The following is a 72,089-nucleotide window of genomic DNA, read 5'->3' on the forward strand; positions in this document are numbered from 1 at the left end:
AGCTCTGTTTGAGTGGAAATGAAAGACTTTTTGTGTTTGATGGTGTTGCTCAGAGTGTGGCGTGAGGCCAGAGATCGCATCGTGGGTTTTCCTGGAAGGTACCACGCCTGGGATGTCAACCACCAGTCCTGGCTCTACAACTCCAACTACTCCTGTGAGCTCTCCATGGTCCTGACCGGAGCTGCCTTCTTCCATAAGGTCAGAACCAGCATCCTCCCATTAAAAAAACAAACAAAAAAAAACCCTGCAGATTATTGCTTTCTCAGTCATTCAGTCTTTTTGTCTTGCAGTACTATGCATACTTGTACTCCTACGTGATGCCCCAGGCCATCAGGGACATGGTGGACGAGTACATAAACTGCGAGGACATTGCCATGAACTTCCTGGTTTCCCACATCACCCGCAAACCTCCCATCAAGGTCGGTTTCTGTGTCCACCTCAGAATCCATGCAGTATTTTTCTGTTTGTTTGTTTTTTCCCCTGACCATTACTCAAACCAGCAAATCTAATATCCCCGCAGACAAAACATAAATCAAAAGCACACAGTCGAATTGGTGCGTTACGCCTCAGTTTTCTCCTCGATTTTTATTGAAAGGACATTTATCACAAGAGAGCATATTTATGTTTTCATCATTTTAGCACTCAAACCCCGGAAGCTGTTGAAAATGTCATGGCGGCTCTCGGTTTAAGCTGTAATATTCAGGGGGAGGGTTCGGCAGGGAATTGGTGGCAGGGTTTGTTGCAAGGCAGCACTTCACTGTGAGAAGGCCTTGCGAACATTAAATTTGGGGACAGTCTGTAGTTTTAATCAGTTAGGGGAAATATTTCTTTCTTTTAAACCTAATAGGACAAATTAAAAGAAAAGGAGTTGCTTTTTACGCATCTCTGGTGAAATCCACCGTATACACACATCCTTTCCAGTTCTTTCTTAGCTCACAGCTTTTTGTGTATTTACAGGTAGCACATTAGCACAGCGACAGGTTTACCAGTCATTTTTAGACGGCATGTCTCTAATTTCAGACGGAAGCAGGTTCCTCCTTTCCCAGACTGTGACAGCTGTTTTACACTTCGCTGCATTGTCAGCTTTCTGCTGCTCGCTGGTTGATGAGCTAACGTTAGTTCCTTCTGTGTTTGAAAGGCTGTCTCAAGCTGACTCTGTAATGGGTCTGCTCGGCTTGTTCTGAAAGGAGAATCTTATAAAAGTGCTTCTAAACGAATGTCTGACTTTGTGCTAAAAGAAACGGAGCTCCATGCATTTTTTTTTTTTAAATAGCAGCTCTGATGTTTCCAGCTGAAAGGAGCACCAGCAAAACATTGAACACCTTTGACGCCAACTCTACTGCAGGACTTTGAAGAGTTTTCCATCCTGCCTGCGTTTCAACATTTCTTTAAAAAAAAAAAAATCTGATTTTTAGACATCTAAAGTTAAAAAATGACTGAGTTGTAGCCGTTTTGGTCAAACCTTGAAATTTTGCTCAGTATGTTGTGGATGACTCGGGTACAACCACATCAAGCTTCAGTTTATTATCTGTGGAACTGATACACATTTGATGTTGGCTAATGTTGAATAGCTGTGACAGCCATCTTGAATTTGGTTGACTCAAACCTAATCAGTTGTAGGCAAACATTAAATTATTTTCTGAAGGTGTCATTAACATTTGTCCAGTAGCGTGAGTTACTTTAGTAAGTGACAGATTCACACAGACGTATCACCTTTTTGTGGAAAGTGATAATTTATGATTTAGTTAAAGGCAGTTTATGAAATGTTTAACAAGATCTGACTTCCTCTTAAGTCTACAGTTACAAAACAACTAAAGGGTTAAAGTGGCTTGTGGTTAAGGCAATGAAAAGACCTTACTAATTCTCTAAGAAGTATAAAAGTTACCTCTTTTTTACTTCCAGTAGTTTTTAGTATTGTATTTTCCTTTGTATAAGTCGCACCTTTTTGCATAAATTTGCACGTCCTGCGACTTATTCACCGAAGTGACTATTTTACGTTTTTCCCATTTATAACCAATTTTTGACTGAGATCTGACGATTTGATTCATTCCGACATGAAAAATATTAAACATTAACATTTGCAGCCGCTAGAGGGGCCCTTGAGCATTATGACAACCAAGTGTCTCATTAATAGGTAAAAGTGGTTATTAATGAGACACTTGGCTTGCCATACGAGCCACCTTCATCTCGCTCCAGAACTCCTGCATTTCGCTGCACCGCCCACGAGAAATGCAGCTGATTTGACCATTGAAGTCCATTTATTAAGGAAAAGTTCAACTGAGACACACCTTTACTATAATTTCGAGCAAACAAATAATTGTTTTAAATGTTAATATTGTTAAATTCTTGTTAAAGTCCTCCTGTGCACGCTCCCGTGGATGCCATTTTGGCAACTGATTGATTTTTGGCACAACACTGGCCCACGTTTCGTGACGCATAACAAATGTGACTTGTCAGCGGTGACACATACTAAATGAGAATTCTAAGCGAAGCGACTTATTTGTTTTTTTCCCACTTTATTAGACATTTTTGGACCGATGCGACTTATACGGCAGAAAATACGGTACTATTTTTGAGTGAAACGTTCAATTGGCAGCTCTTCAGCTAGTCTTATTGTGGAAAATTCACTTCTTAGTTTCAGGTTTTGTATCTGAAGGAATGTTGGAGTTCCTCCCTCCGTTAATAAAATGTTTGCTGTACGTTAAAAAATCAACGTTAAAGATGAACCCATAAATTTCATGTTTTAGAAGAACGAACTACCACTTCAGTTTCTTTTAAATATATATATTTTTAACTAAACGGAGATTAAAAATGTCTAAGTATCTAACAAGAGAGATGTCTAAATTCAAATTAATTCCCCCTTCTATACATTATGGAGCATAATTTTTCTGTTTTCAATCTATATTGATGCAAAACGTTATTGTACATCCGATCTGTCTTAAAATGTTTTTTTGTTTTTGCTTTTCAATCATCCTTTGTTTTAAAGATCAATCATTTATTCTCTGAATTATTGAACATTTGCATTGATCTGTATGCTGGATTACAAGATTATTAGTTTATATTTCACCTTGCAAACATAACATTTCATCCAATTTCCCAATTCATTAAGCCTCTGCATTCGTCAGACTTTGAGTTTATGTTTTTGCTCACTTTGCCTCAGCGTTACTCAAACCGACAGCTTTAATATTCCACTCACAAATTATAATGTATAAGATCGAATTTGTAGCAGAGCTTTCTCCCGAGTTTTAGTTCTTACTGGAGTGCATAGAAATTCTTACCATTTGTTCTTAAACTGAATTTCATAAATGTCCTGTTTGCTTCAGGTAACCTCCCGTTGGACTTTCCGCTGCCCCGGCTGCCCTCAGGCTCTTTCGCACGACGACTCGCATTTCCACGAGCGCCACAAGTGCATCAACTTCTTCGTCAAGGTGTACGGCTACATGCCGCTGCTGTACACGCAGTTTCGCGTGGACTCCGTGCTGTTTAAGACCCGTTTGCCCCACGATAAGACGAAGTGCTTCAAATTCATCTAGTGTTGGAATCGGAGAGTCGATAGCTGGAAGGACTGAAGGACTGGAGCTCTCTCTGCAAGGGGAGATGAAGATGGATGGGCAGGCAGCAAGATAAACGCACAAGAGGCAACTTTTTTGGGGGCTCGGACTTTGCAGGGGCTGATGGACCAGCTAACCTTAACAGCTTTTGGTCGCTCTGACAAGTGCTGAAAGTTTCGAGTGGGAACCGCTGCCAAGAAATGGATCCTCCTCTTCGGTGGACGTCGCTCCTCTTTTCACACGCCTTTCGATCATGTTCAATCACCAACCACTAGCTACAGAAGTCACCCGCACCTCGTCTGCTAAAGAAAGGAGGCGGTTTAATCGGTGTACAGAAACTCACTGGAGTTCAACTCTGATCCTGATCATGGAGTGACAGAGTAGCAGTTTCAACCGACAGCAGTTAGTTACAAACTAAACTTCTTACACGACTGTGAGAAAAGCACTGACGGTCAGTCATATTTTATTGAACTTTCTTTTTTTTAATAATGTTTAAATGTGTAAATCTATGTGGAGTGGAATATTTTTAAACCCCTGCCTCAGGGGAACTCTGAGTTAAACCGCTCAGCCCAATCATGTCTAAACAGCATGAAGCACTCAAGAGGGAATTCACTTCAGTCATCACCAAAATGCCTCCAACCTGTCAATAAAACCAGCCATTAATTTGTCGTTTTGTTCAGTTTTACATAATCTGCCCATCGTCAAGCACCAGTTGCCAAAATCGACAAAAAAAAAAAAAAGGCTCTTGTGCCTAATTTTGCAGAATGTTTTCAGTGAAATGTGTTGAAAACCTAAAGACAAGACACATTTGATGAATACACACTCGTTTTCTGGTAGAGATCAGTCCTGTTCTTTTGAAACCGGGTTAATAAATCTAAAAGCACAGCAACTCGTTGGTGAGAGATCAGTCTGGCTCTGTCAGGAGCTGAAAAACTACCACCTAGTGGCACATTTAAATCCCTAATTAATGCGTCTCATTTTCAAGAGGGGGTGATGCATCGGGTCAGAAACATTTCTAAGCTCTTAAGCAGTTGCTAGGCAACCTGCCAATGTTCCTGGAAGTTAATGGTCCACATCAAGAAAGGGTCCGATACAACACATAACAAGATGTTGGCTCTTTTAATCTTTAGACTCTGCAGCTACAACAAATTATGTCTTCATGTGTTTACTTTGTTGCTTCTTTTTCTTTCATGACTTGTCAGATTTCTCATACTTCTTCCTTTGCAGCACAAGATGAGGCACGTCCCCGCCTTGTTCAGGTTGTCCACGTACAATTCCCAGTTCTGACAAAGTTGAGTAAAATGTCAATAAAAGCAGAGTGCAGCAATTTGCGAATCTCATAAACTCATTTTTGGAACACAGTGAACATCAGCTGTTTAAATGCAGACACTGTGCTATTTTAAGGGGCGGAAAGGTTTTAAATTTGTTGGCAGCAACACGTCAAACAGTTGGGACAGGGTCAGCATCCCGTCTTGTTTTAACAGTTTGTAAACAACTACAAACAGATCAACAAAGTTAAGTCAGGTCCTCTGGACAGTTTATGTTGAAACTAGGGATGCACGATATTATCGGCATTGTATCGGTATCAGCCAATATTAGCGATAAAGTTAAAAAAAATTGATTAAACATAATCCAAGTTGAAATGTTGCATCATTTTCAGTCCCCTTTTTGGCATCTGCATTTGGTAGCAGGCCAAATTGACCATGCAGAATAATGTAGTAATTCCACAGCAGAGAAAGCTATGTAGTCTAAGTAGGTCTAGGAGAAAAATATCGGAACTGGTATCGGTTATCGGCCAAATAAGTTTTAACACATTGGCATATTGGATATCAGCCAAAAATGCAATATCGTGCATCTCTAGTTGAAACGTTACATCTTTCATCCAAAAGACTTCATCAGTCCGAGGAGCCACAACAAACTCAGTCCCTTAAGTAGCACACTCTCATAGAGGGCCAACCAGTTTGATGGTGATAAGAGGGTTTTTGGAGTCGGCCCTCTCCCCCTCTGACTCGTCTGAGGCAGCCATGTCTAAAGTGGTTCAAAACATCAAAGTTCATGCTCAGTAATCCAGGTAAAAAAAAATCCACTTGTGATTTTTGGGCCACTATGTGAGTGAGCTGCTTGTGGGACTGAGTTTGTTGTGGCTCTTTGAACTGATGAAGTCCTTTGGATGAAAGATGAAACGTTTCAAAATAAAGCAACCATCCAGAAGACTTAACTTTGCTGGATTTGTTTACCTGGTTTATTGAGCATGAACTTTGATTAAAAAAAACAGATGAGCTGTTTTCAGAGGACAACGTTGACCTATTCTTGTCTGATGTCAGATTCAAGCTGTTCAGCAGTCCTGTCTCTTTTGACGGTTACAGATGTGAAAGCTGTCCATCCCATAGGCACCAATGCATCCCCATACTATTAGAGAGGCAGGTCTTTGAACTGTGCACTGACAACAGGCCGGATCTTTTTTTTTTTTCTATGTAAACCTTGTTTGGGAACCCTTGGTCCTCTGTACTAAAGAAAGTACAGTTCCCCAAACAATGTTTACATTTTTTGTCTGACTAAGAATAGTTTTTATTTTTGTCCCCAATCTATTTTAATTGAGCTTTGGCTCATAGTTTTTTTTTTTTTCTTTGCATGATGGAGAGATTAAAATTTAAAGATTATTTTTGGATGATGAACTGTTTATAGAAAGATTTGATGGAAGTGTTGGAGTCAAATGGACCTTATTTTTCCAAAGAAATTGTACCATTTCTTAGTTTCAACATTGGATGTTTACTGTGCTCCATTGTGAGTAAGATGTGGATAAGATTTACAACCCCCCACCCCCCGACTTTGCAAGATGACACAACTTTTGTTGGATTTGAGTTGAACTTCCTCACCTTTGACTGAATTGGTTATTTGGCTTTTACCCTTGCTTGTTTTGTTTTTGACAAATAGGTACAATATTTGCAGCTTTACGGCACCATTTGCAAAAAGACTGCAGTCTGGTACATCAGGTCCGCCCTGCACGGTACATCTGTCAAACCACTGGAGCTGAACCCATCATGTATTATAAATCCAACGTATGTCATTTGACAGCATCAGCTGTGATTTTATTTTTCTGAAATTTAAACTTAAAGATACTTAATTTTTTTTTAACTTGTTTCCCGTGCTTTTATGAAACAAACTCACGCAGTTCCTGTATATTTATTATTGAAAAAGATGTTTTTAAGACTGAGACATGCAATAAAATGACCGAATGTTGTACTCGATTATTCCTAACCACACTAACCTGAACTTGATGGAGGCGTCGCATTAAATTCATTGCCAGTGAAAACTATTTGGTGTCTCTGACTTGAGGGGGGACGAGCTGCAGACAGGTGGTTCCTGAGCCCTCCAGTAAAACGTAAATATCAAACCAGGCCCGTTTACCTTGAAGGAGCCAGATTTTTAATTAGTGCTGTAAAACGACCAAATCCAAACGCCTGCTTGTAATTTTTTCTAAACCACACGTGAAATGATCCAGCCAGGCTCCTACCCCCCCATCAGACCTGAATGTTTTTACTGGAGCTTCAGTGGCCTCGATTTCCCCGTCGACCTCACACCCCTCAACGATCAGCAGCACGACTGGTTTTCTGTGACTTGGAGTGGAACAAGTCTCCCTGAAAGTTGTACATAATCAAACCTGGTCTGATGTACATCAGTGGGTGAGGTATCACCCAGCTGTTTGTGCTGAAACGGCATCGAACAAACTACTGAAGGCTGAAGTAGAAATAAAAACACTAAACATTGTTTTAAAGAAACATGACTCCGGTTCCAACAAAGTTAAGTCCGGTCCTCTGGACGGTTTCTTTTTGCTGAAACGTTTCGTCTTTCATCAAAAAGACTTCATCAGTCTGAGGAGCAACAACAAACCCCGTCTTATAAATAGCACCTTCCAGGGCGTACCGTACTTTTCAGACTATAAGGCACTTAAAATCCTTTAATTTTCTCAAAAATCGACAGTGAGCCTTATAATCCAGTGCGCTTTATGTATTTATTCTGGTTGTTCTTACAGACTTTGAATCGATTTTATGTGGTTACTGAATGAGTTGAATAAAGTTTGACTTATTTGACCGTTTTGTTTCGCTCAATGCACCTTTATAATCTGTGCGCCTTATGTATGAAAACAGACCCGTTCATTGATATTGCGTCTTATGATCAGAAAAATATGGTAATTTGAGCTGGATCCTGCTGGAACAGGATCCAGGAACTCTTTTGACAGGGTGCGTTCCGGTAACTGTTTGCTTGGATCCGGTAACTGTCGGACTTCCTAATAATGAAGTTATGAACAAATATAACTGCCTTGAACAAAAAACATATTGGATATGTAAACCGGAAATAATTACATAAACACTCATTTTAAACACAACAGCTACTTACGAGCTTCTTCATCGCATACGAGCTGCACCTTCAAGAAGCATTTCTGCTTCTACCCTTAAAAAAAATCTCCGCCCCTAAGAGTGGTGGGGGTGAGTGCCGAGCTAACCAGGCTGGAGCAGCAATGAACAGACGGAGGAGGCACCTGGAGGTTTCACATGTGGAGTGGGACAACGAGCAGGACGGTGTCGGGGCTCAGAACTGGTGAGGGGGTGTAGGATCTTGACAGAAGCGGAATGTTTATAAATGTAGGTGTTTAATAACCTGTTAAAATACACCAAAAATGCAGGAAATTGCATCTACTTTATTCAAAATTTACTGGGGGAGGCCCCCCGCTGCCGCCTATTTGCATTCCAGCATTGATTGGTTTACAAATTAAGCCCTGGCACCTTCACATAGTGGGTCAAACAGTTTGATGGTGCTAAGATGGTTTCAGACGGTTAGTGGATGACCTGTACTGATGAAGTGTTTTGGATGAAAGACAAAAAGTTTAAACAAAAATAAACTGTCCAGAGGACCTGACTGAACTTTGTTGGACTTTTCTACCTGGATTAATGAGCACGAATCAGGAGAACTCAGTTCTCCTAAAGTTACTAGAACTTTAGCCCCAAAATTTTAAATGCTCATGTGAGAGAAAAATGGGTCTTATTAAAAAAAAGTTTATTTGCTCTTGTTGAGCACAAATCTACAACCTTAAGTTAGATCAGCTTTAAGACTTAAATGTTTTCAATCGCTCGCTGTAAAATAGAACTATTTGCAGATTTTCTACAAACCAAAGTTCTGACTCAGACTATGTCCTGGGTGGAACTAGTTTTTCCTGGCACCCTGCTTGTCCCTTAAGAAGGCCAGGAGGTAGTCAGGGCCACAAGTTATTGAATTCTAGCTGCTTTTGTCAAACTTTAACATTATGTACATTCTCATGCAATATTGCAAGATGTTGACGTGTGTGTTGGAGGTGACGCCAAACTCACAAATTTTATTTCCATATCTGTGAAACTGGTTTTGTGTTTCCTGTTTTGGGTGGCAGTTCTCCGGCTCTAAAAGGTAATCAGCTGTAGAAACCTCAAAAAGTTTCAATAAAATCCATCCTGTAGATAACGCTACAAATGAAAACGCGTAACGTGTCGCTTATTTTTTTCCCCTTTTCAGTAAATCAAAGTGCAGCTTTGTGTGCACCACTTCAATAAAAGGTAAATTTGTGATGAAAAGCTTTTTAGAAACGGTTCTCTGTTAAAGGAAATGAAAAGCACATGTGGCAGGAATGCTGGACATCTGTTTTCGTTTAATCTCGCAAAAATTATTCTTCCAAAAAAGAAAAATTTCACTTTGCAGGAATTGGTTCCTGCAGGGAAGCGTGCGTCTGCCGTGGCACTCGGCTAGACGAAGTTTGGAACGAGACGTCACGAAGAAAAACCCGTTTCCTCACGCCTCTCGAACCGAACCAGCTGAGAGAGGGTGGGACTGTGGAGTTTTTGTCCTCCAGGGGGAATTTTCTGACACTTGTGCTCACAGATCAGAGCTAAAACTCATCATTGCCCCAGAATAAAACCCTATAAGTAGAATATCACACCATTAGTCCCAGTTCTACTTTCAGCCTTTATTTAATGGTACATTAAATTAAAAAAATAATTTATTTTTGTTTCCCCAACTCACTTCACAGCTGAGGTGGTCGGGTCGGCTCTGACTCAGACAGCCCGGTTTATTGCATATTGGTCCTCGGCGCGGGGCGCCGTGTTTCTACATGAACGAACATGGCTGAGGAGTCAGAAGGCTGCGCGGTGAGCTGCACGGGAAGGAAGCTCGATACCCGCGGCCGGCATGCAGAGCTGCGTCCAGTTGTGTAATGAACTCGGCAAGCTCAGGAGAAAGAGGGGCACCCCTCTTAGATGCATAGAGTTTTGACGTAAATAAAAAGATTTGTGTGTAATGTCCTTTAGATGACAAACGCTCCAGGAACATAAAGGGGTCGATCGAGCAGTTTGCATAAAGTGGCGCGGTTGTAAACACACTGTGCAGAGCAGAGCTTGTAGGGATAATTGCAGCATGTTTTGTAACAGTCCTCTCTTTTTTTTTTTTTTTTTTTTCCTCAGTGGTTCTGACTCATAAATAAATGTCTGGTATGCTGGTGTTGGTTAAAAGCCTGGAAGAAGACCGTGGTCCATGATTCAATCGCAGAATCACCTTGTTCTTGTAAACCGTTAATAATGATCATGCAGATTTTGCTGCGAATAAAAACCGGTAGGAAACTTAACGGCTTCCATCTGGGTCTTTGCAGTGTTTGGAGTTTTAACGCATCCCCCCCACACCCCCTGAAGTCACTGCCTGCCTCAGAGAAAAGCAGATTATAGGGTGTCCACGCAGTCTGGCAGTAAAGACTGCGAACTCATCCCATCCTCGCGAACACGTCTGCTGCGTGTGTCCGTGGCTCCGAGCATCATGGGAGCGCTCTTATTGTAGGTCCGGTCTTCTAAATCCGTCTCCTATGTGTCTGTGAGCGTGTGCCAGTGGCAGACCTGCTGACCCTCCGCCTCCCTCATCTCTGTCCAGTGGGTCTGCTGCTCCTCGCTGGTGCTGTTGTTGCCCAGGGAGACCCAGCCCAGCTTCTCCCTGGGCTTCATGCTGCTCCGCCGGCAGAACACCGTCACCACCAGCGACACCTCTGACAGCTGGAAGAGCGCCACCTGGAAGACGAACGTCTCCTTGTAGGTGGGGTTGGGCTGGCCGCGGCACACGGCCGTCTTACGCTTGGACATCTCTTTGCCCTTGGAGTCCAGCATGGTGAGCTTCACGTAGGTGTCTGGAAAGGAGGTGCAGGAGAGAAGTGAGGCAGTGCCACCAAGTGGTTACACCCGAGTACTGCACCTAACATTTAGCTGCATTTAAATACAAAAGATTTTCAATCAAATAAAGTGATGCATCTACAGGTGCTGGTCATAAAATTAGAATATCATGAAAAGTTTGATTTATTTCAGTAATTCCATTCAAAAAGTGAAACTTGAATATTCATTCTAATTTTCTGCGATACTGAATTTGGGGTTTTCATTAGTTGTAAGTTATAATCATCAACATTTAAAGAAATAAACATTTGAAATATATCAGTCTGTGCGTAATGAATGACTATAATATACAAGTTTCACTTTTTGATGGAGTTACTGAAAAAAATCAAGTTTTTCATGATTTTCTAATTTTATGACCAGCACCTGTAGAAATACAAACGGTCGGGAATAACGGCTCTAATCCACATCTGTTGTTCTAAAAAAAAGTTTATGTTTCACTGTTGTCTTACCTCTCATGACGTACAGCTGTCCCCCTACGAAGTGTTTTACACAACAAAACAGATCATCTGATGAACACACACCGCGCCACACACACCGTAGGAAAGAAGACAGAGAGGCAGTTTAAAGAGCAGGAAGTGAAGGTCCGTGGGATTCAGGACGTGCAGAAGAAGCTTCAGCAGGCTGCTCAGTGACAACACAGTTGTTAAAGTGTGCTGCTGCACGTTACAACTAATAAATAATAATAAAAAAAATGTGTTAGTGATTATAACATTTATGCTAACTTTGTATTCACCCTGTTTTCCTGATTTTTATCTTTCTGTACATTTTTGCACTTAATTACTTCACACTTGGTGATATTTTAACCATTCAGCGAAACGTTCTGCTCGTTCAGGAGACGAGCGGTAGGGCTTTTGGTTTTGACTTCTAGACTTTTCAAAATATTAATTTACAAATATTGTCTCCATAGAGGTGCATTAAGATCTCTTCCATCCATTCATTATCTTTACCCGCTTCTTGCTTTTCAGGTCACGAGAGACAGGGGACACACTGGACAGGTCTCCAGTCCATCACAGGGACATGGAGACAAACAATAATTCATTCACTCTCTCACACATAGGGACAATTTAGAGTCACCAATCAGCCTAACATGCATGGTTTTGGTCTGTGGGAGGAAACCGGAGTACCCGGAGAAAACTCACGCATGCACTGAGAGAACATGCAAACTCCGCCTAGAAAGGTCCCGGGCTGGGATTTGAACCGGCGACCTTCTCGCTGAGAAGCAACAGCTCTGCCAACTGAGCTACCATGCCGCCTAAGATTTCTTCAGTTCATTCAAAAACACGGTTTTACTTGAAATGCTTCATCATACTCGCTCGATTTTTGTCTTCCTACGCTACTTTTAACTTTCAGCTAGCTTTTCGTTACTTTAGCACGTATCTGTTCCTCTCAAACCCAGCCGGTCGAAGCAGATGGCTGCTTGTCCTGAGTCTGGCTCTGCTAAAGGTTTCCTTCTTCCTCATGAGGGAGTTTTTCCTTTCCACTGTCGCCTTCATGCTTGCACAAGATGAGAGTTCTGCGATGGAGTTAAATTTAAAGCAGTCAGATAAATAATGTTAATTATTTTTATATATGAATGTTTCTGTTCAGTGCCCTGAGATGACTTCTGTTGTGACTTGGCGCTATATAAATAAACTGAATTGAATTAGCTACAAATATGATGCCTTTTAGCAAACCTTTTGCTACTTTTAGCTTCTTGTTGGCGTTTTGCTAATTATAGCTAGCATTTTACTACTTTTAGCTTGCAGTTATTGCTTTGCTACTTTTAATTCCTAACAAGATTAAAAGCAAAAACAACTGGACTTCTGTTCTGCAGCTGAAGACGTTTCGCTTCTCATTTGCTACTTTTAGTTTTTAGCAAGCTTTTTGATACATTTAGCTAGCCTTTAGCAACTTTTAGCTACAACTCCACAACCTCTTAGCTAGCCTTATGCTAATTAAACTAGGCTTTTACTACTTTCAGCTTCAGCTATCATTTTGCTGTTAGTTTTTAGCTAGTCTTTTGTTTCTTATAACTTCTGAACAGCCTTTTACTACTTTTAGCTTGTATCTAGTCTTTTTCAACTTCTAGTTAGCTTTTTGCTTTTTATAGTTTCTCATAAGCCTTTGTTTCTTTTAGCTATCAGCTAGCTTTTTGTTACTTTAGCCACAAATCTGCTACCTTTTAGCAAAGCTTTTCTACTTTTGACTTCTTGTTAGCATTTTACTAATTGTAGCTTGCAGTTATTGCTTTGCTACTTTTAGCTTTTAGCAAGCCTTTTGTTACATTTAGCTAGCCTTTAGCCATTTTTTGCTACAACTATATCCTCTTAGCTAGTCTTATACTAATTAAGCTAGGCTTTTACTACTTTTAGCTTTAGTTATTATTTAGTTACAAAAAAAAGTTATTTTGCTTTTAGATTTTAGCTAGCCTTTAGTTACTATTAACTTTTAAACCGCCTTTTACTACTTTTAGCTTGTATCTAGCCTTTTTCGCCTTCTGGATAGCCTTTTGCTCTTTTTAGTTTCTCGTAAGCCTTTGTTTATTTTAGCTTTTAGCTAGCCCTTTGTTATATTCAGCTTCTACTTAACATGTTGCTACTTTTAGCTAACGTTTTGCTACATTTAAATGTATGTACTGGTATACAAAAATAAATATTTTCTCCCAAATTTTAAATTTACTTGTTAAATGCTCCTGAACTTTTCAGTTTGAGGCACCAGTGTTTCCAGTGTGACCAGTTAGTGTGGAGTATTTCCCTGGATTTAAGTTCCCAGTGGTAACTTTGACAACTCTAATCAGTACAACTCAAGAAAAAGGAATTCTACAGGAGGAAACTGGTGTATATACAGTACAGGTTTCGGTGTGTGTGCTTTTGTACTTACTGACAGGTTTATCAGACGCTGTGGTTTTGAAGTGACTTCCCTGGATGACCTCAGCTGATAGCTGTCCCGTGGCAGAGTTGTAGATGAGACCCAGGAGGATTTCTGGCAGCGATGTATCTTCAGTGGAGCGGTAGGACAGAGCTCCTGCACTGCGAGAAACGCTCACCAAAGAGCCGCAGCCCTGGCAGAAATAAAACACAGGCAGGATTAAGGACAAGAACCAGTGAAAAGTGCGATCTGCACAGTAGAGGATAAAAACGTGTTCCCACTGTAAGTTCAGAGCCCGGCTCCAGAGTGACGGGTAGCGCCATCTTCCCCTGCAGGTTTAGCTTAGTCAGGTAGAACACCTTTTCTCCCAGGACCTTCTCCTTTTTCATCCGTCTGATGCTGTACAGGCGGAAGCGAACGGCGTGGTCCGCCAGGGCCTCCTGCTCCACTCGGGAAAACTTGAACGTTTCGGTGAAAACGGGACACGGGCCTTTCTGTACGCCCGTCTTCGCCCGTTGTTTCTTGGTGGGCAGCAGCACCAGGTGGACCTGCCACCAGATGTTGCCGGTCTGTTTGAGGGCGGGGATGTCGGTTGCTGCGGTGACGGTGACCGCCAGCCACTGCTCACTGGAGTCGTACTCGAAGGCAACGTCCAGCGTGCCGTACTGAGCGAGGGGCTCGGGCTCATAGGCTGCGGGGAGGTGAAGACCATCCTAAAGAAGATTGGGAATGAGAAGAACAGATTTATTTAACTCCAACGTTTATGCAAAGTGTCTCTACAGGAAGATAAGTGTCTCTAACTTGTTTTAATTATTTTTTTATATAAAAATTGGACATATATGTACTGGTATGTGGAATATCTAAAGTGATGAAAAGGAACGTTTAGTAAAAGTGCTGTCACCCACCTCTTTCACCCCAAGTTTAAATAACTAGGTTACGTCTAAACATTGTTGGTTTCCTGATCAGTTTCTTCCCAAAGTTCTGGGACTAAAACTACATCAGCATACTTTTATTTTTATCATTATTATTAAACTTTATTTAGCCAGTCAAATCCTAACAAGATCACAGATATTTTACAAGGGAGGACTGGGACTGAAGGCAGACTAACATTTTGTGCAATCCAGGGATTGAACCCAGAACCTATTTATTTGAATCAATCGGATATACAATTGTTTTTCAGTTTTGAAAAGTTTATATTTTTTGTAAACAAACTTTGTTTAATATTTTTCCACATTGAACTGAATGGCAAACTCTTTAAACCTCTGAAAAACTTTGTGCTTTTTGAAATCTATTGCAGCATACTTACTTCATTTTTAGCTTTTAGCTACTGTTTTTACTCATTTTTGTTTTAAGCTACTGTTCTGCTGATTTTAGCTTTTAGCTACTGTTTTGCTAAATTTAGCTTATAGCTACCACAATGCTTGTTATAGTTTAAAGCTACTGTTCAGATCATTTTTAGCTACACTTTTTTTTTTTTTTTGGCTAAATAGCTTTTAGCTACAGTTCTACTGGTTTTAGTTTTCAGCAACTGCTCTCCTAATTTCAGCTTTTAGCTACAGTTCAATGGTTTCATGACCCAACTTCGGAACAAGCGGATGATGATGGATGGATGGATGGAAAATACAGTTCTACTGGTTTTAGCTTTTAGCAACTGCCCTCTTAATTTTAGCTTTTAGGTATTTAAGTGGTTTTAGCTTTTTTCTAATGTTTTGATCATTTTACCTATTAGCTACTGAACAGGACAGGCTTGGCATGGTTTTATTTTCAGCTACTGTTTTGCTAAGTTTAGCTTGTAACTACTGTTTTGCTATTTTAGCTTGTAGCTACTGTTTTGCCAAGTTTAGCTTGTAACTACTGTTTTGCCAAGTTTAGCTTGTATCTACAGAAGTTTAGCTTGTAACTACTGTTTTGCTAAGTTTAGCTTGTAACTATTGTTTTGCTAAGTTTAGCTTGTAACTATTGTTTTGCTAAGTTTAGCTTGTAACTACTGTTTTGCTAAGTTAGCTTGTAACTATTGTTTTGCTAAGTTTAGCTTGTAACTACTGTTTTTGCTAAGTTTAGTTTATTGTTACTGTTACTGACCATTTTTAACAACTGTTTTGTTAAATTTAACTTTTAGTACTATTTTCTTTTAGGGTTTGCATTTTGCTGATTTGAGCTTTTAGCTAATGTTTTGTTTATAGTTTTTTTGCTTTTATCTTAATTTTCAGCTTTTCGCTCCTGTTCAGCTGTCTTCAGCTTTTAGCTTTTGTTTTGCTTAAATTAGCATTTACCATTGGTTTCACTAACTTTAGCTTTTGTTCTAATTGCTTTCAATTTTAGCTTCGTCAACACTTTTCATCAGTGATTCAGGACTCTGCGTTTATACTGCAGGCTTGCCAGACAATACAAATATTTCTAGTTAAAATAGTCTCCATATATATATATATATATATTTTAAGATGGGTGTTCTATTATATTTTAAAATGCACAATAACAAAATCAACCTATAGAAAGAATCGTAAAATACGGGTGAGTTTGGACGGACCTCTGGTCCGAGAACAGCCGTGCTGTCACTGGGGATGTCCTCCTCTTTGTTGAGGTAGCTCTCCGTCTCCTGGTCCACGCTGGCGTTACTCGAGCAGCGGGAGCTGCCGCAGCGCTTCGGGGACGACGCCCTCCTGACTCCTCGCCCTGAGCTGCAGGACTTGTTTTTTCCTGAACTCTTGTATGGAGGAGGCTGACTTTCACTTTGGGAAGACTCTTTCTTTATTCTCTGAATGCTGGTGGCTGCAGTGGAGCCAAAGAGGGAAACAAGACAGGAAGTAAGATGGAGGGACAGTTACTGGAGACTGTGTGACGCAGAGACACGTTAGGGTGTGCTCTCATTGGCTGTGTGGCTGCCAGTCCTTAATGCTTACTCTTGCTGTTCTAAACCACCGAAAGCCTCTGGAGAACATAATCTGGTACCGTTCTCCTGACAGTACTAGTCCAAACTATGTTCACGTTTTATTTGGGATGGAATTACCTCCTAAAACCTAATCACACGAGGAGCCTCTAATGTCAATAACTTTGCACCATCTGTACCTGTTCCATACGAAAACCCATCTGCCCATCTGATCAAACGTAGATGTAAAATAATGCTAACCTGAGAAATTACATTTCCTGTAAAAATGCAGTGTGAATTCTTATTGCAGAAGAACTTGCTGAAAAACTGCTGAAATTAGCTAAAAAAAACATTCTGAAATGTAGCTGAAATGGAAGAACAAGCCTACATTAGCAGAAGAAAGCAGAAAGAACACATAATTGCTGAATTAGGTTTAAATAAGCAGAAATTAGCCAAAAAAAGGAAATTAGCTATAAAAAAAGAAGCTAAAATGAGCAAATAAATAGCTGAAAATGCAGAAAGAAGCTTAAACTACCAGAAGGAAGTGGAGAGAGCACATTTTTTGCTGAATTAGGATGAAAAAAGTTTAAATAAAAAATTTTGAATTAGCCAAAAAAGCTAAAATAGCATAAAATAGCTAAATTTTAGCTGAAAAAGATGAAACTAGCAAAAATATGCTAACAAGCTGAAATTAGCAGAAATAATTTAATTGGGCTGAAAGTAGCAGAAATTAGCACAAAAAAAAACATGAATTTATCTGAAAACAGCTGAATTTTGTGAAAAAAGGTAAAACGGTTGCTGAAAAGGTAGAACAAGCTTCAATTAGCAGAAAAAGGCAGAAAATACATGTTTGACCAATCTGGCTTAAAGAAGCAGAAATTAACACAAAAAGTGCAAATAAAAGCTAAAATTAGCAACAACCAAAAAAAAAAAAAAAAAAACTGCTGAAAAGTAGCTAAAAAGCAGAAGGAAGTGGAGAGAGCACATTTTTGCTGAATTAGGCTGAAAAAAGTTGAAAGGAGTGCAGAAATGTGGAATTAGCTGAAAAAGCTAAAAACAGTGAAATAGTAGCTGAAATAGCAAAAAAGCTGAAACTTGCATAAACAAGCTGAAATGAACAAAACAAGATGAAATTAGCAGAAAGAATCTGAAAGGGGCACAAAACAACGACAACAAAAAACAGCTGAAAGTAGCTGAGAAAAAGTTTAAATTTGCACAAGGAAGCTGAAAGAAGCTGAACCAGAACAAAATGTGAAAGGAGCAGTAAAAGGCTGTAAACAGATCTAAAGATTTGAAGTATGTAAAATGAGCTCAATTAATTTTCTATGAAGAAAAAAATTACAGCTAAATACCGGTATTTAAAAAAGCTAAAGTTGCGCCACTACCAAAAGTCATAGCTCCCTTCTCGTGAACAAGCTGAACATTTTCTTATGATTTATTGAAATGGCACAAAAATTGTGGAACGAGAAAGATGCAGAAAAATGTAGAGAAGAAAAATGGATCACAGTAGTGAGAATTCTTCATAAGCACTAAGACAAATATGTAACGTTTCAAAAGATGCCTGGTTTGGACTTGTTTGTAACGTGAGCCCAGATGACACGTGGGATGCTCTCACCTTGTTCGCTGGAGGCCTCGCTGCTGTATCCTCCCTGCTCACTGGACTGTCTGCTTCGGCTCCACGCAGACGTTGTGTTCTGCTGGGTCACAGCCTCTGGGCTGTTTTCTTCTTCACTGTCTGAAACGGCTCCATCTGCGCAGGACGGATCAACACTCGTGTTCAGGATGAACAGCACAAACTGACATGTAGACAATGTTCCCAGAGACAGCTGCTGAAGCTGGCACACCACTCTGAACAGGTTAAGAAGCTGAAAACGGGGAAGGAGGTGAAGACCTAAAGGGAGGAAACACACACTCTAACCTTGGTTTCCTTTCTTTTTCTTCTTGCTTTTCTTTTCTTTGACGTTCTTTTTCTCCCCATCTGAAGCTGCTTCAGATTTCTTTGAACTCCCCTTCTCTTTCTTCTTATCCGTCTTCTTCTTTTTCGCCGTGGAGGCAGATTTGGGCGGCTCACCCTCTTCCTCGTTGTCCGCCTCCCTCTCAGAGCCGTCTTCCACCTCCTCCTCCTGTTCTCCGTCTTCTTCCTCTTTTCGTTTTGATTCTCCTGTCTCGTTTTCACAACGGGGTGAACGGGGAGTTTCATGGCCGTCGTCGCTTCTTCCCTGAGCGGCGGACTGATCGTCACTCTGAGCTGCCTCTCTGTCTCGTCCATCGCTGTTCTCGGTTCTCTCTGAGGCTTCAGCGGCCTCCACGTTGGATTCTTCTTCACGTCTCTTCGTCTCGGCTTCTTTCTCCAGCTGCCTCTCTCTCCTCTCTTTTCTCCTCTGTTCTCTCCTCTCCTTCTCCTCCTTCTCCTCCTTCTTCTTCCTCTCTTCCTCTGCTAACTCGGCTTCTGACTTTTTTACTCGCCAGCATCCATCCCTCCATTCCCACTCCAGCTGAGTGTTCCCTCCCTCTGCCGCCTCACTCCCCTTGTTGGTTTTCGCTCCTGCCTGGCCGTTATTCGAGTCTCTCTGCGTTTGCCACATACTTTTACTGCCGGTCCTGCCTTCTTGCGTGTTGGAGGCCTGACCCGGCTCCTGGCTGCTGCCGTTCTCCTTGTCTTCTGCATCTTGGACCTTGCTGATGATGGTGGTGACCTGCTCAGTGAGCTGATCGCTGACGGAATAGGTGACATCACTAACGGTGTTGGCGAGGTCGTCCACACGACTGCTGACCGAATCCAGGATAGAGGAAATGTTGACAGATGGCAGGGTCTGCTGGAAGCTCTTGAAGAAGGCCATGTCTCAGTCAGAGATCCGATCACACCAAGAGATTACCTCATCAGAAGCGCTGACACAGACACGTGGTGGTTAGCAGGGTGTGGTGCCAGCATCCCAGCATGTACAGCACACACACCAGTATATACTTGACAAAATATCTGTCTTAACAAGAGGTTTAAAAATCAGCCATATTACAATAACAAAAAAACACATTTTCTTTTCAGTTTCTGACTGAAATTAGCTCCAGTTCTTCGTGAACATTTCTCACTTCCTGTTATCAGACATGCTTTTCGTACTGTTAACGTTGTTTCCTCTTCCAAGCTGAAAACAACATAACTGAACAGAAGGTCCAAGAGGAGCCTAAAGCAAGGGACATTCATATGTTTGCTATAGGCTTAGGGTTCGGTTTCATTTTCTTTTAGTGGTTTTTAGGCTTTTGTTTTGTTTACACAATTTGTTAAGAATCTCGTGATTCGTCTCTCATATCTAGAAATGTATTCTCCCTTAGCACCTTTGGTAACTTTACTGCCAAACGTATCAGTCAGTGAGGTTGTATAGGCCTATTGTTAAAAACAGTTCTTAGCCATCAGATTTCATTCAAAGCTAAATCAAATCTAAATTTGTTCAATGTGCAAAGAAAACATTTTTACTCAAATCCACCTTCGGAGGTGGTCTGACTCACTTTTATCCATATACATTTGGTAGTCTGAACTAGGCCTGTCACGATAAACAATAAAACAATTAATCGCATGATAAATGAAAATTATCGACCTCATTGTCATTTATCGGCTTTATCGTTTCTTCGTGTCTCTCTTTCTACTGAAGACACTGGATGATAAAAAGCTCAACTCCGGTGCTCTTCACTGACCCCTCCCTTTCTCTTTAAAATCCAATTTAACCGTCTAAAATCACATTTTTGGATCGTTAAAAGCAGCTAAGCTGAGAAGCTAAGCTACGAGCTAAGCTAACAGGCCGACCTCGGGAATAAACCTCCGTCTTGTCGAAGCTCCAAAATTCACGGTTGAAACCCGTGCCTTCGTTTAAACCGTTGGTTTTCTCTGCAAAAAGAAGCTGAGAACTTGTTCACTGATTTTTTTTTTATTAAAAGCTTTGTGTGACATATGCTATGCTAAAGAGCTCAAACCACACCGAGCGTCCGCCATTTTGAGAACCGAAGAGAGACAGCTCATGTCATGTCAAGGGGCTTCCCTCCCATTTTTCTTAAAGAGACACGCTGCTTGCTCCCTCACTGTCCATCCTTCAAACAGTCTTATACTGCCATCCAGTGGTCAAAAAAAGGTACTACATTCAAAACAAATTTAACATTTTTTCTTAAATTTATTTCAAACAATATTATCGTTTATCGCAATAATTTGTGAGACAATCGCCAAGCAAAATTTGTTATCGTGACAGGCCTAGTCTAAACACAATCTGTCCAGATCTTTGATGCAGGACCTCCTACTGAAATGACATCACCTCGCACCAACAGCACAGTGAACATCACAGAGTTAAAAAAAACAGTCCACTCAGCTGAGGGCTGATTTTTAATTTAAAATTTTTTTTTTAACTATTCTGATGCAGCTGCGGTAGCTTGGTGATCAGTGCCACGGTCTTATAATCCTGAGGTTGTGAGTTCAAGCCCATGTTGTGTCAGAAAGGGCATCCAGCGTAAAAGAATTGCCAAATGTTTCATGCGCGATCGGTCGCTGTGGTAACCCCCGAAGAACAGAGCAGCTGAAAGAAACTTACTTTGTATCCAAGAATATTCTGATATTACAACTGCTTTTTTTTACTTTTTTATGTTTTTTGAGAGGGGAGAAAGGACTGTTAATCAGAATCTTTCTTAATAAAAATGTTCAGATTTTCTAATCCGAGTGGATTACCAAAACTCTGCACGGTGAGTTTCTCCTTATTTTATTTGAGGTCGCTTTAATGTGTTGTTAATCACAAACCAACAGTCTGAGTAGTGTTACGTTGCAGTATTTTCACCCATTTAAACACAATGCTGACATCATGTTTACAGTAGAGCTCTGTAAAGTCACTAATCATTGAATGCTCCTGTATTTCTATCAGATATTTAAGTTTATCCAGAGAAAGCTCTGTATAATGCGTCTGAAATCGCTCTTAACTTAGTTAAAAAAAAAAATACTACAAAGGTGGCACCAGTCTTATCTTTACTGTTCCAGAGTGCGGCGTTCTTGCCGCTAACTGTTGCAGCAACATTATTACACTTCTTATGTTGTAAGATGCAGAGGCAAATCTGTAAGTGTGTCAAATACCTTGCTGCTTGCCCGTGAAGCCCGCGAGCTGTGGCAGATTGTCGGGACTCTGCACAGACAGTTTGTTGCTGAGGTAAAGAAAGAACAGAGCAATCAGCGCCATGAGGGCAGCAATGGAAGACAGGACACCCAGAAGTTCAGGCGAGACTGGAGAGAGAGCAGAGATAAAAAGGGAGGGATTCAGTTCCCTAATCAAATCATGTGTTCTTTTAAGGAAACTCTTATTGCATATGCATAAAAAGCACAAATATATATATTTTTTAACTGTAAATTGATACATTTTTATTTGGCGATAAGCATCTCGCGCAAGTAATAAACAAATTTTCCAGTTGACAGAAAGAGTTGGCCATTGTGCTTTTTAAACAGCCACTGTTCTTCCCACTTCAAAGGCAAACGAAAGCTGAGCCGCAGCAGCGAATGTAGGCCAACCACACTTAATGTAACCATGCAGCCCGCTGCTATTTTTACTAAAGCCTCAAAGGAAAAGGATCTGACAGAAAAGTAGACTTGGTAAGAACCACATCAGACCTGCAGTTAGGAGACCAAAACCCAGTTACCACACAGTTTGAGCTGAAGGAGTGGTGGAGCTTGATTAGCGTTTTAAAGCTCAACGCCTCAATGAAAAGGACGGCTTGTTTTAAAAAAAAGGACACTAAAGGTCAAGTTTGTGATAAGAGTTGTGATATTTTCATTTTAAAATATGATGTAATCTGTCATAAATCTTGATCTCTGACCTAAACTGGAATATCTAAGAATATCCCAGACTTAAGGGCCCAGCAAACTCTATCCGAAGCTGCAAAGTCGGCTCTCGCAGACGTCGTTGCGTGACGTAAATCGCCTTTTTTTTCTTCTCAGAGCAGCTTCGGCCTGGGCCGACCTTTGTCTCACAGAAGTATGCGCACAGTATTGTGCGATTGGTCAGAAGTTTGTGGCCGTGTTTATGTGGAAAAGCGCTCAGACATTCAGCTGTTCGACTCCAAGACACGCTCAGATGGTCAAACGGTCAAAAACTCCTGGATGGCGATTGTGCAGACATCGTGCACAAAGGAGTCTGTCTGCTGAAAAGTGCGGCGCTGTCTTCAAGATAAATTTGTGGCCAAACGGTGGACGAAGGGACGGAGAGTAGACCCCTGTGGAAAGACACCAGTGCTTTGACGTATACTGCAGCAGGAGGGGTTTCCCAGCAGCTCTGCGCCGTGTGTCTCGTGGCATGCAAAAACGATAATCTTGCAACCACGTGACTGCGAGTCGACTGTTCGTATTGGATGGAGTATGCCGGGCCCTTTATACTTGCAGGTCGTAGGGATCACTGCCATGGTGGGTCCAAAGCAAGCTGATGGGTTGTAATGTGGGAAGAGACGGGCAACAAAATGCCTCCGTGCTGCCCAGACGAAATGCAGCTGATTTGACCATTAAAGTGCATTTATTAAGAAAAAGTTCAACTGAGACACACTTTTACGATGTCGAGCAAACAAATAATTGTTTTTAGGTGGTTGTCTTGTTAAATTTCGAAGAAATGAATAGCAAGTCCTCCCTCTGCGCGCTACCGCAGCCGCAAATCGATTTTTGAAATGCAGCTGATTTGACCAATATAGTGCATTTATCAAGGAAAAGTTAAACTGAGACACACCTTTGCTATAATTTTAAGCTAACAAATAATTGTTTCTAATTGTTATTCTTCATAAATTCGTGTTAAAGTCCTCCCGTGCACGCTCCCGCGGCCGCCATTTGGCAGCCAATCGATTTTTGGCACAACACCGGCCCACATTTCCGGGTTGTCAGCGGTGACGCATAATAGATGTGACTTATACGGTGAAGTGACTTATTTATGTTTTTTTCCACTTTATTATACCATTTTGGACGGATGCGACTTATACGGCGGTGTGATGTGTACGGCAGCAATTACGGTAATAACCGACAGTAGAAGCGAAAAAAATCTCTGTTGTGTTTGACAACTCTCAGCTCCCAGATTTCCCCCTACTTTGTGCCTGTTCGTCTCCACCCTCCTACATCATCCTGTCTTGTAAGACAAAAATCGATCCCAGCAAAACAACAGCCTGAATTCCAGTTTCTAAAATATATCTGAAGATGGAATAAAAAAATTAAAAAAAAGAGGACAGACTGGCAACAAGGATGCAGAACTGCACAGTAAATCCTATTCTGATGTCTTTGCAGAGGACATACCCAATTAAATAAAACAAAGGCCCTTTAGAGTCAGGAGAGCTGTTATGTAACAGGATGGCTGCATGAGCTGCCAGTCAGAGCAGACTCTGGTAACGGATAAACATTTTAAATGTTTATCCTTTAATATTTGTTTCTTTTATTAAAAAGGAATCGCTAAACTAAGTTGAAACTTGTCACATAAATATGACAGAAACATACTTGGTGTTATCTTTGTGGTGTTTTGGCTGCTTGTCTTGGTCAAGACAGACTGAAATGTAAAATATTGTAATATATGTTTGAACAAAGATTTATATTAAAGCAGCTCCAAATGATCTGAAAAGTAGAAGTAATATATTTACTTTACGTCTTTATTTTTGATCAGGAATATTAAAATTTCAGGTTTTTGTCTGGTAGAAACGTTATTTTTTTGTCCTTAGTGATAGTCCTCCATATAGCACTGGTTATCTACTCTAAATGTGTTTAAGGTTTTTATTTAGACAGGACACTAGTGATGGCAATTTAATCATTCCACCTAGTTTTATCAAAATTGCATTTTTTACGGTTTTATTGCCCAGAAGTACCACCTGTCGTTTAGCTTTAAATTTAGAAAAAATGCTACATTTAGGCTAAAATGTAGAAATTTAAAATTAACTCCTGAATTATAACTGAATATTAAATGAACACCTAGAACTGTTTTTAATTGTTCACTGCAAGCCTTGATATTTTTTTATCATGTCTGTTTTGTGTATAAAAAGCTAAAAATGATTAAAATTATTATGTCCAAATTTAAATCTGAGCTTTAAACTGCTTTTCCTTCTGCTTTATAAATATCAGTCCTAAAACACACATTTCTAAACATTTTATAAAACCAGAAAACTAAACAAAGACTTTAAAATGACAAAATTAGGTAACAAAAATAAAATAAAACCTAAACACTTTTAAAAGTAAAATTCCAGCACAGCTGCCACCGCTCGCTGACTGAGCTGGTTTACAGAGAGGAAACTGGTTTCTGCTTGGCTGCACAAATAAGAGAAAAAGCGAGGCATCGTTTCTCAAACTGAACTTATTATGGACCGGCATGCTTCACCATGGCAACAGGAAAAACACTGCCGGCACTGCCAAAATGATCAATCTTTGGTTGAAAAGAAAGGGAAGAGAGTTTTAAATAAAAGAGAGCAAAGTGGCAGCAGAGCCTTACCTTTCTCTAAACGAGCATCTCTTCATTATAACCCAGTTAGAGATGAGCAAAGACAAAACTGAAGGATTAAAAAAAATCCTAAATCCCTGACAGTTAGTCCGGTTCGGGACTTTCCGTGCTTCTGTTTCAACTCTCACTGCGGACGGAGCGGATCGAGCCACAATAACCTCGGTGACCGCTGGTTTGTGGCACCGCGCCGCCGGGATGTGACGAAACTTCGTACGGTGTCTCGCTCAGTAAATGTTATAATCTGAATAATTTAAAGCGCCTGAGCGTAATCTGATGCCTTCATCTGTGTACATGTGAAACAGGAGCGGTTTATATGATACCCGACATTTACAGGAGTTTCTCCGAGCAGCAGAGCCTCTTTCACCTGAGCGATGTAAGAGAATTAAATTTTTTTACAGCTCGTGAACTGAGGCTGAACTCTGAGCAGAGCCTCAGGATTCAATCAGAGTATTTTTTTTTTTATCCTGCCTAACAAACGTGGAAAACAGCCACTGAACCGTTCAGGGTGAAAACAAAAATGGATAATACCCTCAGAGAAAGGCGAGCGGCCCTCCGTGAAATGTTCTTGTCAAATAAAAACAAGGGAAAGCAATTATTTGGTCAGGCTTCTGCACATTCAGAGAGACCGAAGATTTTCACAGTTTGAAGCGGTTGGATCAGGCCGCAGCGTGCTCTGAAGCTTGTGCTTGTTTAAAAGAGTGTGGGCAGTATGAAAGTGTTGCTTACTCGGACCTCTGAAACGAAACCAAACCTACATGCTGAATAAATCATGCACACACAGCTGCCTTCCTCTGCTGAGGTGGATTCAAAGTTAATACGCTGTGCATAATTTACACAGAAAATCTGCTTTCAAACTATTAAAATCTATTTATCCTTCTTTATTTTTTTCTTCTTTATTCTGTGTTTGAATTCAAAATCTTACACGTAACCTACAAAGCCCTCAACAACCTAGCTCCATCTTATATTAGAGATCTTATCGTTCCATATTTTCCCAACAGAGCGCTTCGCTCTCAGACTGCAGGCTTACTCGCGGTTCCTAGAGTTTCCATAAGCAGAATAGGAGGAAGATCTTTCAGTTTTCAGGCTCCTCTCTTGTAGAACCAACTTCCAGTTTCTGTCCATGAGGCCGACACATTGTCCAGTTTTAAGACTGGGCTTAAGAATTTCCTTTTTGATAAATCCTATAGTTAGGGTCGGCTTGTTATGCTGCTATAGGCTTAAACTACTGAAGGGCAAATTGACCTCATTTCCTTAAATGAATTGTTAAAATTGAATAGTTTTCATCTGATATTACTTCTATCTTAACATGTGATACTCGACCTGCCATTGTGTATCTGTTCCTCCTTCCTGTTCCTACCAAACCCAGCCGGTCGAAGCAGATGGCCGCTTGTCCTGAGCCTGGTTCTGCTAAAGGTTTCTTCCTCATGAGGGAGTTTTTCCTTTCCACTGTCACCTTCATGCTTGCTCAGGATGAGTTCTGTGATGAAGTTAGACTCAAAGCGGTCTGCTCCTCAGATAATTAATGTTATTAACTGACTTTATGTATGTGAATGTTTCCGTTCACTATATAAATAAACAATCAAATTGAAATTGAGTTGAAAACTTCACATCAAAAACATTAAGAGTTGCGCATGTACATACATGTATATGTGGAAGCAGATATGGTTTTACCTCGTCGGACGCAGACCAGATCATGAGCACCACAGCTTCTCCCCCCTCCTGGAAGACAGGAACAGAAAGTTGTGATTAATTTTTTTTTTAAAAACAGAAAAGAACTATTCTATATCTCATAAAAAACATTTGCTTTGTTTTAAGGTTCAATAATGTTGCATGTGTGATTTTCAGTGAGCTCATAATCTGGATACTTCCATTTAAAGAAGATGGCAACATTTTAAAGCTTTTGTGCAACGCGTTACAGCTCAGAATATGTGTTGAGAATCAGTCTCAGCTACTACCACAGCAAATTGTAAGTTAATGTCTGTAAAACTGGTTGAGTTATAGTTGTTTTTTGTGCTGGCTGTTGCAGCCATATTGAATCACGTTCGCTCCAATCTTTAATCTTTTGAATATGTGCATCCATTGATTACTGTAATTGCCGGTGCATAAGCCGCTAGTTTTTCTTCTCATTCTTAGGACCCCGCAGATTTTACACAGGAGTGGCTAATTTATTTACCTTTTTAAAAATGAGATATTTTATTGTTATATTTTATTTTATTTTGACAGGCTTCCAAGCTTCTTGCCAATGAATAGCATTTTCCTTTGACATATGTAACTCGTCATGTCGAACTGAGGATTAGGTCGCAAGGTGTTAAACGGTAATATATTGTAAATAATAAATACGTGTTTTGAAGAACTTTTCTGAGCAGTGCAAACAGCTAATGATGATTTTGAGCAGAAAAGCCTGAAATATTTGTTATTTTGCTGCACACTAGCCAAACTATTTTCATTATCCACTGAGAAATCCATTATGCTGTGAGGTTCCTCTTTCAAATATCAAGAAATCCTCATTAGAACATGCTCAAAGAAGAATTTGGACTGATTTTCAAGGGGTCTTCCTGATTAACAAGACAAATCTCTAGAACGTAGGCCTGTCACGATAACAAATTTTGCTGGGCGATTAATTGTCTCAGAAATTATTGCGATAAATGATAAAATTGTTTGAAATTTGACAATAATTAGTAATTATTGTAAATTTTAAGAATAAATTTTGAATTTGTTTAGAGTGTAGTACCTTTTTTTGACCACCGGATGGCAGTATAAGACTGTTTGAACCAAAGGATGGATAGTGAGGGAGCGAGCAGCGTGGCTCTTTAAGAAAAATGGGAGAGGGGCCTCTTGACGTGACATGGGCTGTCTCTCGTTCCGTTTTTTATGTTCTCAAAATGGCCAACGCTCGGTGTGGTTTGAGCTCTTTAGCATAGCATTTGTCACACAAAGCTTTTAATAATAAAAATAAAATAATAATAATAATAATTATAAAAATTTGTAAAAATCTGTAAACAAGTTATCAGCTTTTTTTTGCAGGGAAAATAATTTTTTACACAAAGGCACAGGTTTCAAACGTGAATTTTGGAGCTTGGACAAGGCGGAGGTTTGTCCCCCGAGGTCGGCCTGTTAGCTTAGCTCGTAGCTTAGCTTCTCAGCTGCTTTTAATGATCAAAAACGTGATTTTGGACAGTTAAAATGGATTTTAAAGAGAAAAGGAGGGGGTCAGTGAAGAGCACCGGAGTTACCGGAGTTGAGCCTTTAGTCATCCAGTGTCTTCAGAAAGAGAGAGACACAAAGAAACGATAAAGCCGATAAATGAAAATGAGGTCGATAATTTTTGTTTATCGTGCAATTAATTGATTTATTGTTTATTGTGACAGGCCTACTAGAGCGGCTTATCAGAATCAGAATACTTTATTAATCCCAGGGGGGAAAATGACTTTGTTACAGTTGCTCCATACAAGGGTATACAAATGTAAACATACAAAGAATATCAAAGTATATATACCTGAATGAAAATAAATAAAGGAGAATAAAAAGATTTTAAAAATAACAATACAAATGTACAATATATGTGTTCAAAGTATGTGACGCTTTGTGCAGTTATAAATATGTGGGTATATTGCTGACAACATAAGCATGTTGTCAGCAATCAAAAAACATGAACCTCGTGGTGCTTGCAGGCTTGTCCAGGTGGTCGTAGACTTGATTCAGCTGGCAGATGATGGCGTCTTCAACTCCCAGCTGGGGCTGATGGGCAAACTGGAGGAGATCCACGTGAAACTTGACCATAGGCCTGAGCAGCTCCAGAAGAGTCTCTCCAGGGTCTTCATGATGTGGGACGTCAACGCCACCGGTCTGTAGTCCTTAGCACCCCTAGGACGCAGCATCTTCGGCACAGGAACGAGGCAGGGCATCTTCCGCAGCACAGGGACCGTTTGAAGACCCGACGTAGCACTCCGATGAACTTGGAGGAACAGGCTTTAAGAACCCTGGAGCTTATACCATCAGGGCCTGCCGCTGTGCCCGAGTTGAGTTTATGATATCACGATGATCTTATGTAGCTTAAAAAGTCAGGAATCTGTACTTACAGTAGTTTAGTGTGACCAGATATGACTTAGTCCTTGATTTGATGTGATGAATCACATTTAGACAATAATTTAAAAAAAGAACATCAGATTTTTAATAACAGTCAACCTCATTTATAATTAGAGATGTGTCCATCAGTTTTCTTGGCAATATCCAATTTTAAGATTTTTGTCAATCTCCGAGTCAAATGCTAATATTCCCTTAAGCCAGTATCTCAGAGGACTGGAAAACAAAATTCACAAAGGAGTCTCCAAAATGTCTTGAAGGGTTCTCAGTTTCTTCACGTTCCGATTCTGATTCTGCACCCATCCTGTATTACACCATCAATCTAATTTATTAGGTGGTATGCTGTGACTGGTATGTCAATATAAAAACTCATTGTGCGTACTTTAATTTGAATCTGTACAGTTTGTGATTTTTTTCTATAGTGTACAATCTACGATAGACGATAGATGGAGTTCTTCCAAATACAAAATTATGTTTCAGATCTTCTCAATCTTCATTCTAGATTAAACAAACGTACTGCATGTCCAGATATCTCGAGCTCAGAACCAAAAAAAACTCATGAGTGTGACAATGTATTTGTCTCAGGCAGAATATTTGAGATATTTAAAGAACTTGTGGTGTATATATCACCTGTTCGCAAGATTCTAACAAAAAAATTACATGCCCAAACTGTGCAACTAGGTGACAAAAACATCCACAGCAAGACATAAAAACAGAGAAAAATCTTTCTGGTGAGCACAAAATATTGGTTACACGGAAAAGAAGCAAAAGTGTAACAACAAAAATAACACAATTAACAATTTTATTAAATATGAGGAAAAAAACTCACTAAATGGGAGGTGCAAACACAGCAGAAACTATCAGGTATTCTTATATTTGGAGTGTGAATACTATACTATACTAAAAGGAGACTAAAGTTGTATACATATATATATATATTTATATATACACAGTAGTCCCTCGCTACTTCGCAGTTCATTTATCGCATTTATGGTTTTTCAAAATAAGATTGGACATGACACACAACTGGCTGATTGATGGATGAGCCACACGATAGGCATGGAATTTTTATTTAAAATAAATTATTTAAAATTATTTAGCACCTCCTGCACCGTTGTGCAGCCCATAATGCAGGATAAACTCCCTGCTGCACCTGAACAGCTGTTCACCGTGCAGAGCGGAGAAGTGGGCGTGGCCAAGAGCACTTGCAGGTGTCAAAGAGCAGAGGAGGCAGGGAGCTGAAATCATGACACCATGTGCTCTTTTAGGCGTTTAGAGTTTAGAACCATTGAATATTACAAGAGTGTGGGAAGCATTTAAAATACACATATATATATATATATATATATATATGATTAGAATCAGAATTAGCTGTATTGTCATTGCACCGAGATACGAGAATATGTACGCACAGTCGTCCGAAAGATGGACGCAGTGCACAAAGCTGCTGCTAATTAGCGCTGCCCTCTTATTCTTGGTCAGAATAATATTTTTGCTTAGATAAGAAAAAGGGAAGAAAACATAAGGAGAGACATTATTTAAAAAAAAAAGATCTCTCACACCATGTCCTAGGCATTAAAAAAACCTACCACAGCAAAACAACATACAGTAAATAGACATGATACATATAGGCCGGTGAAGCCATTGAATTTTAAGGGAAGGTCGTAGCATAGTCCAGAGCCCCCCCATTGTCCAGATAAGAGGTGTTATTCATCGCAGCTCCACATAATTCAGTTTGAGTGCTGCCAAGCTTCGACACATCCACACAGATTTGTAGACAATCCAGACTTCACCAACCCAAACAGCAGAATCCAGTTGTCATCATGAATCCAATTTGTTTCCGTTGAGGTAAGAGGGTCCTCCTTACCCTGATTCCTGTCGGGAGAAGTTGATCAATTTTGATGAGAGACCAGCTGATCAAATCCTTCGAATTAGGAAGGAGGCAGGGAAAAAAAAAGGAGGTTCTTTGAAGGGTTCACAAGACGAAAGAGAGCAAAGCAGGGAAGCGGGGGCACGGAGCAGAAGAGGGCACGTCAGTCTTCACCAGAGCACAGAGAGAAAAAAAATATATATATATATAAATAATAAAATAAACTACTACGTACTATTCCTACTTTGCGGTTTTTCACTTATCGCAGGTCTTCAGGGTACGGATCCCCACGATTCATTTATTCAACCTTTGTTTAGACAGGTTAATCCCATTGAGCCTCGAGGAATCATTTACCAGAGAAACCTGATTAATAATAATAATATATAAATAGAATAGGCAAATTAATAATATATTAATATAAAATTAATAATACAATAAACCAGGGACTACTGTTTTTTTTGTGTGTGTGTGGGGGGGGAAGGTGTCGCCACAGTGAACTAACTCACATGAAGACTTGGAAATTGTCTTTACGCCGGATGTCCTTCCTGACGCACCCACAGACCACCGAGCTACCACAGCCCTCTATGTGGAGCAGAGGACTGCCATCTAGGACATCCAGCGTGGGGGTTAAGGGCCTTCTTCAAGGGCCCAGAATGGGGCAAATGAGGGTGGAGGCTGGTGTGGGTGCCTCACCTTTCCTACCCACATTTTGATGCTGTCGGTCCAGGGGCTTGAACCAGCAACCTTCCGATCCCAGACTCGCAATCTTCACCACCTTTTTTTTTTTTTTTATTCTACTGCAATCTCAACAGTGGAGACCATAAAATATGTTTTTGACTGTCACTTAAATTTAAATCAGACTCTGTCTCCGACTTGTAAAACAACATTATGATAGGGAAAACTAATTTTCCAAATATTGAAAAAGTAATAGGAACTGAATGTGTTTGATTATATGTTACAACGGCTTGCCATCTTTTTCGTTCCCTGTCAGAAACAAAGTACAACAGCAGCATATTTATATTTGACATTTGAATTAATCGTTACGTGGCCCTATTTGTGTCATAAATAATGATCTTTACTAACGTCTAAAATCGTAGCCCGGACAACGCAAAGCTCCGGGACCGTTTGCGGTTCAGTTTATCACTTCAGGTGCGTCGCGTCCCGTGAAGGAAGAACCGTCCTGCAGCGTCCGCATCTCAGCATCATCCATCCCGCCTGGCGCTGCGGGTCTAACGGCGCGAATCACAGAGACAGGCTGACTAAGGACCCGATAGACTCGATAAACGCGAAACTTGATTCAGTAACGAGGCTGTTATAATGTCCCGAGTAAAGTTTAGGACGAGTCCCACCCGACACCTGAAACCGAGAACTCACCGTCAAACGCCATGATGCTCTGTCCTGGACTGTACCATCTGAGAGCGGGCGGGGGTGTGGCCATTCATGATCTTGTGGGGTGTTTGCGTTTGAGTCAGTGTGTAGGAATTTAAGGTTTCAACTTGGGCAGCAATTTTATTAATAACAAGGAAGTAGATGGGAAATGAGTTGGTAAGCTAGTAAAACAAGTGCAAACTGCGCTGAGAATTGTCCTAACAATTTTTATTTCCATTTGAGAATTATTGTGCAATTCTGACATTAACTGAAATGCTGTATTTACTATAAATAAGTTTAAATTTGATTGATGTTTTTCCTTCTTATGCCACTTTGTTATAAAAGAGCAGCTGTGTTTATTCTTCTAAATAAAGGCTTTTTTTATAAAGAACATAAAAAATGTCCTAAAATTAGTTGTTGAGCTCAAAAAGATGTTTGCAGATGACAATTTCACCTTGTGTTTTGAGATGTCTGATTTTTGAACTGCGTAGCAAATTTGGTATTCCTCTTGTGCAACACATTTGATGAAAAAGGCCAAATTGGAGAGCATCCTGTGCTCTAGCATCAACGTGTGACATGGAGGCTGCACAGCTGGAATGAGAAAAGCTTTGCAGAGAGCAGTGAATGCTGCACAGAGGACTGTTGGAGTCAGCCTCACCACCGTCATTGACATCTACACCTCTAGATGCAGGAAGAGGTCCACCTGCATCATGAAGGACCCCACTCACCCAGTACATACACTTTTTGCCCCGCTTCCCTCAGGAAGGAAGTTGTGGAGCTTTAAGTGTAGAACCATTAGACTGAGGAACAGCTTCTACCCTGAAGCTGACTCATCAATCCCTAACCAGAAAAATCACTGTAATGCCACTTTAATTGGTGATATGTCACTTTATCTGGGCTTCTGATTATCGATGCTGCTGATTTCTTGCCTTTAAACTGCTGTATTCATACCCATCTGCTCCAGTGGTGTTGTCTACATTTTTGTAGTGGTGATACTGTGCTTAGAAACCAAAATACACCGGTTAGTACAATGTAGTTGTCAATTTATTTTGATTTCCCCAAAGCTCCTCCCTTGGAAGAGGAAGATAATGGATGGATATATGCTACATATACACATACACACACAGAGACATAATCGTGTTTATTATTATAAATTATTTTCTTTTTAGTTCAAAGTAAATTGGACAACATGTGAAAGTTCTTTAGGCTTTAAGTGGCTCATGTGAATATGAATGTTTTAAATTGTTCTTTCTTCTTCTTTTTTTTTACAATTTGCGTTATTTGAAAAAAAAAATAATTTAATATAAAATAATGTGACCAAGAATTGTTGTTTAATTATGGTTTTGCCGTTTATTGCTCTCAAAACTTCGAACTGGTGGCTTCAGACTTTACTAATACTTTTGAAACGTCCAAATATAAATATCCGGTCTAAACTTTTATTCTGAAAACCCCCTTGTTCCGCCGATGCTCTGCGTCACTCCCGCCAGCTTCACATAGCTGGAGACAGAGAGAGGGCTCGTGGTGGCACGCGCCTGGCAGAATACAAACAGACCCCCACCCCCTTATAAAAAAGAAAGAAAGAAGAGGGACACCACTGTTCGCTGAGGGTGTTTACGATGCATTTCACCTCGACGTTTCAATATAATGACATGTGCAATATGTCACGTATCATGGGGCACTTTTAAGTGGGTATACAGAAATTCCCAAGCTTTTCTAGTGGGTATATGTCGTATACCAGCGTATCATGTACACTACACCACTGATGCTCACAACAGACTCATGTTCAGGCTGCTGTTTAATACGCCATATTATTTTACATTATTAGCATATATCTTAGACTCTTGCATACTGTTTCTTTTTTGTACTTTATATTTTTGCTAGTTTGGGGTGTAACTGGGAACTTCAGTACACAACTTCGTTCCACCTCATGTGCCACATGTGACGCGAATGAACCTTGATTCTAGTGCTGATTCAACTACCGCCCGAACAGAACAGCCAATCAGAGTGCTCAGTCTGATCTACGTCACTAGAGTTAGACACACCCACCGGGCTTCCTCCTCCTCTGCATTTCCGTGAAGTTTTCTACTACTGCACGCGCAGTTTTCACATTCTGTACTCGACTTTTTCAGAGTTCCGCAGAAGCCGCCGGTCTCCGAAGAGTATTTGTTAAACAAAATGAGTGAAATAAAACCTAACGACACATCTACAGCTGAAGACAAAGGCGATGATAAAGACTGGGCAGCGGCCAAAGCTTTTTTTGACAACCTCAAAACTAAAGTCCCGAGACCGGTAAGCTAGTTCAGCCCGAATATTAGCTAAAAGGTGCTCGCGTCACTTTTACTGACAAAAGAAAGAACTTTGGAGTTGCTTTAACTGTTGTTTTCTTGTTGGGAAACAGCCCAAACCGCAGAATGCCGTGACCATCGCCGTCTCCTCTCGGACCCTCTTCGACCTGGTGGCGGAGAGGAAAGTCTTCTTGGAGGAGGGAATGGAGAAGTACGTAGTTCATCAGGTGGAGCATGAGAACGAGCCTCTGAAGCCAGGAGCAGCTTTCCCCTTCGTTAAGGTAGGCCTGAGCCTCAAGAAGGGGTCTCTGCAGGCAAATTCGGAAGGCGTATCTGGGCGCTCATATCTGATTGGACTATAGGAAAGTGGGCGTATCTGGGCGGTCATATCTGATTGGACGATAGGAAAATGGGCGTGTCTGGACGGCCACATCTGATTGGACGATAGAAAAATGGGCGTGTCTGGACGGCCACATCTGATTGGACGATAGAAAAAAAAAAGGCTGAACGATAGAAAAAAAAAGGCTGAACGATAAAATGCCGTAACCACAGACACATGATGTCTAAAAACAAGGCGTTATTGGCAGATTGTGTTAACCACAGGCATATTATGTCTATGGTGTTAACCGGTTCGACATTAGCGGCGTCTCGGTTCGACATCGCTCCAGTATACTGCCGCGGCGTCTCCATAACTTCTTTTTTCGACTCTCTTAACACAGATTTTCCGGTTACATTTCAAAATAAGAGCAACATAACTGGGTAGTGGGGAGAGCTAAATGTTAGGTTTTTTTTTAATACCTAGCCATAACATTAAAAAAACAAATTCCATTTTGGTTGTTGAAAAATGTGAACAAAGTTACAATCGATTCATAAAGAAAGAAAAATATTAATGATACTTAAACTGGCCTTGGGACAAAGGAGGTTTCCTTTAACTTCACATTTTCCTGTTCAACCTGCAGTCACTGCAGATGAGTGATTGTCAGTTTCTGTAAGATTTCTGCAACTGGAGCAGGTATTTCTGTTTACTGGTTAACTTCCTCAGCTGTCTCACATTTTAAAGGTCAACCCTACTCCATGTTTCAGTAGAAAACCAGCACATTTAGGAGTCAGTACATAACCAGACTTTTGGCCCTCACACCTGTACCCAGTTGCTCATGCTGCATGATGAGATCAGATTTATCCATATTTTAGAAATTACATTTAGCTTAGTCGACAAAACAATACAAATGAAGACTGTCTGTCTTAAAAAAAACTCTTGGTTTTGCAGTAAGCAGCCTGATTTCAAACTGACATCTTGGCCAAAGGTAAAATAAAAATCTTTGTGTTCTCAGAAAAGTTGTTTCAGGACCTCCAATAAACTTATGTACACATCAAAGCACACAAGACAGATTCAGGAATTGTCTTTGTTTTCCAGATTTCACATTTGTTATTACCTTAAAACATACTCAGACAACATTTGATGCATCATTGAATTTTTTTTATTGTTTATTGGGACATCCATTTTTAGAAGTCATCGTAGCATCTGTTGGAAACACAAAACATAGTACAGTTAGGGTGTTGCTAGTTGTTACTTATTGCAATGTGTGGGCATCACAGTACAAGAGCTAGACTACTAACCCTGCATCCATGGCACCAAGTGGCTGCAGTACCCAGGAGGAATGGCTTCACTGTGGAAGGCCCTCAGCTCGCCTCTTTTGCCGCTGCCCCAGAAACCTGCAGCACAGTCTTTAAATTCTTCTCCACAGCTGAAGCAGACAGAAATGACATAAGGCTTTCTGTGCTCAGCCTGAAACTCTTCAGAATATTTCCTCCACTTCACAACACCTGAAATTGTAATAAAAATATGATTAGATCACCAAGCACAACATTTTTACAAAATAGCAGTTCTACACGGCCTGGGCTGTTTTCCTTCCCCAATCTATTCAAAATGAATACCAAAAGTTAATTTTGATATTTTTTTCACAAGAAAAAAAAAGTTGATTTCTTAAAGTTTAACTATAAATGAAGGAATTTGTGCATTCAGGTAATTGAAAATTAAGTAATTTCTCTAACATCCAACCCATTTTAGCCACTGAGCCATACCAAACACTCATAATCTATTCTTGAATGAATTATTGACTATTATTGACAAATTACAGACTTATTATTGAATAAGTTATTACTCATTATTGAATCATTGACAAATTACACTCATGTTCGTGTTAACTCATGTTGCAACAAGGTCAGCAACTTTTGACTATTACTATGAACTATGTTAAACTTTGGAGGTGATTTATTTTGAAAGTCAACATCAGATGTTGGTCAACATTGTTGAGCAACATCTTGGGGTCTTCTAGAGTCAGTCTGAAGTGAGAGTGGTCCCTGACATGGCAGAAAGACATAGATATAATTAACAGCTTTTATTTGTTTGTTTTTCAGCTAATAACAACTTTTATTTATTTGTTTTTCATATTTTTCAGTTATACACAGCTTTTAAATATTTATTTTTCAAGTATTAAGAACATTTATTTCAGCTTTTATTTTGAAAAGCAACACCCAGTTGTTGTAAACGTGCACAGTGAGAGCTGCTGTGGAGGCTCACTTTACCTCAGTGCGTTACGACAACAACGAGAGAACGGTCGAAACTATCGTGACCTACAATAAACGTACTTCAATAAAATGCATAAGTGAAAACATAACATACTTTATAAGTACAATAAATCATACTTCTTTGTCAAACATCGCAAAGAAACATTACCTCATCAATAATCCTCGTGACTTTGAGGGTTACCCATAGCCAATCAGTGTTCGCCGCCGACAAACGCCTATTAAATACTGTTAGCCAATCAGTGTTCGCCGTCCATAAACGCCTATTTGCCAGAAACGCCCACTTTTGGTCTGCAGAGACCCCCTTCTCCTGAGCCTCTGTCTGCAGGGTGTGGTCCTCAGGGCTGCTACTGACACAGGTACTGATCAAACACAAGGTTCTGCAAGGCTGGACCCACCTGGCACCACATCTCCTGACAAGTCGTGTCAGAACCACAGTGATCCCAAAGATCATACAACCCCCTCTTCATGTTATTACTAGGCATCTTAAGAAAAGTCATTTCAGTTAAAAAGTCCAAACTTTCAAATGGTCCGAATTTATCATGTCAGCTAGACGATAAATGGAATTCTGGGTTTGTTTTTTTGTTTTTTTCCTTTTTATGGTCAATGGCCAAAACCACAAATAAAGATGTTCTTTAAGGGGCCGTCCCCGTCAGGTGGAAAAACGACAAATTCAGTGTTTGCAGCTGAGACGGCCCTCGGAGTAACTTGCCTATTGTTGACACAGTAACGGTGCTGATCAAACACATCCACCATGAAGAGTTAGATTTTTTTTTTAAAGCTTGACCCACCTGGAACCGCACCTCCAAGCAGGTATTTACCGGTAGTTTTGATTAATGTCAGAACCACAACGATTCCTAAAAATGCAACTTCCCTTCACAATATTACAAACATTTGCTAATCATCTTTTCATGTTGGGTGGCACAGTTGGTAAAGCTGCCGCCTCTCAGCGAGAAGGTCTAAGACCAAATCCTGGCCCGGGGGCCCTTCTGGGTGGAATTAGCATGTCCTCTTCGTGCGTGCGTGGGTTTTCTCCAGATACTGTGAGATATTTGGTCTGTGGGAGGAAACCAGGTACTCCAGTTTCCTCCCACAGACCAAAAATACAAATGATAGGTTGATTGGTAACTAAAAAAAATGTCAGTAGGTGTGAGTGAGAGAGTGAATGGTTGTTTGTCTCATTCGTCTGTGTCCGTGTGATGGACTGGAGACCTGTCAAGGGTGTCCCCCACCTCTCGCACAATGACTGCTGGATATGGGCACCAGTGACCCCCCGTGACCTGAAAAGGAAGAAGCGGGTAAAAGATGATGGATGGATCTATTCATGTTCCTTTTTTGGGTCATGTGGAGCTGGTGTCCATCTCCAGCAGTCACAGTGCAAGAGGCGGGGGACACCCTGGAGAGGTCGCAAGTCCATCACAGGGACACAAGTCGTTTTTGCATTGTCCAGTCTCCGCACAACTCGCTTCACCTGACCTGACTTGGTTGTACACGGTCTCAGTGGTTTTCCATATCTGTGAGTGTCGACGTAGGGGGGTCGATCGAGTTAAAGGTTACCTTTTTTCCTTCACCAGTCAAAGTCCAAAAATCAAGTCCAGTTGGTCTTAGCTCCGTATGAATTCGGCCTTCAGCCAAAAAGTAAGGAACCGTCTGCACTTCTTCATAGTACCACAGTGTTACCACAGTGTTACCACAGTCTTACCACCGTGTTACCACAGTGTTACATGTATTATATGTATGTTTTTAAAGGGGAGTGGTGGCGCAGAGGTTAGAGAAGGTGAAGGCCTGTGATAGGAAGGTCGCCGATTCAACTCCCCGTACCGACAACTTCAAAATGTGGGTGGGAAAGGTGAAGCACCCACACCTGCTTCCACCCTCATTTGCCCCATTCTGGGCCCCTGAGCAAGGCTCTTAACCCCCACCATTTGCTCCCTCGGGTGCCCTAGATGGCAGCTCTCTGCTCCACCCAGAGGGCTGTGGTAGCTCTGTGATTGTGTGAGGAAGGGCATCCGGCGTAAAAACAAATGCCAAGTCTTCATGCGAGATAGTTCACTGTGGTGACGCCTGAAGAAGGGAGCAACTGAAAGACAAAAAGTAAAAATAAAAAAAAAGTATATTTTTAAAAGTGATTAACAAAAATGAATTCTGCTGTTGCGTAGTTTTAAAATGGTGGGTTTGATTCTTGTGAAGGAGACTCTCCTGACTGATGTCTCACTCTGGCCAATCAATGTCCTGCAGTCTGCTGACGTCCAGTCTTCAGCTCCAATAGACTCGTTTGGAACCGCGGCCGGGCAGGTCCAAAGAACCGAGCTGAATGTGGGTGGGACCTTAATGGCAAGACCTGAGCCGGCTCGTCCCGAGTTGAGCCCATGGAAAAGTGGCAGCAGAGACAAACAACCGTTCACACTTACCGGTAGTTAGTTCCCGGTTTAGCTAACATGCGCATTAAAATAACTTCCTCATAAAAATGTTGTTAGAGTTTAAGACAAACCGTAAAACCACTTCACCTTAAAACACACTGAAGTAGTCATTCATCATTCTCTATAAAGTGTAAGATGTTAATAGTTTAGAATTTCTTCGCAGCTGCTGCTGTTGTGACCTCGTAGAGGACGCTGTCTCTCAACGCCCGCCTCCTATCGTGTCCCCTCCTTCTCAGGCTCTGATGAACGTCAACTCTCGACTCCGAGAGCTGTACCCAGACAGCGAGGAACTGTTCGACATCGTCCTGATGACCAACAACCACGCCGAAGTCGGAGTGCGCCTCATAAACAGCATCAATCACTACGGTACGCTGAATCAAACGTTCTGATCGGGGCCGTTGAAGCTCGGACACGCTGCATCAGCAGGCGTCATCAGGGACGGCACTCGTATCAAACATCTTTCCTAATGTGCTTTTATTCTTTCAGGTTTGACCATAGAGAGGTTTTGTATGACGGGAGGGAAGAGTCCTATAGGTTACCTGAAGGCCTACCTGACGAATCTTTACCTGTCCAGAGATTCTAAGAAAGTCACCGAGGCCATAGATGAAGGTAAGAGGAGCTGCTGTGACCTTACAGTCTAAATGTTTGCCACACATGCTGTTACTTTAATATTTTATAAAGTTAATTTTTCAGAATATTCTTTCACCAGCTGTGCCGTGTTTACATGGGAGTTTTACACGCGACTCATTCACACGTAGGGGTGAAGTGTAGAGCTCGTACTGAGCCGTGAGCTGGATGAAGACAGAGTGGGACTCTTTGCTGTGTCTGATAATAAACAAATAAAGTTCAAACACATTAACCTGAAAAATTACTAACAAAATTATTAGATACCTCTTACTACAGCCTTTTATCTCCTTTAAGTACAGTTGGAAAATAGAGATGTTTTTTTTCTGTAAAAATGCAGTTTGAATGCTGAGAGCTGCGTAACTTCACTGAAATGTGTTTAAGAAGCTAAAACTGAGGTACTAAATCTAAAAGAAGCAGAACACTAGCTAAAAGGTGCAGAACACTTAACGAACAGCCAAAAACAAACAATGTATAAACTAAAAACAGAAAGTTAGATAAAACATTTGATAAAAGTAGCACAAATAGCAAATGGTTTGATAAAAGTAGCAAAAGCTTAGCTACAAGCTAAACAATCTTCTTCTTTCAGCTGTTCCCTTCTTCAGGGGTCGCCACAGCGAACTAACTCGCACAAAGATTCGGCAAAAGTTTTTACTACTGAGTCCCTGACGCAACACAGACCACCAAGCTACCACAACCCTCTGTGTGGAGCACAGAGCTGCTATCTAGGACACCCGGAGGAGCAGATGGTGGGGGTTAAGGGCCTTGCTCAAGGGCCCAGAGTGGGATGAATCAGGGTGGAGGCAGGCGTTTAACCTTTCCCACCCACATTTTGATGTCGGTCCAGGGAGTTGAACCAGCAACCTTCCGATCAAAGGCCCACCTTCTTTAACCTCTACACCACCGCTCTCTTATGGCTACAATCTAAACAATATTGTAACTAAAAGTAGAAAAGGACTCACTAAAAGTATCAAAACACCAGCTAAAAGGAGCAACGGGTAAGCTAGAAGCTAAAAGGAGCAGAACGTTAGCTAAACGCTAAAAGTAGCTTAAGAACAAAAAGACTGAGGAGGTATCCGATCACTAGATTTTAAAGAGAGCAAAGTTTTTCAAGGAACTGAAGAGATCTCAATGTCTGTTCTATGGTGAAAATATATTTTGTATTAGTATAAATGTTACAAAAATCAAAAGTCATCACCTGATTGAGCTGAATATTTTACTCTATTAATATATAGAATAGAATAGATTATGCTGTAGCAAAAATAGAAGAAAAATGCAGAAGTTGTTAAATAACAAAAAAATAAAAACTTTGAATCAGCATTTAGAGAAATGAATATTTATTATGTTTGGACTATTTCTAGTGGAAAAACAAAACGGCTTTCTCAATTAAAAAAAAACATATTTTACAATAACTTATCAATATTTTGATAAATCCACTCACACAATTGTACAAAAGAGACTGAGTTTTGAGCTCGTTCAATGTTTCTGTTAATTTACTTTTTCATATGAATGTTCAGTGCCCTGAGATGACTTCTGTTGTGACTTGGTGCTAAATAAATAAACTGATTTGAAAAACCGAACGTCTGTAGAGGCAGGAAGCCGATACTTGCCTGCAGGCGAATTCCTGCAGCCGTAGATGTAAATTTCAAAGCACATTTTTTAACCGTTTCCCTCCTCCATCAGGAATTGCTGCAGCAACGATGTTTATGCTGAAATCGGACTCGGAGTTGAGCGACACTCAGCTGAGGGTGGCGTTTGATGGCGACGCCGTCCTCTTCTCCGACGAGTCCGAAATCATCGTGAAGAAGCACGGCCTCGACACTTTCTTTGAGCACGAAAAGGAGTTTGAGAACAAACCTCTGGCTCAGGTAATTTATTTATGTTTCAGTGAAGCATCTTGATATTTACCTTGAAACGCAGGACAATGAAGCTTGGTTGGAGGCTCACCTAATCATTTTGCCAGAACTGTTTATTTGTTTTTATGCAAATTTCCCCAAAAATGCATTGTTGTATAAATTGTAAATAAAAACAAAATGCAATAATTTGCAAATCTCATAAACCCATGTTTTATTCACAATGGAGCATAATGAACATATCAAATGTTAAAACGAAGAAATTGTACCAGTTTCAGAAAAAGATGAGGTGATTATTAATTCAGCAGCAGCAACGCATCTTTAAAAAGTTGTGACAGGGTAACAAAAGGCTGTAAAAGTAAGTAGCACGGGTACGAAACAGCTGGAGAAGCATTTGGCTACTGCCGATAATTAAGTTACAGATCAGTTAGAGAGCTGGGTATTAAACATTTATTTTATAGAGATGAATCTCTTAGAAGATGGACAGAGGTTCACCACTCGGCAAAAAACTATCTTTAAAAGAGTGGAACAACTTTGTGCTTTTCAACACATGGGGAGGATTTTTACATTCCCATCATCTACAGTTTATGTCAAAGTTTTATGGATCTGGAGAAATCTCTGAGCTCAAAGGACAAGGCTGCAATATCGGATGCCCATGATGCTCGGGCCCTCAGGGGTCACTGCATTAGAAACTGGTCCGATTCTGTTCACGGGCTCAGGAGCACTTCCACCAATCAATGTCTGTAAACGCAGTTCCACATGCTATACATTTTAAAGCTCTATCACGCAAATAAGAAGCACCATCCAGAAACGCTGCTGTCTTTGAACCAAAGCTCATTTAAAATGGACTGAGGCAAAATGGGAAACTTATGTAGTCAGACAAATGGAAAGTTTACAATTATTTAGAAAACCACAGATGTCATGTCCTCTGTACTAAAGAGGGGCGGGACCATCTGCTCGATTAAAAAACAAAAAAAAATGCCTCTCTGATGGTATGGGGGAGCATTTATACCTCTGACATGTGTAGTTTACACATCTGGAAAGGCACCTTCAATGCAGAAAAGTGTGTATATAGGCTTTAGATTAGAACAACATATGTTCCCATGTAGACAATGTATTTTGCAGGGAAGGCTTTGCATATTTCAGCAAGACAATGCTAAACACAACAGCATGGCTTTGAAGTAGAAGAGTCCGTGTGCTGAACTGACCTGCCTGCAGGTCAGACCTCACACCAATTGGAAACGACTGGAGAGCCAGGACTGTTGAATCCTGCATCCGACAAGAATGGGACTCTCCAAAACTCCCAGCAGCTGGTCTCTTCAGGTCCTGAATGTTTAAAGAGTCTCAACTTGAGCACAGCTGTATCTTAATATATTCTCAGCAGTAAAACTAAGTCTGTGCTCGTCTAAACGCAACCATCAGGCTCTGATTCCTGCAGGCTTTAGGAACCTGCTCAGCTTGTTACATGTGAATTTATTCAGTTGCTGTTTCTTTCTGTCCTGCCATGGTTCAAATCTATAAACACTAAAGTAAATTAATGTTCTTCTGACTGTTTTGCTGTGTAATATTTTGTTGATTCAGCTCCATTTTCTGCTGCTCGTCTGTTTTTACGCTCTTCATTTAAAACCAACTTTTTCCTTTTCCTTGTTCAGGGTCCTTTGAAGTGCTTTCTGGAGGCCCTCGGAAAGCTCCAGAGAAAATTCTATGCTAAGAACGAGCGTTTGAATTGTCCCATCCGAACCTTCCTGGTCACGGCCCGCAGTGCCGCCAGCTCCGGGGCTCGCGTCCTAAAGACCCTCCGCAGCTGGGGCCTGGAGATCGACGAGGCCCTCTTCCTGGCCGGAGCTCCTAAGGGGCCGCTGCTGCAGAAGATCAAACCTCACATCTTCTTCGATGACCAGATGTTCCATATTGAGGGGGCCCAGGAACTGGGAACCATATCCGCACATGTCCCTTATGGAATCGGACAGAAGTACCACAAGGGGAAACTCATCGAGGAGTCTGAGAAAAAGGAGTGATCCACAAAACGGCTCTGATGAAATGAGCACTACGGCTTCATGTGACCTACATTAGAAGAGATGCGCTCCAAATTATTTTTTTTTAGGGTGGAAAAAAATTTTCCCGGTATTTAAATATAACTTAAAGATTAATCTATTTAAAGAGAACAATGCGGTCCATTTTCATGTTAAACTCCTTTGAGTGGGTTTAATTCCTGAGAGAAAACGTATTTTCTCAGCACAGACATTATGGGCCACACACGGTTTCATTTTAAAAGTGGAAAAGGAAAAGAAAAAAAACTGCATCCAGTTTTCATTTAAGGGCTCATGTCAAACTTTCTGTATTTTACAGTTTACACAGTTTTTCTTAAAACTCAACCGCATTTGACCTCTTTATTTATTTGGCTATACAGTAGTCCCACGTTTATCACAGGGATCCGTACCCTGAAGATCTGCGATAAGTGAAAAACCACGAAGTTTATATATATCTATATATGTGTATATATATATATATCTATATATAGATATATAGATATATAGATAAATAAAGGTGTTTTAAACCCTTTCCACACTCTTGAAATATTCTAAACAATGTTTCTAAACGCTCTTAAAGAGCACAGAATGTCATGATTTCTGCTCCCTGCCTGCTCTGCTTTGCCACCTGCAAGCACTCTTGGCCACGCCCACTTCTCAGCTCTGTATGGAGAACAGCTGATCAGCTGCGGCAGGAAGTTTATCCTGCACTATGGGCTGTGCAAAGGTGCAGGAGGTGCTAAATAATTTAAAATCATTTAAAATAAAAATTCTATGCCCATCGTGTGGCTCATCCATCAATCAGTGTGTCATGCCCAATCTTATTTTGAAAAACCGCTATAGAGCAAGTCCACGATAAAGGAACTGCGAGGTAGCAAGGGACTACTTTATACATATACTGTCTTATGTCCTCTAGGTGAAAATTGTATTAGTTTTGGCAATATTACTAGACTTTAATGGAGCATTTTTATAAGGGGTGACTGCTGTATTTTATTCTATTGCAAGAAGCACTGATGCTGTTTTTATTCCGTTTCTTTTTTGGGTTTTAAGCCCAAGTCTTTACAACTTTAAGTTGAACTTTTGTATTGGAAAATTGAAAATTTCTACAAACTACGTGTTTTTACACACAGATCTAAGGAAAAAATGGGTTGCACAGTTTTGCTCACTGTTTTGTAAATGCTGGCGCTATCTGTACGTTGTACTTGTATCCATTTTCACACCTTCTTTGCACTTCTTGACCCAGGAGTATCGAGTGGCCGCGAGCTTCAAGCACGTTTTGGTTTAACCAAGGAATGTGGAGGAACTCCATTTGCTGGGGTTTGTCTGAGCTGGAAACTTACTCACTGGAAAAGTATTGAGGTATTTTTAGGTGTTTACGCTGCCTTTTTTACTCTATTTTAATCGGGAAATATGTTTTTATCTATTGTCCTTATGTGGTAGTTTACATTTATAACATGTTTAAAAAAATATGTAATGTATGTTTTTATGTAAAACATTACAGCTTGTGGCGTCTAAACTGACCGTGGCGTTTTGCGCTTTTTATTGGTAAGCCGCAAATAAATATAAAAGATGTATGAATTTGTTTCTTTCAAACTTGCATGTATTCAAACATAAGTTATTAACATTATTATTACAATTATAATAATAGCCCACTGTAGATTGGCAAATGTGGGCGATAATGTGTGCGTGTGTGTTAGAAAAATATATCTTGGACCACTGAACAGATTTGAATGAAACTCAGGACAGAATCATTAGATGGAAGTCTACACCTGATTAGCCTTTGGAGCTAACCAAATTCAAAATGGCTGCCACCGCCAACTGACCTTAGAAAACGCAAAAATAGCTACAACTCACTCCGTTTTTATATTTATTCAGCTCAGATTCGGTGTGGTTAAAGCTGCGGCACAACCAAACTCCTACACTTCACACTACTCAAGAACTCAAATTTAACATCAACTTTAAAGATGTGACGCTGTGGGAACTGGCTGCAACAATCTTTTTTGCGTATAAAATAAATAAAAGGGGCAAAAGAACACAGCCCTGAGGGGAACTGGTTAGAACAAAAGAACCCCGTTGACCCTCACCTGCTGGGACCGAACAGTTAAAAAGTCCACAAGCCAACGGATGAGGCCAGAGTCCAGACCGTACAGACGGTGTGATTTCTCTGCTAAAATGTGAGGCGGAATACAATTAAAAGCAGATGGAAAGTCAATAAAAGGCAATCTTACAAACATTTTTGAATCTTCAAGGTGTCCTAAAATCATATTTAAGAGTTCCTTCCTGTTGTGGCCTCCACTCCTCTACGTGAACGATAAGCAAATTGAAATGGGTGCAAATGATTTGTAACTTTTGGCAAGAGGACCTCCTGAACCAGGTTTTGAATGACTTTATTACTAAAGAAGTCAGGGCAACAGGCCTGAAGTGGTTCAGTGACTGAGCAGCCTTGGTTGTTGGGACTGGAACATTAACAGTCGTTTCAAAGCTGTGGGACCCTGTAGGTTTGGAGAGGCATGTTAAACAGAAAACAAAAAATGTCTGCTAAGCTGCAGGGTACAGTTCTTAAGATTCGGACCCCCTATTCCGTCAGGACCTGGACTTTTTCTTTCCTTTTAATCTTTTGAAAAATGTTAAACACATACTGTCAATATGTACTGTGGCACCTGACGGCACTTCTTTAAATCCAGAAAGCTCCTCGGTAAAACAGTTGGTGCTAAAACGATTGTAAAATGAATTTAAATCGTTTGACAGTTCCAAAGCAGACGAAGACCAAAGAGTAATGTGAGTTTTCTTATTTGGCATTCCCATTATAGACTTAACCAGGTATACTGTAAGGATGTCCCCTGGGTGCCTCCAGGTGCTCCAGGTATTTCTGAACAGGAAGTTGCCTCAGCGAAGATCCAGGACAAGCTAGCATACGTGTCAAACTCGAGGCCCGGGGGCCTAATGTGTCCCTCGTTGACATCTTATTTGGCCCCCAAGATGAAATGTGAGACGTAAAATACTTATATCTCTTGAATTTTTTCAGTAATCTTTGATTATGATGTTGAAAGCACAACAGAGAACATCAAATGAGCCCAATCAAACTCTTGTTGAGGAACCTGTGACCAAGAGAAGATGTCGGGTATCTATAACTTGAGTTAATGTAGTTTCTGAAATTGGCCCTTAGTTTGAAAAAGGTTTTAATTTTGGCCCCCGTTTGTAAGTGAGTTTGACACCCCTGAGCTAGAGAGACGGTCTCTGGACTGGCCTGGGAACGCCCTCGGGTCCTTCTAGAACATCTTGAAGAGGTGGCTGTAGAGTGGGCCTCCCTGCTTTACCTGCTGCCCCCTGTGACCCGACTCTGGAACTAGCTCAAGATAGTGGATGGATGGACGGCACGGTAGCTCAGCAAGAAGGTCGCTGGATCAAATCCCAGCCGGGGGCCTTTCTGGTTGCATGTTCTCTCCGTGCATGTGTGGGTTTTCTCCGGATACTCCAGTTTCCTCCCACTGACCAAAAACATGCATGTTAGACTGATTGGTAACTAATTGTCTCTAGGAGTGAGTGAGAGAGTGAGTGGTTGTTTGTCTCCATGTCCCTGTGATGGACTGGAGACCTGTTCAGGGTGTCCCCCCGCCTCTCGCACTGTGGCTGCTGGCCATGGGCACCAGTGACCCCTGTGACCTGAAAAGGAAGAAGAGGGTAAAGATAATGGTAAATGGATGTAATTTCAGTCATGTCATAACTTGTGTGTAGGTTTTTTTTTTTTAGACCGTTCTGTTATAACTTCACAAGTTGCTGCCAGTGACTAAAAAAAAAAAAAACAAAGTTGAAACAGGTGAATTGACTTGATATTACAGTAAATGTCTATGATTAAATAATCTTTAATAGATTTTTATTGACAAATACTAAACAAATACATTAGATTTTGTTTGTCCTTTCATCAGAAAAATGTCCCATGCAGAAATCTAATTTAGGATGGTTTAGGTCATCTTTGTGCATGTCTTTGATTTTTCCCACTGGAGTGAAGAATAAAATGACATTTTCTGCACATGCAGTTTGCTCATGCTGCCACTAGATGACGCTGCGTGGCTGTAAATACTCCTTTTTAAGTTCCCCATCAATAATCTGCAGCCTCTTTCCTGCTATCAGGAGTCATTCTCTACTATTAAAAATCCAATTCAAGCCAAGTTTATGCAATATATATCCCACAAGATCTCACTTATTAAAATTGTGCATTTCTTTATGTCATATTTGCTTCTGCGGCCTAATCTTCACATTATTAACAATATTCCTCAAATCAACAGGCTTCTAACAGAGAAGCAAAACGTAAACAACCATCAGTTTTTTACTCAACAGAGAGCAGACATTGAGGGAAATCACCCCCCCCCCCCCCCCAATAAACATCATACCAAAGAGCTTATCGAGCTTTGAGGGATTCATTTTTCCCATTTTTAATATCACCAGTCTCCCTGCAGGCCGCTTTTCCAGGCTCCTAAATCTCTCTGCCAAGCGCAGCAGAAACAACACAATGCAAATCACTTGTTCTCACTGAACATTAGGTCTGATTGGAAGTTAATGAGCTATCCTTCAGCTCCTGATGGAAAATCTGACGATTAGACTCGAACCAACGTAACACTTAGAGTGAGCTGTTTGTAGCAGGAAATGGCACGATTTGTAAAGATCAATTCACCGGTGCTTGTTATGTTTTTGCGGGATATTTATTATTTCATAACCTCACACAGAAATGAGGTGAACTGAAAGATGCAGTTATTTATAAATTGTCTGCAAAAATCTAAAGTAGCTTTTAAACCACCGTATTTTACAAGAGGTGAGAGGAATTCCAACGACTCTTTTAGCTATTTGATTTTCTGACAGTCAGTCTGCTGCTGCTTTAACCAGGAAGTGATGCAGCTGCAGTCGAGATGTTCTCAGCAGTGATCTTGTAAACAATGGTGGGGATGGAAGCGGGGGTTCTCACTTGTTGCAGTCTCCCGGGGGAGAACATCTTTAGAGTTTACAAGTGTGGCGCTGAGACTCCAGAGAAAGTGATGCAGATTCCCCAAGACTATGTGGTGCTGAGCATCTCCACATTCAATTCAATAATATTTATTAATCCCAAAGGGAAATTAAATTGTAACTCATTATCCTCATTTTATTAAGAGATGTTATAGATACTGATAACTGTAGGCAGGAAGAATCTTGTGTAAAGGTCTGTCCCACAACAGATCTGAAGAAACTGGCAGCAGATGACGTCCGATCTGTCCACCCAGACTTGGCTGGCCTCTCGACACCTCCAGGCAGCAGGACCACCCGAATGCCAGGCAGAACTCCTCCCAGAGCGATGGACACTCCTCCCAGCAGCCTGCTGAGCTCCTCGTCGCTGCAGACAGCCAACTGCATGTGCCGGAGGACAGTCCCGTCCTTCTGCTGTCACAAGCTCTGTTTCTTGCCAGTTCGAGGATCTCAGTGGTCAGGCACTCGAGCACAGCCATCAAGGAGATGTTAATGCATCTACGGCGCCTCCTTTTCAACACATTTGAGATTTGGGGCTGTAGCTGACATATTATTTGAGCTTTTGTGGTGTTAATCAGCTGCTCCTGGCTGTAAAAAAAATAAATTAATAAAACTTGTTGTCATGGTTACACATAACAAATGTCCAAAACTAAAAAAGTTTCAGTAAAAATCCTACCAGCTGAATAGCATCCGATACTAGAGGAAACAATCGTCCAAAAAATGTGATTTAGCTCAGCTTACTTCTCACCTGCCGTCGACAGCAAAGTGACAAAGATAAGTTTGACATTGACTTTAATAAAGATCTCCGAAAGCAATCATTTGATGCACAAGTTTACAGTTTGGAGTCGACCCCATTCGATGATCACCGGAGAAAATAGTGTGACTGCTTATTCAGCAGTCGCACTATTGTTTACCTGTTGTTGTTTTCGGCATCTAAGTTCGTCCTACTTATTAATTTATAAATGATTCATGTTTAGATCATTCAGGAGATGTGTGCTATGACTTTTAGCTTTCATAATTTTTATACTTTAGAAGAAAAAACTTTACATGAATAATCACTATTGAAACACATTCAGATCACTCCTCAAGCTGTGGTTCTTTGAAATCTTCTGTACTTCAGCATACTTCCGCTAATGCGAGGTTTGGGTGAAACTGTCAGGATAGTAAAAATGGATGTCCAAGTGAAAAGGTTTGTTAGTAGGTGCTGTGGTGCGAGAGCAGGTAGGCAGAATCCAAAAACCAGAGTTCCTTACTGATTTGCAGGAAATATGAGCATGGCGTCAACAAGGAGTTCCAATGAACACTGAGGAAGTCCAGGTGCACAAGGAGATCACTGCAAGACACAGGCAAGTATCAAATTCAGGTTTTCTCACAAAGCACAAGTGCAGAGGGTTTAATCACCATTAGTGACTAACAATCCACAGACACTTGTGGGAAGACTCAGCCTTATGAAACGGATAAAGCTGATGAGCTGAACGGGATCAGTCGTGCTCTCAGCCTGCTTCCACAGCACCTGTAATGCATCCAGGAGAGACAGAGGGAGCCAGAAAACACTAAACTAACACATTTAGAGAAATTTTAGCCTTTAACTAAAAACATTATTAGTAATATTAGCTTTCATAGCATTATTGTGATTACTGCTAGTAGAATTAGCATGGCTCTGTGATGGACTTGCAACTCATCCATGGGCACCAGTGACCCCCGTGACCTGAAAAGGAAGAAGCGGGTAAAAGATGAATGGATGGATAGTTTTAGTAAATCACAAACAAAACAAGTAAAGGATATATTATAGTTTTAAGAACCTATACTGCTCATTTCAACAATACCTTCACTTACCTGGGGTCCTCCTCTGCAGATCCTCCCAGTCCAGTTCCTTCCTTTTCCTCCATGTAAATAAACCACATGCTGTTTTTAAATTGCCTCGGCATGAGTCTTTCAGTGTCTTGTTCAGGATGGAACTAAAACGGATCAAATGATTGACCCACTATTTTACAATTTTGCTATTTAATACTACATTTTTAATGCTTTTATTGCATAATACCAGCAAACAAATGGACACAACTCTGGCAGCTTTACAGATGTTGAGTTAAAATTTGGTGTGTTAGTAGCCGGAAGTATTGCGCAACATGACTCAACTTTATGCGCCGTCTTTTGTTTTTGTTGTTGTGTGTGTTTTGACAGGAAGTCCAAAACCTAGTTCCTCTGCGAGGTTTTCTGTTCATGCAGATAAAGCTTTATTACGTTCTGCTGTAAGGTGATTGTCTTAAAGGTTGTTAGGAATTTAAATTGCTTTTTTAATTCCTCCAGGTGAGACAATGTGGTGCGCAGGACCTGCGTTATCTTCTGTGGACCGTTTGGTCTAACAAACTGTAGGGGGTCCAGAAGAATTGGGACCAGGTTTTCAGGACTATGGACACTTCGTGAGAACAGTCACAGGTTGGTGGCAGCAGTTTCTTTAACTACAGGGATGATTGTGACACATTTAAACTGTGCTGGAGAAGCAGCAGGTTGAGGTCACGTCAATTAACAGCACATACTTTTGATCAGTTATTAAAAAAAAAATCATATATAATCAGTCAGATTTTTGTCAAATTAAAGCCTGACTATTTTCAGCGTATAAGTCGCAGGTTTTTTTTGCATAATTTGTCAGTCCTGCGACTTATACGTCGAAACGACTTGTATGTGGTTTTTTTTTTTGTTTTTTTCAAATTCATAACGATTTTTGACCGACGCTTTAAATTTCTAAGAACTGCAACAGCGAGTCCTCCCGTGCTTGCTCGCTTCACTCAGCTGGCGCAGGCGGAGGAACGATGGAGAGCTAGTGGCTGCGATGGATGGATGGATGGTGCCACCACCATTGGCCATTAAATAAATGCATAATAAACGCAACAAGTCAGCGGCGCCGCATAATAAATGCGACTTATATACCGAAGCGACATATTATGTTTTTTTCCTCTTCATGATGCTTTTTTTGACTAATGCAATTTATACTCCGGAGCGACTTTTACGCAGGAAAATACGGTATTTGTCCATGATTTACAGGCAAATCATGTTTATCTGTGATCTTCATCCAGTTTAATGTATTTTCCATTTAGAGTTTTTCCTATTGGGTTGCTCATCGTGTCAGTGGACCGTCTTTGCGTTGAGCCTCGACTCTGTCAGGCAGCAGAGCGCACATCGCTGCAAGCTGGGACCAACTGACTGTTGCCATGGATACGCGGTGCTGACACCACAAGAACTGTGTAGGCTTGTTGAAGATATAATTAATAACAAAGGATTAGAGGCAAAGGTAGCATGGGGCTCAGTATGAGAAACCTCATCACACAGTTACTATAATTGGCATCCGTTCTAGGTGTGTGTGTGCGTGCGTGCGTGCGTGCGTGTGTACGCAGGCTACAGGAAAAGTTAGGGGAAAATAACCACACTCTCACTCTCCACTGCATTTATCTTCTTGACAAGCAATTTGCTCTAAATATGTTTTCTTGGGTGGTGTTTTAGAATGTTTTCTGAAAGTAATTTATTTGGACCATGCAGACACCCCCACCCCCCCAAAAAAACATTAAAACAGGCAACGGTGCATTGATGCCTACACTGTACACCTGCAGGGCACATTAATTTAACCTAATTAAATAATTTATTTTAGATTTTCTAAGTGAGGTTTAGATGTCAAAGTGCAGCTAAAATCTGACTCATTATATTCAACTTTAACGTGACATCTCTATTAAAGTTTAATAAATTGCTAATCTAAGCGTTTCATTTTCATATGGCCTTTGTTAATTGTAGTTAGGAAAAATTAATTCACCTCCATGAATAAAAAGATAAAAACGATGATTGTCTCGACTTTTGAGTTGACTCGAGGACAAACTGTTCAGCAGGAACACGAGAGCCCTGCTGCAGATAAAAGTTTGGTTATTTTTGAAGCTGCTCAGTTCAAATGGTGAAAGGCAGACATGCCACATCGCTAGAGGAAAAACGCCAGAGCTTCAAGGTGCAGAAGCTTCACACTGGGGTCACATCCATTTCATGCAACTTTTAAAGCTGCATTCAGGTTCCTTTTTTAACGTACGGCGTGTTAAACTGGAAGAAAAATGAGTTTGACTTTAATTAATGGAATCATACTGATGAAAAAAAGCACAATTTACTGCAAGTTAATATTAAAATCTGAAGTGGCTATACGATATATTCTTGAATATTTTGGCAGTCTTCTCAGTTATAAAATAGTTTTTTTTATAAGACTTCAAAAATGCTACTACCTATAGAAACAGTGCTGCCAGACAATAAGTGTACCTTTACTAACAAATAATTATCATATGGTTTATTAAGCATTCATAACCTATTATAAAGCAGTTTACAGTGCATAAAATCAAACAAAAACAATACTATCTTGAGCCAACATTTCTTTTACATTTTATTGTTGGATGTAACTGGGACCCTGTGTACATAATTTTGCTCCACGTGTACCACATGAGGTGCGAATGACAATAAAGAAACTCTGACTTAAAAAGTCGAACTTGGTAGAACGGTCACCAAATGTGTTTCTAAGAAATAATCAACTGTTTCTGCTTTATTTTCTCATGCCATTAATCTGTGAAGTGGGGTAAAAACAACAGCTTTTGCCGCTGAATAATATAATTTAGAGCAGTTATATATGAATTTAGATAGTCAAGCTCTGTGTAAAACCACGCACAAACCCCACATTTTCAATCTTGTTAAATTTATTTTGATGGACTTCCTACTTGTACAGAGAGCTCATTTCCCAACTCCTGAGCTGTGAAGAGCGCTAACGTTGGCCGTAACATGTCTGTGAATCTGCCGCACGATGCTGCAGTCACCATTTGTTGGGCGACGGAGTTGTTGGAGCACAAACAGTGATGAGATGAGCTCTGTTGAGTGAACGCCGTGGTACAATAATGACATGTATTCAGGTCAGCTGTTCCCCCCTCCTCAGTGTATCGCCTCTTATAGAGTCATCATCCATACATACATGTTAAATTGTGGATTGATGTACTGTAAAGCTACAGCCTCCATGTGTGAAAAGCATGTTTGCACTTCCTGGAGTCTGCAATCAGCCGCAAAGCTTGTCAAGCTTGGACCACGGACTGTGAAAACACACTGTCTGTGGACTCAGATGCTCATCACTTTTTCTGCTGTGCGTTATGTGCTTCTGTTGTTGCTAACTGCGGAGCACATAGCTCGAACTTCCTGTTCTGCAAGAGCAGCCCAGGACGCCGTTCGCTCCACTTATTTAATTTGATTGCAAAGTGAGGCCGTGTGGAGGAAAACCCACAGGTCCGGAGGCGCTGACAAATGTCTCTGCGTGAGATGGATTAGCGACGGCACATCGACACTCCCTGTCCTTATCTTGGCCTTTCACAAGTGCACCTGTTAGCCATTATTGGCAGGCAGGGATAAGATGCATGGCACAGTCAAGAGTGTGAAAAGCTCTATTCTTGGCGATCCAATATGCACAGCTAAAGATGAGAACAAGTTAAAGTGACTCTCTGAGAAGGCTTCTAACATCCTGCAATCAATCGCCCCGATCCTGTTGCTCTGAGGGGAAAAAAGAGGCAGAATGTTGTGATCTGAACGTAGGTTATAGTTATTGAAGGCGAAGGGAGAGGATATTTTTGTCCGTGTTTGTGTGCATGTGTGGGTGGGTTCATTGAGCACCAACACAGCTTGCAAAGTCTTACAATATTGCCCGAGTTTTTTAGTAATGTTATTTACAGGTTTGGACAGAAAACAGTTTAAACTCAGTCCCTTCAGCATAAAACTCTGGCATGAAAGGTAGCGGGTGATATGCATTCCTTTAAAGTATGGTAGGTCATTACCGTATTTTTCGAACTATAAGGCGCACCAGATTATAAGGCGCATTAAGCAAAACTAAACAGTCAGATAAGTCTAAATTTTTTAACTCATTCACAATAACTCTTAACATTGTTCAGTTCTACCACATAAAATCAGTTCGAGGTCAGTGAGCACAACCAGAATTAATACATAAGGCGCACTGGATTATAAGGCTCACTGTTTGTTTGTTTGTTTTGAGAAAATTAAAGGATTTTAAGTGTGCCTTATAGTCCAAAAAATACGGTAATTCCTTTGTTGCTGCTGTTCCTGCTAGGCTGTCGCAAAATATAATTTTGCAGCAAATCGATTTATTTTGCTGGTTTTAGGCCTGAATTTGAGCTCTGTCATAACTAATGTAAGCGCTACAAACTAAAGGTGTTCAATGAAGTCACGAACACCAGAAAAATAAACAAAAACCCCCGAAACATTAATTGTAATCTGCACATTAAATTGTCATATTAATGGTTAATGTGCCCTTAAATCAAAGATTTGTAAGCAAAATTGGTCAGCAAATCTAAATATTTTATATATTTAGATTTAGATTTGCTGAGCAAATAAGAAGCGAAAAGTGCTTTGTTTACATTGAGTGCGTATACCGCATTTCAAGATTGTATATCAATATATCTGGAAAACTGCTGGAGTAAACTCTTTCAAACTGAACCCTTTGATAAACATTAAAAAGCTTCTTTTGAACTATGAGTTCATACTTAAACATCTCCTCCTAAGAAGCTTCACATGCACCTTCTGTACAGTGTGCACCCGGAGGCCATGAGGATAGATGGGAGCGCAGAGGCGAAACATTCCACCATAGTAACAGCTGACAGCTGAGCGGCACACTCATGCTACTTCATGGTCAGAGCTGATCAACTGTGGCATTCTGTGTGCTCTACAAGTCTTTGCAAGGGATGCAGAATATGGGGCCCCTGCAGAGGCTCAGACCAGCCGGGCAGCGACACAACTACCCGCCGAGGAAAAAGCAGAATGCAACCATCGAGCAAGCAAGCATCACCAATTATCTCCACCTCTGCGCTTGTAGCAGGAATCCATTTCAGCACCATTACCTCCGGGGCAGCCGTGGGCTGACCGTCTCTCCCGTCAGGGTGATACCTCCAAATTGGCTCCCACCCCTCTACTCCTCCTGAGATTGAAAAAAGATTATTAAAGACATTCATCATAAAGGAAGCTTGGGCCTGTCTAGAAAGTTTGAAAATGGTGAAAAATGGCAGCACAATGCGTCGGGCCTGCAGAGAGGAGGGATGGAGCAGAGGGGGAAATGATACAGAGATATGAGCTGAAGGCTTGGCGCTCCTCCATGGAGCCAGACAGGGAGGTCCCAGGGGTGAGTCAGATGGGCTGCAGCAGGCAGGCAGGGTGTGGGGTCCAATCTGAGGGAGCGCATGCGCACGGCACGTCATTCAGACATGGTTTGAACCCCACATATTGGACACTGTGCTAATGATACCCCTGGAGACTCTAACAGTTGGGATTCAGACAAGATGGACTTACAGTCTGATCTGTGTTTCTCTTTGAAAGGCCCTGCAAGAAACACGAGCTAAACGCCCACTCTTCTGTTTGAAGCTATTATATCAAATCTTTATAGGTTGAATTTAAAGGTTTACCCATCCTTAAAGGAATGTATGTTACCCGCAACATTTCGCCACAGTTCTGAACTAAAATCTTATACTGAGAAGGACGCTGTAAGAGGCAATTTTCACAAATACTTTATGCTTATTGTGCAAGATCTGTTGATGCTCAAAGTGTATCATGGGAATGAGTATTAGTTCCTACCAGTGGGGAAGCCTCAGGGCCATCTGCGCCTTCAGAGAAGGCCTAAGAATTCATCCATCCATTATCTTTACCCGCTTCTTCCTTTTTGAGTCGCGGGGGTCACTGGTGCCCCAGCCATCACTATGCAAAAGGCAGGGGACACCCTGGACAGGTTGCAAGTCCATCACAGGGACACATAGAGACAAACGAGACAAACGAGACAAACGGCCATTCTCACTCTCACCAAGGGACAATTTAGTTACCAATCAGCCTAATGCTGGTGAAGATTCTCAGTCATCCAGGACATGATAAAGTCAAAAAAGTTCAGGACAAAAACAACTGGACTTTAGTTGTAACAGAAGACGTTTCGCTTCTCATCCGAGAAGCTTTCTCAATTCAAAGAGCAGTGAGTGTGGGGTTCAAGTTATAAAGCTGAGATAAGATACATACATATGCAGACTGACCTATCACACCTCACAGTAGGGGTTTGTTAAAGTGTTTGTTAATCTAATTCACAGATGGGCCCCATATGATGGGTGTGAAACTGACTGGGTATCGATCCTAAAGCTGCATTATAAGTTTTTGAAAGTTGAAATTTGAGACCTCCTCCTCTGTTTAGAGATGGTTTCTCCCTTTTTACATAAATTGCTTCCTTCACCCCCCTCTCAAATAATAACAAATAAAGTCCAGTTGTTTTTGTCTTGAACTTTTTTGAAATCAGCCTAACATGCATGTTTTTGGTCTGTGGGAGGAAACCGGAGTATCCGGAGAAAACCCACGCATGCACAGAGAGAACATGCAAACTCCACCCAGAGAGGCCCATGGACCGAGATTTGAACCAGGGTAACCTGAACGCTGAGAGGCAGCAGCTCTACCAGTTGTGCCACCGTGCTGCCCCCAAAGAATTCAGCACATATAAAATTTTAAATTTAGGTTAAGTAATATTTATTTTATATAAAAATATTTTTTTCAATGTAGTTGTTTTGCCACTTTGAAGATGAGAAAGAAATATTTTAATCAATTAAAATACGGTTATACAATCAGATTATTTTAATCCGATTTTTCTTCAGGCAGAAACATGTTTGAATGTTTCTCACTGGTTAGGACTTCGCTGTCAGGAGAGAATCCCAACTCAGTCGAAGTCTCTGCACAAGGAGCTTGTTTAAAAACAGACAAGAAAATGAACCAATCACAAAGCTGATGTAGAATGGATGGGCCAAAGCACCGGGCTCTGAGCTGAAGCCTCTGTAGGCGAGTTAATTTTAATTATCTTTTACTCTGAAGATTTATGATGCATTCATTTCCAGCATGTGATTTAAAAAATCTACACTGAAATGGTAGTTTGTTTAAAAAAAAAAGTTTAAATGTTTCAGTTAGTTTGACATTGATCATTTTCAACATTGCAGTTGTATTGTAGTTTCATTATATGATGAAATTTTAAAGAAATAGTAAGTTTTGTGGCTTACTGTTAAATTTCAGGGTTATAGAAATTACATGTTGTACTTGAATGCAAGAGACTGAATGAACACATTGTCTGTTGGGCAACCTTGGGACAGAAATGGGTGGAGTTTTTCAGGTTCTGTGTTCAGATGGGTCGTCCCTGCTGGTTGTTGTATTTAGTGTTAGCTTGATATTTATGTTCAGGTTGTTAGCGATCCTAAAAAAAAAAAAAAAAAAAAAAAGAATAACACAAGTCAAAGTTGTACCTGATGTATAAAAGGGGGGCAAAACTTCCTGTTCAACGAGTTTCTGAATTCTGAAGCTAAAAGTGACAATCGGACTACAACTCCACGTAGTCTTCATGGTCAGCATTTATCAGGTCGCTATAACAATACATCTTCACTGAAGGCCTAGCCCTGATAGTTCTGGTTCACCACTCTTTCCTAGCATACCAAATTTTAGCTCACCATAACTTAGTTGAGTCGTAGCCATTTTTCCCTGTTGGCTAATGTCGATTAGCTGTGGCCATCTGAAAATGGGTTAACTCCAAATGTTCATGAATTTTGGATGTTCAGGCAGCGATTATTCCCCAAGAGTTTCACTAAAATCTCTCCAGGAGTTCACTAAATGTTTTGCTAACAGACAAATACTGTTGACTTTATGAGTTAACGTCAAAGTTGGTAGGATATGTCAAATTTTTAACACTTGGAGCATTCGTTTAGCACGACTCTCAGCTACTACCACACCAAGTTTTGGCACAATAGCTATAAACCTGACTGAACTGTAGCCAGTTTAATGTTTGCCAAGAGTCACTGGTGAAGATTATCAGTCATCCAGGACATGGTAAATTAGAATGAATTAGATTAACAAAGACTTTAACAAACACCTACTGTGAGGTGTGATAGGTCAATCTGCATATGTATGTGCATATCTTATCTCAGCTTTATAACCTGAACCCCACACGCTCTGCTCTTTGAATTGAGAAAGCTTCTCTGACGAGAAGCGAAACGTTTTCTGTTACAAATAAAGTCCAGTTGTTTTTGTCTTGAACTTTATTGAGTTTGCCAAGACTGCATTGCTAAGGAGGCCATTTTGAATTTGGTTGGCTCTAAACATTCAGTTATAGATGCATACCCAAAAAAGACAAAACGTTTCTACATTTTTTGTTTTGTTTTGTTTGAATGTCCAGAGGAACAGATTTAACTTTTTTAGATGCATACCCAGTATTTTCTGATACGTCTATTATAATCTGTTCAGTGTGTGTTGTGAACTATTTTGCTAATGATACAAACACATATGTGAAGCAAAAACATCATCCCTTTGCCTCCGGCGGCGGGCGATAATCAAACCACCAGTTGAAACGTTAGCCGCAGAATTGAGCGTCTTCCCTGGCGTCCACGTTATTAAATTTCAGCCCGGTTTTCTACATATTGAACATATGCTTTGAGTCGTGGGCTCACTTGAAGAGTCTCCCCAGACCTCTCAGTGTGTGGTATTTTATTTCTGTCAAAGTGCTGCAACTCACTTGCCAATCTGGATCTCTCACTCTCCTCCCAGGCACGGACTAACAGAGGTGTTATTGATGCAGTTACGTAACCGGCTGAATATTGATGAACATTACAGTGACAGCATGCCCAAAGGAATACAGGCTTTGTCACAGGAAAAGTGTCTTTATGATACGAAATGATGCAGGTATGTTGGAAGTGACTGGATTCACAGATTTGTGAAGGAACAGCTTTTTCCATTTAATGGAAAAGAGCAAAGTTGAATGTGATTGAGCTCCATGGGTTCAATATGTGGACATATTCTAGTTACTTCCTGAAGTTCAACATCCAGCTGTCGTCATTTTTGCTGATGTAACTTTTTGGACAAGAAGGCCAAAAAAAACAACTAAAAACTGTTGTGATATTGCAAAATTCCACACTCGCGTTATGGACAATACTTATCTGCTAATACATCAAAGTTTAGCTCAGTATCTGTAAAATTGACTGTGTGTTTTGGCTGGTGTCGATTCAGTGAGGTGGCCTTTGTTGGATAAAAATATAATTTTATTAACTACTTACTTAAAAAGAGCCACACACTAAGACAGAATATTTTTTAACCCAGTTTACTTGCAAGGGCAGACGTTCACACAAGCTTACACAGGTGTTTCATTGAAGCTCCGTCGTGAAGATCTGCACCAGACAGTGCACAGGAAGTGTTTTTTTATACACACTTATCAGCACGATGACCTCAGCCTCTTAGACTCGGATGCATTAGATGCCTGCAGGCTCCTCTCTGAGAGAGAATAAGAACTCTCTGACGGTGACCTCACACACATGGTGCAACATTAATTTAATATTAGCAGTGATAAACATATATAAACATTTATCTTAATTCCCCTAACAGCCATTTTGAAATGGGTTTTCTCCAAAGGTTGATCAGTTGTAAAAAGATATTCAGTGATTGCTTCCTGAAAGTTTCATCAAAATGTAAATATATAGATAAAGCAAAATTAAGTTTTGGACAGTTTAGAGTTCAGAAGATTTGTTTGGAATCACTCTCAACAACTACCATACCGAAGTTTAGGTCAATGTGTGGAAAATTCCCTGAGGTAATATTTTTATGCTTTCTAACATCAGTTGGCTGAGGCAGCCATCTTGAATTGCATCCACTGCAAAGGTTAGAAGGGAAATGTCCGTCCAGTGATTGCTTTTTGCAGGTTTTGTTGAAATTTGTCCAGTAGTTCATAAAATAATTTAATTTGGTTAAAAAAAAAAAAAACTACACACACCATCACCCACCTTTTGTCTTTTGGCTTTGGGGTATAAACGTGATATCGTTTAAAAACTGGACATTTTTCCTTGTTTAATTATTTTCGTTAAGACAACTTTTTTAGCATTTTAAATGTTTTGAAACTTATAAATAAGCGTCTAAACTGTCAAAGTTTTAGGTATACATGAAGTAAAACAGAATGAAATTAAATCATGAATCCATTTTTTCTCGTCTAACTAAAAACAAAATTAGCGACTCTTCATGGATGTTTGAGTTTTATCTGTTTAGCACACACTAGTTCATCCTTCTAGCAGTACAATATTAAAAAATTCCAGCGTTCAGATTGTCACTTCAGTGCATGTTGAATAGGAAAGTTCTTATCTATAGGTATGTTTTTGTATAAAAGGTTATAAAATCCATATTTTTTGTCCATTGACTGCCAGAAGATTGAGACCCTAATAAAAACGGTTCACATTAAAAAGTCAATGCAGCGTTTTATTCAGGCTGAAGCTCCAAAACAATGAACACGATGAAACAAAGCAACATTGTTGCAGTGTTCTGGCAAAAAGAAAATTTTGTGTGGACGCTGTTCTTACTCACTGCATGTTAGGTAATGGTTCACTGCTCAGAAGTGTTTTGGACACACTCGCCACAAAAATAAAGGCAGGTTAGAAAACTAAAAGCGTGTATTTTAGTGACATTTTGTCTCATCGTGACCACAACCTTCAAATGACTCATACTTTCTCACCCTGTAACAAACATTTAGGCTCTTTTACATTTAGTGGTATTTACACACTCAAATAGGGCAATTTTACAAAACAAGTAACCTGGTATTTAAATCATGACTCAAAAATGTTATTTTCAAACATTTCTAAGCACAATTAATGAATGATATTGATGAAATTGTCGTAATAAATGTCTCAACCAGCCTTTCCATTAGTCTGTGTGTGTTTGATGTCATGTGCTCTATAGGATCAATGCTTGTCTCAAACCACTGACCTGGAAAAAACTGAAAAAGCTTTGACTCTCGGATGTCAATAAACCATCTAATTAGGAACAAAACTTAGTTCTGCACAGCCAGAAAAAGGCAAAATTGATAAGATTGTGCATGTCCAAATTAACCAAAAGCTTCGACAGCGCTGAGTAACTGTTTATACTTTATTTGCAGCCCTAAAATATAGATGTCCTTGACATAGCAGGGGGTGAGCCTGGCACTGAAGGAGGCCATCTGTTCCGCCTGGAGTGAAATGTTTTGGGTTGGTTTTAGGTCGGGCTTGCACAATAGTGAAACAGGGCTGGGGTAGATTTCTTTAAAATCAGAGCAATCCATTGGACCATCTCCCAGTTAAACCATTTAGAGGACACATTCATAAAGGCCACAGTCAGAACCAATGGACTCAACCAGCCACACGGCATGCTTTTCCTAGGACCTGTCATCCCTAAAATCCCAGGCCTCTTCAATGTTCAATGATGATCAAATCTGGCTGGAGGAGATGATAGGCCAGTCATTCAACCAGTCCTCCCCCAGCCAGTGGTCCAGCCCCAGTGCCCCCAGCAGCAGTCCGGTAGGCAGCAGCTGCAGCAGCGAGTGCTCTGGTAGCTTGCGCAGCTGGACTTCTGGAGTTACCTGCCTCCTGCACAGATCCATCAAGAAGCAGAGCCTGGAAGCGTTTCACACTCGACTCAGAGAGGACGAAGCGTTGGGGAAGCTTTCAGCTCATCCACCCAGCAAAGTTCATCTACAGGCTAAGCAGAAAGGGGCCTGCATCTACAAAAAAGTGCACCTGGGGAGGAGGTGTGTACAAACCGGCACCAAGAGTGCAAACCTAGAGACAGTCATTGAGGAAAGGATAAAAGCCAAACTAAAGTTTTCCCAATTTCTGGATGAAGTGACCTTCAATGTGCTGAAACCAAATAGTCTACAGGCATTAGGAAAACCAGTTTCTCCACCTGCCGTCATCACCAGTAACTCAGAGCTGCCTGAGCTGATACACGTGGTGAGACCGGGGCTGATCCTTTCAATGGCCCATCAACAGCAGTGCCCTTTACCTGAACTGAAGTCTCCAGAAGATGGGGCCTTTGCTGAACCACCACAGAAAGTCTATCTGGAGACGGACATCGATTCTGTCGGGAAGGATGAGGACTCTCAGAACCTGGAGATGAAACTAGAGTCGCCACTGCTGCTGGAAATAGACGAGGAAAATGTGATTCCACCTCCTCCACAGTTCTATGAAGGATTTGAGATAAAGATTCCTTTTCCAGATCTTTATCACGACCTCCCCAGATACCCTTACAGATCAGCCTCGGTGCCCAGGAGCATCAACATGGTGAGTGATGAAAGTCGTCCTAGTCAACAAAACAGGCCACAGAACATCTTACTACCAGAGTGGAGACTGTTTTCATAGAGTTTGAAGTGATGTATGAATTAGTCTTTGAATTCTTTGAGTGAGCTATTCTTTGTTTTTTCTAATACTTTACTGTTCCATCATTTGAAATGTAAAAAGTACAGGAAAAATGAACAAATCATGACGTCATAACATCTTTGACTAGAGCAGTCTGTCAGGTTTGGTGTGTAAAACATAAGCTGAAACGATGCAGGAACAATAAAACAAAACAATAAAACCAGAGAACAAAACTTTTTCTGCTGACATGCAGTGTGAACGATGAGCGCCGAATGACCATACAAATCTACCAATGAAACTACAACTGACTAGTTAATGATCAAACAAAAAAGAACACTAAAAATAGACAAAAGACTGGTAAAGCTAAACATCATAACCAAAGACTAGGTAAAAGCTAAAAGTAGCAAAAGGCTACTTAAAAATTAATTTAGCAAAATGCTAACCCAAAGTAGCAAAATGCTACCTAAAGCAACAAAAGGCTAGCTAAAAGCTATAGTGGCATATAGCTAAAAGCTAAACGTATGAAAAACTAAATGTAGCAAAAGTCTAGCTTTTATTTTCAAAACCTCATAGGTGTTGCACAACAGAAGCTAAAAACTATACGCATAAAACAAGCTAGCTAAAAAAAACTAAAAAAGCTAAAAAAAAAAATCTAAGTAACATAACGTTAACTAAAAATGTCTAAGTAACATAATGTTACCTAAAAGTAAAAGTAGCTAAAGGCTAGATAAAAAATAAAAACGGCAATAAGAATAAAAAACAATAAAAAAGCTTGGTAAAAACAAAAGTAGCAAAAGGCCAGCTAATGGCTAAAGAAGAAAAGCTTACAAAATCATTAAAAAACACTATCTAAAAGCTTAATGTAACAATATATAGCTTCATTCAAAAAACATAATTCTTGACTAAAAATTGCACAATAGATAAAAATTATAATCAGCAAAAGGCAAGTGAAAACCATAAATAAAATGAATGGCTATGGGTAGCTCAAGCTAAATGTAACAGAGGCTAGCTAAAAGTCAAAGGGTGTATTTACAAAAACTAAAAGTAGCGAAAGTAATCAAAAACAGATCGTTTGCTGAAGCCGACTTGAAAAAGAACAGTTTCTAAAGAAACTGAAGCGATCACAATGCATTTCTATGGGGAAAACGAAGCAATTAATTAAAGTTAAACATTTTGAAAAGCATAAACGTTATATAAAACAAAAGTCATGGCATCCATCTGCTGAATGAGCTGAATGTTTTGATATAAAAATGACCTAAATAGCATCAGATTGCAAAAACGTATGTTAAAAATAATAAACAGAAAACAGCAGTGTGAAACTAAATCAACGTTCCCACAATCATTACAACCAGAAACATCAAAATAATGGGGGAAGTTTTTTTTACTCCACAAAGATTGCTTTCACTGTGTGAGCAAAACACAAACAGAACAAAAACAAAAACATATTTTGACATCCATTCCTTTTTTGTCCACGTTCATTAAAAAGTAAAATAAATCAAATGGGGCAGCATCATTGCTTTGTTATTATCAGTGTTAGCCACAAGTTATTTCAGTGTCATTTTAAACAAGATTCTGATTAAACATGAAGGCAACACAAATAACTGTCAACACCACACAAACACCTTTTACAGTTGTGATTTTTCTGGCCAAAAAGTAAATACTAGTCCAATATTTGCTTTTCTTTGAGCTCTGTTTCTACTCCTCACTGAAACCTTTTCATTAACATTTCTTTGCAGCTGCTGGAAGTGCCACCGTGTTCTCATTTGGCCGTTTTACAGTCGTTTCTGAAGCTTTTGTTATTTTTCTTGCCAAAGAAAAACAGAATCTTCTAGCTAATGGAGAATTAAAAAACACTAGTGGAAAAAAGTGATCTAATCCATCAATGTTGGAGGGAAAATGATAATCTCTTAAAAAACAGGATTTGGTTTTAAAACGTTCTTCACAGGAGTTATTCATTCAACCTTTATTTATACAAGTTAATCCCATTGAGCCTCAGGGACTCATTTACAAGAGAGACCTGATTTTTTAACAAAGAGTGATGACAACAGTGGATAACAACGATAACAATAGACAGTCATAAAAGCGGCCCACAAATTTAATTTTTTTAACAAGTTAAGATAAAATGGCAACCAAAAGGACAGTCAAAAGGAAAAAATAGCAAAAAAACAGCTAGATTGTAAGGCGTTGTAGAAAACTAAAAACAGGAACATGTCTGCATTGGTTCTTGCCAGGAACTTAATAGATGTTTGAAGCCACTTAGAGAGGTCAAGGTTGAGAGCTTCAGATCTTTTTGCAAGATATTCCAGGAAACAGGAGCGGAGTAGGAGAAGGCCCTTTTGCCTAGTTCAGTCCGCACTGATGGGACACTGCAGGTAATAATGTCCTGAGAGCGCACGCTGTAGCTGCACTCATACAGAGACATGTAGGAGGAGATGTATGAAGGCAGCAGACCAAGAAGTGATTTAAAGATGAAAATGTACCAGCGGGAGAGTCTGCGTGAAGTTAATGATGTCCAGTTAACCAGTGAATTCAGGGTGCAGTGGTGGATACAATAATTACAGCCAGTTATGAATCTTAGCATTATCAGTTTGTATTAGTCACAGATGCTAATCGCTGGAGTTTCAAACCTGTTCAATGTTTTGTGCAACAAATGATTTCTTAAAACAGGTTTGTTGCAGACCTCTCAAACCAGTCCCAAACCCATCCCAATTTAGCTGCAGGTGTCTCCAACTCATCTCAAGAACACTAGAGCTGTATTTAGACACTTGTATGGCCCTAAACACCTCTGAAACCACCCCCATGAATGCCAAAAAACTAGGTCAGATGTAAGTAAGAATTATTAAATTACTGGTCTTCCAAAAGTTTGATTTGAGCTAAAATGGAAAACAAAGTAATGTGCATGGTCTAGATTACAGTTTTGCAAGCTGCATACATGAAAACTGGCAAAGAAGAAAAAAATTACCTGCTGAAAATGTGGCTGCGTGACTCGCTTCGTCGCAAACGTACAGAATACAATATAGCTTTTGTTGTTCTTCAGCAGTCAGTGTGCTGAAGGACAACAAAAGCTTTGATTAAAAAAAAGAAAACAAAGAATCACAAGACGTGTGGACAGAGAGGCCCAATAACAATGAGTAAGAGTTAGTAACTTGGCACAGGTGTGATGAAACAGCAAATACTCCAATAAACTATAGGAACTGATGGAAGAAAGAACACAAACCAGAAATAAACACAAAAACAATAAAGCCAATGCAAAGCTGTGAAAATCAAAGACACAGTTAAAAAATACAAACAGTAAAGCAAGATCAAACTATAAAACAAGACCTATTAATCAAGACACAGTCGTCAATACACCCGGACACTTTAGTGCATTCTCACTCTTTCTGGCAGCATGAGAGGACATTTTATTTAAGTAGTCTAATATAGGGGAAAATTAACAGGAAAAAAGTCAAGGGCAAAATCTGAAGGAGACGTTTTATGACTGAATATAGACAAAATGGCAGTTATCGTAGTTTGTCAAAAACTGTAAAAGGGATGGGGAAAAGAAACCGTTGTAAAATAATTGAACAGTGTTCTCAATGTTAATCAAGTCAGGCGACATTCTCATTGACTTCAGCTCTGCTGTGCACAGCACTAAAGGAGTACGCTGTTCACCAGCAGGCTGATGATCAAATAACTATAAAAGGTTTAGCCTCTAGTGTTTATTTATATTTCAGCCATTAAAATGGATCAATATATTTGAGCTATGAATAAAAATGAGATATTATGTTTTTACCCTCCAGTGATGCTATATTTCCACTCATAAACAAAACAAGTTCAACCTTAAGCTCAGTTATTTTTTAATTCTCACAACCACCATTTTCATGACAACATCTATGACTGAATATTTTCCATTCAACCTTTATTTATCCAGGTTAGTCTCGTTGAATCATAAGGACTCATTTTCAAGAGAGACCTGCAGATAAGGTACAGACCACAATAAACAGCCATGAAGTGCATATAAAATGAAAAGTAAATAAAATGATGATATTAAACAAAATAAAAAAGCTACATTATGAAACAAGGTAAAACACTAAAAACAGGAATGTCTGCATTGACTTTTGCATTGAACTTGATAGCTGTTTAAAATCTCTTATATAAGTCAAAATCGACAGATTCAGATCTTCTTGCAAGGTGTTCCAGGATACAGGAGCAGAGTAAGAAAATGCCTTTTTGCTGAGTTCAGTCCACACTGAGGGGACGCTGCAGGTAATGATGTCTTGAGATCCCACGCTGTAGCTGCACTTACGATGTGACATGTAGGACGAGATATATGAAGGCAGCAGACCAAGGAGTGATTTAAAGATGAACATGTACCAGTGTGAGAGTCTGCGTGAAGTTAATTATGACCAGTTAACCAGGGTGCAGTGATGGGTATGGTAGTTACAACTAATTATGACTCAGCGTGCCGTGGTAGACAGCATCCAATATCTGCAAGGTGCTTGCAGGAGCAGTCATATAAATAATGTCACCATAGTCAATGGCCGGAAGGAAAGTAGCAGCTACAAGGTGTTTCCTAGCATTCAGGGTTAGACAGGATCTCTTTCTGAAAAAGAAACCCAATTTTAATTTCAGTTTCTTTATCAAGTTTTTGACATGCAGCGTAAAAGAGAGATGTGCATTGACCAAGATTCCCAAGTATTTGTAAGAATCTACAAACTCAAAAGGGACACCATTCATAGGTAAGAAAGGAGAAAGGACTGCTTGTACCAACTTTCTGTTTGAAAACAACATCCTTTGGTTTTATCAATTAGCACCAGTTTGAGACAGAACAAATCTGAATGAATTATGTCAACTGCAGACTGTAAAAGCTGGAAAACCTTAACAACTGATTTAGCTCAACAATAAACAACTGTATCGTCGACATAGAAATGAAAGGATGCATCAAGAATGTTTTGATCTACATTACTTATGTAGATTGTAAAAAGAGTGGGTCCTAAGACTGAGCCTTGTGGTACACCATAATTGACAGTTAAGTAACTGGAAGAACTACCATTGTGTTGAACACATGTATTATTATTATTATTATCCATCCATCCATTATCTTTACCCGCTTATTCCATTTTGGGTCACGGGGGTCGCTGGTGCCCATGTCCAGCAATCACTGTGCGAGGGGCGGGGTACACCCTGGACGGGTCGCAAGTCCATCACAGGGCCACATAGAGACAAATGAGACAAACAACCATTCACTCTCTTACTCACACCTAGGGACAATTTAGAGTTACCAATCAGCCCAACATGCATGTTTTTGTTCTGTGGGAGGAAACCGGAGCACCCGAAGAAAACCCACGCATGCACGGAGAGAACATGCAAACTTCACCCAGAAAGGCCCCTGGACTGGGGTTTGAACCAGGGACCTGCTCGCTGAGAGGCAGCAGCTCTACCAGTTGTGCCAACGTGCTTCCTATTATTATTATTGATTTATTATTATTTTTTTATTATTAGTGTTATTGTTTTGGCATTTTGTGGCACTGGAAAATTATTGGATATATTTGTTGTGCTTTTTCTGCTATTTCAACAGACTTGGCACACTAACAAATAGATGAGGCAAATGTTAGTTTGACCAAATGTCATGCCTCGTAGATATTTTGCTGGCATTAGTAAAAAGTTTTAGTTGTATGTAGACCTATGACGTCTTTGTTTTAATAAAAAAAAAAAAAATTAAGGCTCTAACATACATATTAACAACACTTTGCATTCTCAGCAGAAATCCTTTCTTTGTGAATTAGCAGAAATTTAGTGTGATGAAGAAACTGTTGGTTAAAGCGGTCAATGTCCTGGCAGAGTCATAGCCAAACAACAGTCAACAAAGATGACTACTAATGCTAACGGTGCTTTTTAAAATCAGCTGTGGTCATAGCTGAGAAATATTTATTCATTAAAAGAATAAAGAGCACCGAAGACCATTGTCTGTGAAAACATGCCATTTCTCTTCTGGCTGTTGGCTTTAATTTGACTAACGAGCTCTCTTGTGTTGATGTGAATGGTCAAAGCTAACCCATTAATCAAGAACAGCCAGATTGTTAAATAGCTTCTTTCCAAAAGCAGTGAGATGCTTAAACTCCCATTAAAACAAACAGAACTAAATGTTCTTTTAATACCACTATTTTTATTTTTTAACTGTTTATGAATATTTTAATCATTGTAACTGCAGTTTGTAGTTGTCTTCCAGATATGTTATTTTATCTGTGAGATTTATTTATTTTCGACACACATTTACAGTTTTAAACTGACCATTGGTCAGAACTATTTTAAGCTTCGACATGGGTTGCAATTTTGTTCTTCTGTGTAATTTTCTCATTATTTTTCTTTCCTACCACAGCCAGCAAAAAAAAAAAAAAAACCTGCCTCACCGTAATTCAAACTTTATGTATTTTTAAATATTGAGTAAGCTAGCATATTTGTATCCTTAAATTTTGTTAGCTTCAAAAAATGTTAGCTACAAATTGTTAGCACAAGATAGTTAGATGCTAACTTATGCTAACTGCATCTAGCTAATGGAGTTTTCTGTTTGAGGTTTTAAATATCAAACCAACAAAGTACCGGAGTTGCTGCCGTTATACTCCCAGACAACATGAGCTAGCTATTTGGTGTTTCCATTGAGTCCTTATTCAGCCAATCTAATATAGAGAATGTGTTGCAAGAAAGAAATAATACACATGAATTGATGACTAGTACCTGGTAAACGCAAGGTAAGTGTAAGTATAAAGGTAGGACTACTAGGCCTATGTAGTGTACTGTATATATTATTTTAATTCAACCTTTACTTGTACAGCCTAGTCTCATTGAGCCATAAGGACTCATTTACAAGAGGGACCTAATGTCTTCTAGCTACTTTTTTATGAGATGTGGAACAGAAATTTTGCCAAACCTGACACAAAATGTGCTAAACTAACTTGGATGTTGCTCATAGTTTTCACTTCAAAATTCAGCTTTAGCCTGGAGCCACAGGTACCTACTTTGCACAGATAATCGTGTGGATGCTTCTAAAACATTTATACGATTAACATCCATTTTTCTTCTAAAAGTTTTTTGGCATATAGCTCTCCAGTTGTGTTATTTCAACAATTCTTATATCAAAACTTTCAGCTCATTCAAGATGTTCCTGCTTTAACTTTATTTGTGCAGTTTTTACTTTCAGAAATATTTAACTTTTTCAGCTGTTTTTCTAATAGAAAAATAATTTAGCTCTCTTCATTTCCTTTGAACCGATTGGGCTGTTTAAAACCTTTTACTTCTCATTTCAGTGTGTGTACTGGTTCAACTTTATTCAGCTTCGTTGTGCTAATTTCAGCTTTCTTTACCTCCTTTCAGCTTCTTTTAGCTGTTTTTATGCTCTTTTCTGTTTTTTCCTGCTAATTTCAGCTTTTGTGTGTTTTTTTTTTTTTTAGATTATTTCAGCTAATTTAAGCTTTTTTTGCTTCTTTATGCTAAATACAACTTTTTTAGTTATATTTTTAGGTATTTTCCTGGTAATTTTAGCCTTTTTTATTTTTTCTATAATTTTTTTATTTTACTAATTTCTACCTTTTGTGTTTCTTTTTAATAATTTCAACATTTTTTCTATTTTTCCAGTATCTTTCAGCTAATTTCAGCTTTTTAAAAACCCTTTCAGCTATTTTTAAGCCTCTCTTTCTATTTCAGCTTGTTCTGCTCATTTCAGCTGTTTCTTTTCTAGTCATCTTCTGTCGTTTTTCCTTCTGCTTTTTGCTTTTGTTTTCCTGCAAATGACAACTCACATGAACAGTTTAGTGATGAATCCTGTTCAGCCTAGTTTAAACTTCTTCAGCAGTTTTCAGCAAAAATCATTCCGTAATAAGTGATCACATTGTATTTTGGCAGGAAATGCAATTTATCTCATTTTTGAGCATCCCTTGATTTGTATTAACGTGGAGAAGCCTGAAATAGTGCAAGTCTTCATGATCTCTACATTTGCATCAGCCATCTACAGGACAATAATTTACCATTAATTGCTTTTGTTTTTAGTTTTTAGGGTTTTTTTCCCCAGAAAAATACACCATCACTGCTAAAAAGCAAGCTTTTGTTTAAACCTCCATTGCCTCCAGCATGGTGCCTATTTGATGACATTACATGACTATTGGTGGACTGATTCTATAAAATGACTTGGGGTCACTTGATGTTGATTCCCTCCTACAAAAACATTGTTTACAGCAGAAATATCGTTTTTGCTGAAGTAAAAAAAAAAGATAATGTGAATAAAATCCAAAGGTTTGAAAAAGAATGTAGCCAGCTAATCCACCAGGTCAGGCTTTTTTCTGAGTTTGGTCAGTGTGGACCACTACAGGCTTTCCTTGGTAGACTCATTTTGATTCTGCTCATCACCAACTCCTCCTCACAAAACAATTTGAAGTGAACAATGCACTCATTTACTGACTCAGCCCACTCACTCGCATTTATTTAGTGACATCCTTCATCTATTCAGCTGGCGAGATAACCTTGTTAAAAAGGCCTAGGAAGCAGGCAAACTTTTTTTAAACAACTGCTTGCCTCTGTAGCAACTGGTGTGTCCATAGTCGTAGATCAGCGGTGTGCAGTTTACACAAGGACAGGCCTGAAGGCTCAATCAGCACTTACTGCATTAAAAGTGCGAGTGTTTGCAGTCTCAGCACGATGCTCACCCCAGTGGTAAATGATAATCCATTCGGCTTTGGTTTCCTTGTTTCAAAATGCACATTGCTTCACTCACTGGTGAGCACAGAAGTGTGTTGTCAGGCTCAGATATCTGTCCCTGGACAAAAGCGTCT

General features: G+C 40.0%; 3 protein-coding genes across 3 annotated transcripts in view; 2 read left to right on the top strand and 1 right to left on the bottom strand.

Annotated features, from left to right (window-relative positions):
* extl3 (exostosin-like glycosyltransferase 3) overlaps window positions 1-3,824 on the top strand; it is an 8,721-nt gene extending 4,897 nt beyond the window's left edge. Inside the window, exons 3-5 of the mRNA XM_037685910.1 lie at window positions 54-198; window positions 291-419; window positions 3,324-3,824. Coding sequence (XP_037541838.1) covers window positions 54-198; window positions 291-419; window positions 3,324-3,533 — 484 coding nt within the window. The 3' untranslated portion in view covers window positions 3,534-3,824. The remainder of the gene's footprint in view (window positions 1-53; window positions 199-290; window positions 420-3,323) is intronic.
* Window positions 3,825-10,262: 6,438 nt separating this feature from the next.
* On the bottom strand, window positions 10,263-19,336 carry LOC119418591 (synaptotagmin-14). The gene is made up of 7 exons (XM_037685911.1): window positions 18,415-19,336; window positions 18,112-18,246; window positions 16,158-16,399; window positions 13,912-14,343; window positions 13,643-13,823; window positions 11,233-11,289; window positions 10,263-10,743 (listed from the first exon to the last, which is right to left on the bottom strand). The coding sequence occupies exons 1-7, from the start codon at window positions 19,334-19,336 to the stop codon at window positions 10,427-10,429; spliced, it is 2,286 nt and encodes a 761-aa protein (XP_037541839.1). The 3' UTR covers window positions 10,263-10,426.
* Window positions 19,337-34,373: 15,037 nt separating this feature from the next.
* Window positions 34,374-44,519, top strand: nt5c1bb (5'-nucleotidase, cytosolic IB b). The gene is made up of 6 exons (XM_037685575.1): window positions 34,374-34,574; window positions 34,684-34,851; window positions 39,813-39,942; window positions 40,063-40,185; window positions 41,884-42,068; window positions 43,706-44,519. The coding sequence occupies exons 1-6, from the start codon at window positions 34,461-34,463 to the stop codon at window positions 44,069-44,071; spliced, it is 1,086 nt and encodes a 361-aa protein (XP_037541503.1). The 5' UTR covers window positions 34,374-34,460; the 3' UTR covers window positions 44,072-44,519.
* The last annotated feature ends 27,570 nt before the right edge of the window (window positions 44,520-72,089 follow it).

This window comes from Nematolebias whitei, chromosome 12, assembly GCF_014905685.2.
Source record: "Nematolebias whitei isolate Nwh7 chromosome 12, NemWhi1, whole genome shotgun sequence".
Classification (NCBI taxonomy): domain Eukaryota; kingdom Metazoa; phylum Chordata; class Actinopteri; order Cyprinodontiformes; family Rivulidae; genus Nematolebias; species Nematolebias whitei.

Bases quoted from the DNA above. Each gene is read 5' to 3' on its own strand.
- LOC119418591 (XM_037685911.1), bottom strand. From the start codon at position 19,336: ATGGCCTTCTTCAAGAGCTTCCAGCAGACCCTGCCATCTGTCAACATT. The intron at 18,247-18,414 runs GTTAGAGTGTGT...CGTCCTGCGCAG, and splicing joins GAAAAAGAAAGGAAACCAAG to ATGGAGCCGTTTCAGACAGT. The intron at 11,290-13,642 runs GTAAGTACAAAA...TGTGTTCATCAG, and splicing joins AGCGTCTGATAAACCTGTCA to ATGATCTGTTTTGTTGTGTA.
- nt5c1bb (XM_037685575.1), top strand. From the start codon at position 34,461: ATGAGTGAAATAAAACCTAACGACACATCTACAGCTGAAGACAAAGGC. The intron at 39,943-40,062 runs GTACGCTGAATC...TTATTCTTTCAG, and splicing joins AAACAGCATCAATCACTACG to GTTTGACCATAGAGAGGTTT. The intron at 40,186-41,883 runs GTAAGAGGAGCT...CTCCTCCATCAG, and splicing joins CACCGAGGCCATAGATGAAG to GAATTGCTGCAGCAACGATG.